The sequence below is a fragment of the Cibotium barometz genome, chromosome 3 (genome assembly GCF_041138505.1).
Source record: "Cibotium barometz isolate CiBa-2024 chromosome 3, ASM4113850v1, whole genome shotgun sequence".
Classification (NCBI taxonomy): Eukaryota; Viridiplantae; Streptophyta; class Polypodiopsida; order Cyatheales; family Cibotiaceae; genus Cibotium; species Cibotium barometz.
The window spans coordinates 42,602,696-42,674,784 of NC_141048.1; the positions used below are offsets into that span (position 1 = coordinate 42,602,696).

The 72,089-nt window shown below is 38.9% G+C and overlaps 1 protein-coding gene across 1 annotated transcript; it reads right to left on the minus strand.

Moving 5' to 3' along the window:
• Positions 1–28,348: 28,348 nt before the first annotated feature.
• Positions 28,349–32,414, minus strand: LOC147640086 (putative UDP-glucuronate:xylan alpha-glucuronosyltransferase 3). The gene is made up of 4 exons (XM_086776906.1): positions 32,140–32,414; positions 31,483–31,689; positions 30,572–31,185; positions 28,349–29,773 (listed from the first exon to the last, which is right to left on the minus strand). The coding sequence occupies exons 1-4, from the start codon at positions 32,172–32,174 to the stop codon at positions 28,731–28,733; spliced, it is 1,899 nt and encodes a 632-aa protein (XP_086633032.1). The 5' UTR covers positions 32,175–32,414; the 3' UTR covers positions 28,349–28,730.
• Positions 32,415–72,089: the final 39,675 nt, after the last annotated feature.

Genomic DNA, 72,089 nt, shown 5'->3' on the forward strand with positions numbered 1-72,089 from the left:
TCTTTGATCATGAGAGTATCAAATGGTTGACAACTCAAACTGATTTGAAAGGTCGTAAAGCTCGATGGGCAGAAATCCTCCAAGAATTCGCCTTTCAACTCAAGTATCGCAAGGGCCGATACAATGTCGCTGATGCCTTAAGTCGCATGCCTCAAGTCAACTCATTGAGTTTCATGGAGTTGAAAAGTGAATTTTTAGATTCACTCAAAGGCAAGTGCGAACATGATTAGTCATATGCATAGGTGTGGAAAGTTGTTACATGCGGGATACCTCCCACTCCGCAATAGTAGCAAGTGCAAATGATAGTTCCACACCCAGCTCTTCTCTTTCTAGGGATGAGATTAATTGTTGAAAGCATTTTTCCATCGATAATGGGTACTTGTTACACAAAGGCAAAGTGTGTGTACCCTTGGACTCCGACACTACGCGCCAAATACTTTATTAGTGTCATGATAGTCCAAGTGCAGGTTATCCTGGAATTAGGAAGACCTATGCCTTAGTGAGAAGGCAATTTTATTGGCCTAGACTTCACAAGGACGTCCAAGAATATGCTTTGCGTTGTCAAAAATTCCAGGTCAATAAGGTTGAGCGTCTTAAGATGCGAGCTATTACAACCATTAGAGATCCCAGATAGTAAGTGGGAAAGCATCTCTATGGATTTTATTGTAGGTCTACCTACAACTACCAGAGGTCATGATGCCATCTGGTTTGCAGTGGACAGGTTGACCAAGATGTCTCGGTTTATTCCGACTAAAACCATAGTGAAAACGCCAGAGTTAGCTAGGCTTTGATTGAGAATATCTATCGACTTTATGGGCTGCTACTAGTAGCCAATATAGTCAATGATAGAGACCAAAAGTTTAATAGTCACTTCTGACGAGCAGTCTTCAAAAGGTTGGACACAATGCTCAATATGAGCATAGCTGACCAAGAACGGCTCAACCAAGTACTCAAGGATATGCTACGAGCATATGTGAGTAAACGGCAAATGAATTGGGAACATTACTTATCAATTTTAGAATTTACCCACAATAATGCGAAGCATGTTGCTACAGGCTTTAGTCCTTTCATGCTTATGTATGGGTTTCAACCCCGAACTCCAGTAGCTATGGGGTTAAATGCTAAAAGAATTCAAAAAGTGAAAGATTTTCTGCAAGATCATCATGATATGCTGAAAAACCGCTAAAGAAAATGTTGAACGGTTCCAAGATCATTACAAGCATTATATGGATGAAGGCCGCAGAGAGTGGTCACATTTGAAGAAGGTGACCAAGTGTTTCTTAGAGTTCCCTCGAGTTCGGACACTTTGAAAATGGAAAAAATGCCAAAGTTGTCGCCTAGGTATTGTGGAACTTTCACAATACTTAAGCGTGTAGGTGAAGTTTCCTACAAGTTAGCTCTGCGCCAGAACATTCCAAGGTTCACCTAGTTTTCATGTTAGTCATCTGCAAAAACAACTATGTAAAGATGCCAATGTGGTGGGATACATGTGTTCTTATAGATTTAATTGAGCCTCCGATGTTACCACATGAGCCAGAGCGCATCTTGGATTTTCAAGAGAAGGGAACTCGTCACAAAATCAGACAACAGTGTCTAGTTAAGTGGAAGGATAGACCTAGAAGAAGGTTCAACTTGGGAGGACGTTAGTACTCTCAAGACCCGATATCCTACCTTTGTTTTCAAGGACGAAAACTCTTCCAAAAGGGGGGGAAGTGTCAGGACAAGGGTAGGAGTGGGTTAGGACAAGAAACCCTAGCACACTAAGAGTGTGGGCGGGTTCAGGGGTGTTCGTGCAAGTGTGGATGGTCGGTGCTAAATATAACACAACTAGGTCTCTTTAACCGGCAATTGGGAGGTGAGCCAGGATATTCTCGTCAAGTATTCTTCTCAAGGGCTCATGCTTGGCTATGGCGGCAGGCACGAGTTCTCACAAAATATCAGTCCTTAATAGGTGCAGGCCCTTAAGGCATGGCATGAGAGAGATAGTAAAGTGATATATTAGCTCTATCTCTTAGCATGTCAGATGCTATGATTGGTTATATAGAGGATGCAACAGAACCTAAGGATGCATGGGATACCTTAGTTAAGCTGTATAGCACAAGTAAGTTAAGGCAAGAAGATGTAATTAAAGCAAGAGATACATAATGTGTAGAGGAAAAAGTTATTAGTGATTACTTATTCAAAGTAAAAGGGCTTGTAGATACCCTCGCCTCTATTCAGAGTAAAAGTTATTAGTGATTACTTATTCAAAGTAAAAGGGCTTGTAGATACCCTCGCCTCTATTCAGAGTAAAAGTTATTAGTGATTACTTATTCAGAGTAAAAGGGCTTGTAGATACCCTCACCTCTATTAGAGTTTGAGTTGATGATGACAACTTGGTGTCTATTAGAGCTCTAGTTGATGATGACTTAGTGTCAATCACACTAAATGGGCTTGACAAAGACTATGATCAATTTCGAACATCTATCTAAACTTGAGAAAATTTCCCAAACTTTGAGGACCTTATAGTCCTTTTGATTACTAAGTAGATGGATTACTATTATTGTAGCAAAGAATTGGTATAAAAAGTATGACGACATTAGAAGTGGGAAGTTGCAGCAAAGGCCACTTTAGAGGTAGGGGGAACGAGAGAGGCCAAGATGGATGGTAAAGAAATCAGAGTGGAGATAGCATGGAGTGCTATTATTGTAACAAACCACGACATCATATAGCAAAGGACAGCCATAAGAGCAGAATGACATTAAAAGTGAGAAGTTACAACAAGGAAACTATGCAACCTCAAGCGAGAAAGCCAAAGATAAAAGTGTAGTTTTTTGTGATACATCGTATGCTTAGTTCCATGACTACAGATGCACAAAATCCTAGAGATATATAGTATATTGATTTAGGTGCTTCTAACCACATGACTATTCATGGTGAGTAGTTTAGAGAAATGCAAAAAATACAAAAACCACGGTATGTGGAAACATGTGATAATATTGTGCATCCTACTACGCATGTTGGTAAGGTGAAATTATCTACGTAGGATGGAAAAAGGAAGTACCTAGATGATGTTCGAAACATTATAAAGGACCTAGTTTCTATTGTACAAACGGTGAGCAGGGTTTACAAGTGAGGTTAAATCCACATGGATGTTACTTCATGTTTTAAACATTACAAAGAATCGGGTGTCTATTAGTAGACAAATGGTGAGCAGGGTCTATAAGTAAGGTTTAACCATCATAGATATTATGTAAAAGATTTCAATAACCAATGCCGGATGGTTGCAAATGGAAACAAAATTAGAATGTTTACATTAGATGTAAACATGCTTGAAGTGAAGGCTATAATGTTTACACATAGTAAAGGTATGACTTCAGACATTGATATTTGGCATAAATGCATTGTCATGTCAATATCTAGCAAAGTAGCTGAAAAAATATGTAGGCCCAAAGGATTTGGCAAAGCTCAAAGTGTATAGAATGCACAAAGTATAGAAAGCATGCATTCTATACTTTGTGTATAGAATGCACAAAGTATAGAATGCACAAAGTATATAAAGCATGCTAATTGGGAAAAAACATGATAAGAATGTAAGTCAAAGACCTTTGGATGTGATGCATTCTGATGTTTGGGGACCAACAACGATAGCAATCAAAGGATGCCACCATTATGTACTTTATTTCATTGATAACCACACTAGGAAGTTGTGGGTATAATTCATGAAATAGAAAAGTAAAGTGTTTACACACTTTCATAGCTTTAAGGCTATGGTTGAGAAAGACAAAGGCAACATGCACATAAAATGCCTAAGATCAGAGTGGGAGAGAATATTTATCCAATAAATTTAGTGCTTATCTAAGAGAGCATGGGGTAAAGAAGAAACAGTTTACATGAAGGTACACCCTGCACATGGCTACAGAAAAAAAGAACAACGGGCATATTACAGAAGTCACCCATACATTGTTAAATAAGAAAGAAACACCTCACTATTTTTGGGTTAAAGTAGTAGTTTATCTTATAAACAGACCCCCATTATAGAAGTTCATGGCATGATGCCTTAATAGAAGTTTACTACTAGTAGAAAAAAATAGATTTGGCATACTTGAAAGTGTTTTTTGGTGTATTGCCTATTTACATGTACCAAATGAGGTGAAAAGCAAATTGAATCTCAAGGTAGAAAAATGAATGTTTATTAGGTATTCCCTTAAGAAAAAAGGTTATAGATGCTATAAATATAAAGGCTGAAGCAAAGAGAACCAAATGGGTGCCTTACGTGTTGAGCAATAATCACAGACACTTTTAGTGCACTAGGAGAGTCTTCTAGTACCAGGTCCATTGTGAGATCTTGATCAGGCAAGTTAAGGCAGAATGTTAGGCAATATGATGTGTCACGTTGTGGCACTACAAGTGCTAAAAATTCAACAAGTTCAAATGCATTATGAAAGAAAAAAGAAAAGGTGGATTAGCCTTTTATAATGCCATACTCAGTACAGCATTATATAAGGCAGCAAGCTAAGCGGGGAGAGAGACAACAGAAGGCTGCTATGGAGGCTTTGGAAAAGCAGGTAACTGATAATGAAGCAGCAGGATTGGATGACATGCGCAAGGAAATAGAGGACTTGAAGGAGCAGAATGTTAAGCTCAGGAAGCAACATAAGGAGGAGTTGTTGGGTGTGCGGAATTCCACAGCATTGTTCAGACAATGGGACATAGGTGTTTAAGCAAGAATGCAGGTCTGAGTGGACTCAGACAATGGACAAAGTGGCAGCAGTTCAAGCAGAGAACAAGTTTTTACGGTCTCGGATTGCTGCATTATCAGAGTTAGAAGGGGAAATCTTGGAAGAGAATCAGGTTCAAGGAGTGATAATAGCAACTAAAGATGTTGAAGTGATGAAGAAAGCAGTGATGACAGAGCATGCATCAGAATTGTGGGAAGGTTTGTTATTGAAAATGGAGGAATGGATTTCAAAGCCTTATCAGGAGGTGAAGGCTATGTTTACTTCTGAAGTGGATGAGGAATATGTCATGCGGATTAAAGAGCTTGAAGCAGAGAATATGAAGCTGTCTAATCAATTGTTACAGCAGACATTGTAGGAGGTTAAGGATGCAGTTCCAGTGGAATTTGGTGTGTTTGCAATGGATATGCAGATAGGAGGACAAGAGGCATTGTCGCCTGTGGTGGCTGCAGCAGGAGGTGATATGGCTAAGGGTTAGAATTTGATGGTTAGTACATCTGAGGAGACGGAAAATCAGTTTGAATTGGTGAAGACATCAAGACCTTTGGCTGATGATTGTAGAGATTTCGGGAAACAAATACAGCAAACAGAGGATGAAGGGGATGGAGCATTTCAAGAGGGGGATGGTGGTTTTTCTGCTTAATCGTATGTTCGGTACCTTGGATTTGGTTCCAGGCACTACCGTTTGCTATCAAGTAGGAAGCTGCTATCCTAAATCAATAGAGAATTTTTATCGGATCAAGGGATTATGGGAAACGGGTCCGCTTGGTGTCAAGCTCAGGCCACCGGGCTGTGCCAGTGTTAGGGCTCTACTTACAGTACCATAGATTACTTTACTTTGTTTTAGTTTTCAAGTTTAGCAATTCCTTTTTGTAAGTCTTTTTGCAAAATACCGTAGTCAGACTTTCATTATGTCTTGTGGACATTCCGATGAAGGAATGCGGTTATAATCACTTGTAACTGATGCAGGCTTTTAATCAGCCACACTATTGTGTTTTGGATATGATGAATTAAGGAGTTTCGTCTGCATTCTGTAATGGCACTCGTCTACATGTGTATTCTGATTTCAGTCTTACTTCCATGTATCCGAATTAGGTTTAGTGAAATTCTGATTTGAGTCAGGAATATACAAGCAGCAAGAACACTTAAGAGAGATGGTGATTGATGCTCACATAAAGATGGATTGCATAGAATGTGTGGAGATTGGGAGTTGACTTCATAATATCAAAATACAATAATGTGGTGTCCTTTCACACCAAATATCCAAGGGGAAAAACCCAAAGGGAGAAAAGTTTCCTTGGTTAGCCCATGTTCACATGTGGCACTAATCATAGCATATATGCCAATAGCATGCAAAATCAACAAAAAATAAACAATTAATTACTTGTATAACCACTATTAATTAGGATTATGATTTTTAATCACCCTTTATCATGTCCAAAAAACTCTAGAAACTAAGATTAGGATCCTTAATCAACCCCTATCAAATCCAAAAAACTAAGATTAGGATCCTTAATCAACCCCTATCAAATCCAAAAAACTCCAAAAATTAGGCCAAACCAATTCTCCTATTAGGAGACATAAACCCATGATCCCGAGAAAAAACACAAGTCCAACACGTAAGTCAGCACATGAGCCTCGAGATGTGAGAAATGAGCTTAGAGACGTGAGCTGTAAGTCTAGACACGTGAGCCATAAGTCTAGAGGCGTGAGTCACAACAAACATAAGTCAACCAAACATGAGTCTAGAGATAGGTATACCTAATATTAAAACAACCAATTATAACTGCCTTAAAGACTTGTAAGGACATACCTAATCATATCCTCCTTTAAGGATTTTTGTGTTATATAATTTTTCAGGTACAAATTCCAAGGATAGTTCTTGTCCTTTTGGTAATTATCGGGGCATTAATGTATGTTTCCTAATAATTTCACACCAACAATCCTGTTATATACTTATTTTATAAATGTATGTGCCACATGTAGGCATATTTCATAAAAATAAAATACGTGAGCCTAGTTCATACAAAAAAAAGGCACCTCCACCTCAAGTCATGAGGTGAGGGACAAGATGAGCCAACTAAACACAAATATGAGTTGAGGAATAGTAAAACACCTAGAAACATGAGCCACTATATGGTCCTTTGAGCCCCAAATTCAACTGGCTCTATAAACAACAACTTAAACTTCATGAAAAGTTCATAACTTCCCTGTTTTTAGGGAAGCTCCAATGAAGGAGTAAGAGCACGACTAGGAACCTAGCTCATCAATCATCATAAAAATTCTAGCTCATTGATCAATTTATGATGAGTCTTAAGAGTTAGAGGCTTCATGACCATCTCTACAGGTCTATACACTACACATTTGAAGAGCATTACAAGGAAATAGACCTAGTAGTTAATCTCAAAGACAAGGATGTAGAAGTCATCCACCCAAAAGCCTCAATGGCCACAGGTGCCTAACCAGTACCAACTGGAGTCCTAGTCAAGGACATAAGCATGGACGAGTTGGTAGAGAATTTGCTCAATCATTTAGGCCAACAGTAGTGGACCAGCAATGACATGGCTAGCCCCAAGGGCAGCCCAAGCTAATTCCTCAAGCAGAACACCCATATTTATTTCCATGAGAGAGATTATTTGGTGCGCAGTTTATTCTCAAAACTACATTTATTTCCATGAGAGAGATGATTTGGTGTGCAATTTACTCTCAAAATCATACAAGCATGGAGTATTCATTATTTCTAAATGACCAAGATAATAATGATTTTGTGCTCATCGCCAATGCCATGGGAACCACAATATAACCCATTGTTTGTACCAAGGAAACATGGCGCCATAATCTATGCTATTATCGGTGCCAAAGCAACCATTAGCGTTACTACCCATGCCAAATGCACCTCAATTGACACATATTCCATTGCCCATTTATTAAAACCCTTTATGAGTGGTATGTACAGACTACCACCAACACCATATCCACCTCTAGTATTACCATCCCAACTAGTTCCTCCGAGAACCGTGCTAGTATAGCATTGCCAATGGAGTCCTAGAATAAGAGAGTTATGCGTCATATGAGCAGTAAAATTTATATGGACATCTAGATTAACCCCCAACCGCCATTGACTATGACTCCTCATTCAATCACATGGTGCAACAAAGGGCGAGAGACTTCATCTCTTTATCAATGTTTGCAAGGGCTTGCACCATATTGTTGAGTGTCCTCATAGTATCTTCGCGCCAAGTAAGCCAGCTCCATCCTCAAATTTAGTACCAAGCCCCAATGTTATTCCATACGAAGGCAGACGTTACAACTGTGGATTCAAACATTCTTTCAAGGATTATCCAAATAGAGTGACAATCACCCCAATGGCAGGAGAACATTAGCCACTTTTGGATGAGCCTTAACTTGTAAGACTACAAGGAGGACTTATTCATACACTCCCCCTTAATGCTATCACAAGGCTCCAGAGACCAAGACGAGGGCAATAGGAAACATCCACGGTATCTAAGAAGTAGAAAGATCAGCCTTCAACCTCAAAGCTAGCACAGCTAAAGAGCCTAAGATACAAGTCCCAAAGGTTACAGTATCCCTTGAAAAGGCTAAAGGATTGGAACCAGAGGTCCAAAAAAATAAAACATCAAAGAGTACGCAAAGATGCAACACATGAATACACATGAATAGCTATCAAAGATAACGACGCCATGACCATTGAAAGTGGTGAAAGCGGTCTAGACAAGCTCTCTAAAGTTGTGCCTATCTCATAGAAACAACCTCCCACTCGAACCAACTTCTTTTCCCAAAAAGAAGAAAAATCCATTAACTATGCTAAACTTCCAAAGAAACTAAAGGAGTATACCAACCCTATGTTGGAAAAAGTGAGGAGAAACAAGCCTACAAGCTAGTAATTGAGTAAGTGATTAAGTACGAACCACTAACCTCACATGAACATATCACCAATGGCATTACTCCCTCCAATAAGTACCAACCTCCTGCTACCCCCTCGACTCTCTTTTTATAGGATCACAAAACTCCAAAACCTAAATGTTTCAAGTACAATGAATATGGAACCCACATGTGCAACAAACGGGGAAGCCTCGCTTCAGTAAGAAAAGACATCAAAGTTCAAGAGACAAAGCAAAGTTTAAAAAAAAATTGCCTTAAGCTCAAGATAAGATATCAAAATGCATAAGACAAAGAAAAGTGGGAAAAATTGCCTTACGTTCAAGAAAATCATATGTTTCGATGGGGAAGGGCACAAGACAAAAAACTCAAAGAGCAAGAGTGCTCAAGTTTAGAGCTTACCTTAGCCTTGCCAAAACATGTGTCATTAAGTGTTGCCTTAGAGCCACAATTGTAACTTCCCAATGTGGGTGCATTAGCTCGTCCGCTACATCGTCCTCACTTTGTTGTGTCATCCTCACTCTATTGTGTCATCCTCACACTGAAACGTTTCTTTGCTAATTGGGTGACGAAAAAACTTAGATGGAGGCAAATAGATATTCGTCTTCGTGGTGGTTGTCTCTCACAAAAGGCAAGCTATAAGGGCAACCATGGCTGCATGACCTTCTTCACCAAACAAGGGTGTTGAGAGCTCCTTGGTTCACCTCCTAACCATAGCCAAAAAAACACAACTACTATCCAAAGACTCCTACTCTTTTAATAGCTTAAAGCCCTTCATGTGTGTCTAGCCCCTTTCACTAGTGTCTGGCCACTCTTGAGTCCGTCACACCGGTCATTTTGGCTCCCCTAAACCCCACCCATGCCTTGTCTAGACAGTCAAGCTCTCTAGGCTCCCAGTAATTCCGTTGTCATGACATTACTCCCCCCTTAAGAGGAGTTTTCGTCCTCGAAAATGAAATTCGAAAACCTCTTTCTGAGCGTGCTTACCTTTTTACAGGTAGAACCTTCTTCTAGTCTATCCTTCCACTTAACTAAACACTCCTATCATATAGATTGTTGAGTTCTTTTCTCTTGGAAATCCAAGACCTTTTTTGGTTCGTGTGGTAAGGATGGGGGTTCAATAAGTTCAGGTAGGATTTCTTGACTGACAAGGTTATCGTCATCACCCAATTTCTTTTTCAATCTACTGACATGAAAAACTGGATGAACTTTAGAGCCTTCTAGTAAAGCTAACTTATAAGCAACACTACCTACTTTTTTAAGTATTGAAAATGGACCACAATACCTTGGAGATGGCTTCAAACTTCTCCCCATTTTGAAAGATTGGGAGTGCTCAAAAACCTTAAAAACACTTTATCACCTTCCTTAAAGATGATTTGTCTACGATCTTTATCTGCATAATGTTTAGCACGGTCATGTGCTCTCTTAACATTATCTTTCGCGATTTTCATCATCTCCTGGATATCCTAAAGAAAATATTTAACCTTTTGTATCTTTTCTTTCTCGAGTCCAATGACCACTGGAGCTCATGGTTGAAAACCATACATCAACATAAATGGACTAAATCCCCTTGTTGAATGTTTGGCACTATTATAAGTGAATTCCAATATGGATGAATAATCTTCCCAATTGGTTTGCTTTTTGCTTACATATGCTCGTAGCATGCCTCCAATACTTGGGGTTGACTCTCTCGGTTTGACCATCACTTTGAGGATGATGAGCCATACTCATACTTAGCATGGTGTCCAATCTCTTGAACACAGCATGCCAAAAATGACTATTAAACTTTGTATCTCTATCACTAACTATATCGCAGGTAAGCCATATGGTTGATAGATATTTTCAATGAATAACCTTGCTAACTCATCCATAGTCAATGGTTGATAGATATTTTCAATGAATAACCTTGCTAACTCATCCATAGTCACTGTCATTTTTGTCGGAATAAACCAACACATTTTAGTCAACCTATTCATGAGTGACCACCCAAACCGAATCGTGGCCTCTGTTCATTTTAGGTAATCCAACTATAAAGTCCATTGAGATACTCTCGCACTTGCCATTTGGGATCTCTAGTGGATTTAGTAAACCACCTACCTTTAGGCATTCTACTTTATTGACCTAGCACTTTTGGCACTTTTGGCATTTTAAGGCATAGTCTTGGACATCCTTACTGAAGCCAGACGAATAAAATTGTCTCTTAACTAGTGCATATATCTTTCATATTCCAAGATGACCAGCACTCGGACTATCATGACATTCATATAAAATATGGTGCCTAATGTCTGAGTCCAAAGGTATACATACTCTACCTTTGTAAAGTAGGTAACTATTATCGATGGAAAAATTCTTCCAACGATTTCTTTCATCACTTGTAAATGATATGTCTCCTTGAGACCTCTCTCGAGACTTACCACCACTAGTGGAAGTGTCTATCTATCTTTATTTATATCCAAGGGATCCCTCTTCTTTATGACACTCCACGGGTGGGCATAATGCGGATCATCAACGCACTTCCCCTTAAGTGATTCCAAAAAATCACTCTTAATTTGAATAAAACTCAGCTCGTTAACCATGAGCATGCGACTCAGTGAATCAGCTTACCACATTGTAACGTCCCTTTCTATATCTCAATTGAAAGTCTAACTCCTGGAGTAACTCTTCCCATTGAGCTTTTCATCCTTTCAACTCTTTTTGACTAGATATCCATTTGATGCTCTCATGATCAAACACTATCTCAAATCTGGCACCATATAAATAATGCCTCCACTTCTTTAAGGCATGAATTATAGCATATAACTCCCTTTCATAAGTTGAATAATTTTGTTGAGCTCTATCTAACTTTTTACTTTCAAATGCAATAGGTATCTCCCCTTGTAAGAGGATTGCTCCTAATGCATCATTACTGGTTGATTTGAATCGACAACTTGGAGAATGGAAGCTGTAACTATAGCTACCTTAAGTTTTTTAAAACTTCTTTCCTGGGAATCCCCCAAACGAAGGTCTTTCCCTTTCCTTTAAGCTTATACGTCATCGGAATAGCTATCTTAGCATAATCTTGAACATACTTTCTATAGAATCCAAACAAACCATGAAAATTTTATAATTCTTCTAAGTTTGTGGAATGTGGCCATTTCAATATGGCTTCAACTTTACCTTAAGTTTTTTAAAACTTCTTTCCTGGGAATCCCCCAAATGAAGGTCTTTCCCTTTCCTTTAAGCTTATCCGTCATCGGAATAGCTATCTTAGCATAATCTTGAACATACTTTCTATAGAATCCAAACAAAGCATGAAAATTTTATAATTCTTCTAAGTTTGTGGAATGTGGCCGTTTCAATATGGCTTCAACTTTTGTTGGATCCATACGAATGCCATCTTCTGAGATTATGTAGCCTAAATATTGAATTTCTTTTATAAAGAATTCACATTTACTCTCTTTGGAGTAAAGTGAATACTTCCTAAGTAACTCAAATACTTGCCATAAGTGTTCGAGATGTTCTTTCTCAGTGCGACTATAGATCAGGATATCATCTAGGAAAACCATAACAAAGTTTCCTAAATAAGGTTTCAAGACACTATCCCCATGAGTGTCATGAATGTGGCTAGAGCATTAGTCAAACCGAAGGGCATGACGAAAAACTCATATTGACCAAACTTAGTTCGAAAAGCAATCTTTTGGATATCCGCTTTCCGAATTCTCACGTGATGATATCCGGATCGTAAATCAATTTCGTAAAGTACTTTGCCCCTTGAAGTTGATCAAGCAACTCATCTATTCGTAGTAGCAAAGGGTACTTATTCTTAATCATGATTTAATTCAAACCACGGTAGTCTACACATAGTCAAATAGACCCATCTTTTTTCTTCACCAATAGAATTGGTGAAGCCCAAGGCAAAGTGCTTGGTCAAATGAATCTACTTTTAAGGTATTCCTTTAACTGTCATTCGACTTCTTGTGCTTCCTTAAAACTAAGCTGATAAGGAGGCTTAGTTATTACTGGCTTTGATCCAGATATATTACTTCAATTGAATGCTCAACATCACAGACAGGAGGTAATCCTTCTGGTAGTTTATTTGGAAACACATCTTTAAATTGTTGTAACAATTGCTTTAAAGATCCATTAACTTTTTTATTGTCAGCATGCTTTGACTGAAAAGAAGTCGTGTAGCTTTAAAGATCCATTAACTTTTTTATTGTCAGCATGCTTTGATTGAAAAGAAGTCATGTAAACACTATGCTCACTCAAACCACTTATGTTTTCACATGCGAAAAAGGAAATGACATCTCAAGAATCATGTAGCACAAAAAGATGTTTTCTACTTCATTAGCTTGTACAATGCGATTGAGTTCCATAGAGCATATAAGAGGTGAGGAGGGTACATCATGTTCACCTTGCAAAACGCACTTTCTTACCATCTACTTCAAACTCAAAAGAATTATGCAAATAACTTCTAGGCAAAGATGGACCAATGTTATACAACCTCACGACCTAGAATAAAATCCGCCCGAGTGATATGCATAACTTGAAAATCCAAATGCATCTCATGACCTTGAATGATGAATGGGCCATCACGAACTATTGTATCCCAGACATCTTTATCATAGCCGTTAATCAAAAGAAATCACATACTTATGGTCACTTGGGCTTTCTGACAGCTTTAATTTCTTAACTAAAGTATAGTTCAAGAAATTGTATGTGGCACTATGATCAATCATAACTCGTACCTTGTGACTTTAACGCGACCATACATTCAAATCAACTCATGTGGTCCAAATTTTGGCACCCACATCGATGACATGACACAATAGGCATGAGTAGAATCAGGATAATAAACTTAAACCTCTTTAAACTTACGAGAAGTCTCTAGAGGGAGCACTTGAATAGTGTGCACTTTACTTTGATCACCCTGATTCTTCTCATTTTCTTTAAGTTTAGGACATTGTAGCTTACTATGAACCTTTCCCATGCAATGAAAACATAAATTTTCTTTTTTAGCTCTTTCAAAATCTTCATACTTCATAAATTTGTGTGGTCCTTTAGACTTCTTAGATTGGTCATTCTTTTGGTTAGGTCCCTTTCTTTTATTTTGACCTTGCTGCTTGGAACCCTCGGACACACTAGATGTCCGTTGTGCATTCGCACACGCACACTTTTTCTTTCCGATAGTGTCATCGAAAATCTGAGCAAACTTAATTGATTCTTCTAAAGTTTTCGTCTCATTTTGTTTAACTTGATTCTTATAGTCCGAGTCTAATCCGAGAATAAATCCATGAATTATTTGAAAGTCATCCATACCTTTCAACTTGAGTGATTTCTCTATAGTTCTAGATATATTGAGTCAATGTGAGACTTATCAGCTCACAATTGTCCCACGCTTCCCAATTACGATCTATCTCATTCTCGTGAAGAAATTCTTTCATGAATGCACTTTCAAATTCAGCCCATGTAGTAGGCCGATTTCTGGACTCCAAGCTCATCCAGCACTTGTATACTTTACCTCCTAGAGTTAAACTCGCTTCAAGCGCATGTATCTCCTCTATAGTTTGACGCAATCGATGCAAATTCTACCACTTTTGTAAAAAAGTGTTGACCACATCCTTATTGCGTTCCTTCTCCTTCCCATTAAAAGTCGAAGGTTTCAGATCTTTTAGAATAGCAGCAGCATATCTAGAGTGAGATGTACCGACATTCATGTTGCCCCCTTGAGCGGGAGCTATTCGCATCCCTCCCATTGAAGCACTTACAGTGGTAGAAGCTTGCATATTATCCTTTAACTCCTGAAGAAAGAGGAGTATCTTATCGCACTTGGCCTCAATGTCCAAAGTACAGGACTCTAGAGCCTTAAATTGTTTAGTGCTGACCAAATTATCATCAAGAATGTCATCGTCTGTCATCGTGACATCAAGATCGGCCACTGCCATTTCCAAACGACTAGGATCTCCACTTACGGACTCGTTAGGATTAGTAGATTCCATATGGACCCTCTAAATGCGATGCAAGAGAATGAACACAAGCATCAACCTCAAGTCCAAGCTCTTGGAAATCAACCAGATTGTTAGCTCAAAGTGAAATTGTCGATGAGATATGAAAATCTTAGAATTGTCGTTTGCGAAGCACCTCCCAATCTTCGTGAGAAAGCTCTAAATTCCACTTGAATAATCCACCATGGGAACAGCCTCATTTTAAAGGTTAAAAACCTTTGTGAAGTTTATAAAGAAATTGGATTTTCTTTCTCTTCTTTTTTCTTTAAAAAAAATCTTCCAACGACTGCCTTCTGAATCCTGCAACTCAGCGATGGATAAGACACTGAGGTCAGGGAGTCGACTGTGGCGGCCTTCGTTGGTTAAACAATGGTGTCGACTGAGTAGCACCAGAAGCAATATAGAGTCGGCTATGACGGGTGTTTCTATATGCTAAGGCAACAAGTGTGTGGCTGGCGTCTTCGTCTGCAGAACTGCAGAAACACAACGCGGCAACAAGGCCAAGGTCGTAAATGGCGTGTATATCTGGCCGCGATGCGCGTGTGTGTCCACCTGTGTGTCGGCTTGGTCGCTTACTCCAGCGTGGATGTGTGAGCTGATTACTCCACAGATGCAGCGCTCAGAAGATGAAAACATTGGAGCACTGCTAATCGTTGAGCTCTGATACTAATATAAGGGCAACCATGGCTGCACGACTTTCTTCACCAAACAAGGGTGCTGAGAGATCCTTGGTTCACCTCTCAACCATAGCCAAAAAAAAAAAAAAAACACGACTACTATCCAAGGACTCCTACTCTTTTAATAGCTTAAAGCCCTTCACATGTGTCCAGGTATTTTCTCTAGTGTTCAGTCACTCTTGAGTTCGTAATCGGTCATTTTGGTTCCCCTAAACCCCGCCCGTACCTTGTTCGGATGGTCAAGCTCTCTACGCTCCCACTAATTCTGTTGTCATCATGACACAAGGGAACAAGAAAGCTTATGCAAGAGGAAAACCTACAAACCTATCTAACATGTATCCATTGAGCAAGCAAGACTCAATAACATACATGTAAGCAAGAAAAGAGAAGAAAGGAACCTCACAAGTATCATATTGCAAGGTGGTAATGATTATGTATTCCTTAGTGTCAAAAATGACTTATATACAAGTGACTAGTTTTTTCACACTAGGCTGGTCAAACCAAAAAATGGTCCAGTCACTATATCCCATTGCAAGGTGGTAATGATTGTGTATTGCTTAGTGTAAAAAATGACTTATATACAAGTGACTAGTTTTTTCAAACTCGGTCAGTCAAACTAAAAAATGGCCCGACCACTATATTACTGCTTAAGCACTAGTTTTTTTCACACTAGGCTGATTAAACTAAAAAATGGCTCAGCCACTATACCTGCCACTATATTACTAGTCTTAAGCAAGCATGTACATGAAATCCTTATTCACACTAGATCAACCAAACTTAAAGATGGTCCGGCCACTATATTACCAGTATGTATATAAAGTCTTTATCCACACTAGGTCGGCCAAACTTAAAAACTGATTTGGCCACTATATTACTAGTCTTAAGCAAGTATGTACATAAAGTCCTTAGACTTTCCCGACTTGCATCAAGCTCAAGGTAAGGCTGCTTTATAAACAACACAAAAACAGACCTTTTTCTCCTTCCCTACACCTTTCTTTCCTCACACACACATAATTAGCATGCTCATAAGATCCTTGTAAGATTCCTCCCCGGCCTCTCAAGATATCCAGTATCTTCCCCTGTAGTCAAATCCCTCTTTAGAAATATAAAAGATCTTGTTTCTACCAGTTTTAGCCTAGAGAGAGAAAATCTTCTAGAGAGTGGTAATTTAGTTTTTAAATATTTTTGGATGAAAAAATGTTTCTTCTTATTAAAATAAGTTCCCCCGAAACAGAAGTTCAAAAAGATTTTCAGAAGGTGCATTAGAAATCAAGTATAATCTATTCAAGAGGCCTTATCCTGAGGGTCAAGATTTTTTCAAAATTTTAAATTAAGGTTCCTAAGGGCCAATAAGATTCATCCAAATGTGTGGAGGAGATAAATGGAAGAAATCAAGAAAATCTCTCCAAAAATGAGTAAATACTCACATAAGATGAAGAGTTGACTATTATGAAGAGTTAACTAAGGACAAGGTTATTAGTTAAAAAAGAGAGATATTTAGAAGAAATGATGCATTTTTGACACCTCAGTATGGGGGAATTCCCTTCATGAAGGAGGCGCCTATTTCACATGTGGGGGAGAGTTTTAAACTCCCAAATAATGAGATATTTTTTTCTCTCCTCTCTCCTATTTCAACTAGATCTAAAAAGTGAGCTAAACTGACCTAAAAATGGTCAAAAATTGACCAAACTGATCTGAAAAATTCTAGAATTAGTTTGCTTGGTTAGAGGCTCACTTTTTCCTATAAATAGAAGCCTCCCCCTTTGTTAAATCTTAATAGTGTTTTTTGCACTGTTATCCTGCTTCTCCCAAGAGCCAAAAACTGTGAATTTACTTATAATTCATTAGTTTTTGACCTTTCCTCTTCTAAAGATTGGTGGCCACTCTTGTTTCAAACAAGAGTAGATCCCTCAAACCATCAAGCCAAAGAAAAGCTCTCAAATTCTCCTTGTAAGTTGGAGATTCTTCTCTTTTCTATTTCATTTTATGATTTTTATGATTTTTGTCTTCTCTAAAATGATTATGATGTTATGCCTCATTGAAAAAAAGCATTCCCCTCTCTTCTTTAGTAAATCCAACCATTCTTTATCCTAGATCAATGATTAATGGATAAAATCAAGTTTTTCATAATGTTTCTCTTTGATAAAGTAGAAAATGTTTACATTAGAATGATTTAAATACTCTTGGTGAACTTCCAATTAATTTTAGAGAATTAAAAATTAAAAAATGATCAGCCAATACAAAGGAGATTATAGCGAAATTTTCTAAAATTATAAAAAATAAGTTTTATTTTTTTTTAATTCAAAAAGAGTAATTCCCATCGTATATGTATTCTTAAAGTGTTAATTTTTATCCTAGGTATAAGAAAATACATACTAAAAATATTTTATTAAAAAAGTGTTACTTTCTTTAGAATTAAATTTCATGCATAGAAGGAAGTATATTGAAATTGTTATTTTAATTATAAAAGTGTGATTTTCATCATAAATGATTTTTATGCATAAATAGATGCATAAAAGAAATTCTTTTATATTAAAAGAAGTGATTTTCATCATAAATGATTTGTATGCATAAACATATGCATAAAAGATATTTTTTTATATTAAAAGTGTGATTTTCATCATAAATGGTTTGTATGCATAAAAGATATTTTTTTATATTAAAAGTATGATTTTCATCATAAATGATTTTTATGCATAAATAAATGCATAAAAGAAATTTTTTTATATTAAAAGAGTGATTTTCATCATAAATGATTTGTATGCATAAAATATATTTTTTTATATTAAAAGTATGATTTTCATCATAAATGGATTTTATGCATAAATTAGATGCATAAGAGAAATTCTTTTATTCTAAAAGTGTAATTCCTACTAAATTGGATTTATGCATGGAAAGATGCATAAAGAATTTTATTTTTATTCCAAAAGAGTTATTCTTATCAATTTTGATTTTATGCATAAATAAATACATAAAGAATTTTATTTTTATTCCAAAAGAGTTATTTTCATCAATTTTGATTTTATGCATAGAAAGATGCATAAAAGATTTATTTTTATTTCAAAAGTATTATTTTCATTGAAATTAAATTTATACATAGTTAGATGCATAAAAGATTTATTTTTATTTTGAAAGTGTTATTCTCATTAAAATGAAATTTATGCATAGTAAAATGCATAAAAGATTTATTTTTATTTTAAAAGTGTTACTCATTAAAATGGAATTTATGCATAGTAAATTGCATAAAAGGTTTATTTTTAATTCGAAAGTGTTATTTTCCTTAAAATTGAACTTACACCTAAATAGATGCATAAAAGGATTTTTATAAAAGTGTTATTTCTACTAAAGTTGTCTTTATACCTAATTGGATGCGTAAAGAATCTTTATATTAAAAAATTAGAATTCTCCTACATTCTATAAATAGATGTGATAAGATGTGATAGGAGTCAGATAGATGTAAATGGATGTATGGATGTAAATGTGAATGTGAATATGGATGTATGAATGTGGAATGTGAAAATGGATGTATGGATGTGAATGTAGATATGGATGTGGATGTATGAATGTGAATGTGGATATGGATGTATGAATATGGAATGTGGATATGGATGTATGAGTATGGATGTAGATGTGGATGTGGATGTATGGATGTAGATGTGGATGTATGTATGTGGATGTGGATGTATGAATGTGGATGTGAAAATGGATGTATGGATGTAAATGTGAATGTATGGATGTGAATGTGGATGTGGATGTGGATGTATGGATGTAGATGTGGATATGGATGTATGTATGTGGATGTGGATATGGATGTATATATGTGGATGTGGATGTATAAATGAGGATGTGAAAATGATGTATGGATGTAGATGTGGATGTGGATGTATGTATGTGGATGTGGATGTATGAATGTGGATGTGAAAATGAATGTATGGATGTAGATGTGGATGTATGGATGTAGATGTGGATGTGGATGTATGTATGTGGATGTGGATGTATGAATGTGGATGTGAAAATGGATATATGGATGTAGATGTGGATGTATGGATGTGAATGTGGATGTGGATATGGATGTATGGATGTATGTATGTGGATGTGAAAATGGATGTATGGATGTAGATGTGGATGTGGATGTGGATGTGGATGTATGTATGTGGATGTGGATGTGAAAATGGTGGATGTATGGATGTGGATGTGGAAATGGATGTATGGATGTGGATGTGGATATGGATGTATCAATGTGGATGTGGATGTATGAATGTGGATGTGAAAATGGCTGTATGGATGTAGATGTGGATGTGGATATATGGATGTAGATGTGGATGTGGATGTGGATGTATGTATGTGGATGTGGATGTGAAAATGGATGTATGGATGTGGATGTGGATATGGATGTATGAATGTGGATGTGGATGTATGCTCCTCCAACATCTAGAAGAAAGAGAAGAAGTACTCTAGGGGTAAAGGCCTTTAAAGAGATTCATAAGTTTCAAGCATAAATCTTTTGTCAAAGGCTTGTGGCAAGGTGGTAAAACAAGCTATTCAAGGTATTGCTAGAGGACCACCAATGGTGATGGGCCCTCTAAGAGGGATTAGAAGAGGTTCTTGTAGAGTTTATCTTGTGCCATGTGCATGCCAAGTGGGTCACCCTTATTTCTCGAGACTTATTGTTGGCAAAAAGACTACGGAAAAACAAGTACCATGCAATGTTTTTTTTTTCCATGAAGAAAAATGGTTTGGATTGTGTAACTTTAGTGATGTAGCCTTTTCTAAAGAAATGTAATATCTTTTTGTCCACTATTGTATCTCATCTTGATTAGATAATGATTATATAATGATAGAAATTTGATGATGTCTCATTTTTTAAAGAAATATAACATCTTTTTGTCCACTATTGTATCTCATCTTAATATAAATGCATGGTTTAATTTTATACAAAGTTCATGAATTATGATAGTTATCTTCTTCTTGTATTGGTAATTGCATGGCATATGGTTCTTGATCTCACTACTTTGTTAATAGTGTTGTGTTATAGACAACAAATTTAGGTACCTTGGTATGTAGGTACTATAATAGTTGTATCCTCAATGTGGCTTATAATTGAGTACTTTAATTAGGTGCCTTGGTACATAATGTGTTATAGACAAAAAATTACATACCTCGGTACATAGGTATTGTACCTTTTTGTGGAAAGAGCATGTATCAAAATGATTTAGAATGGGACATATAGTGAGGGATGTACCTTTATGGATAGAGGGCATACTAAAATGACTTAGAATGGGACATATAGTGAGGGCATATAGTGAGGAATGTACCTTTATGGATAGAGGGCATACTAAAATGACTTAGAATGGGACATATAGTGAAGGGTGTACCTTTATGGAGACACAGGATATACTAATCATTTAGAATGTGAAGGAAAAAGGGTATGTTTATTCTAGAAAAAAGAGTATGCATGTTGATCTATTAAAATAATAGTAAATTTATTCTAAAATAAAGACTACACCTATTGATGTATGAAAGAAAGGGAGCATTGGCTAAAAGAGAGAGTACATATATATTGAAGAAAGGGTACATTGGCTAAAAAGTACATATATACTGAAGAAAGGGTACATTGGCTAAAAAGTACATATATACTGAAGAAAGGGTACATTGGCTAAAAAGAGAGTACACATGTATTGACATATCAATACATATATACTGAAGAAAGGGTACATTGGCTAAAAAGAGAGTACACATGTATTGAGATATGGATGGCTGATTTTTCTTCTTTCTTGTTACTTCTCAATAACCATAACATAAAGATAAGAGTATGTAATATAAGGGAAAGTACTCTATTACTATTAACATATAAGGTGTATAGTGAGCTAATGATATAACTATACCATGGATGTGTATGTATGAATGCGGATGTGGAATTAGATGTATGATGTGGATGTACGAATGTGGATGAGTATGCAGCATAATGAATGCGAATGTGTATGTGAAATGATGTGTCGTCCGACATGAGTGAATGGATGAGATGTGATGACATGTGAATTGGGATGTGAATATATGATATGTGATGTGAATAAATCTGAGGTGATGAGATGGAAAATGATGTGATTGGATGAGAATGAGTACATATATGAATGGAATGTGGAATAAGTAATGTGGACTGATGAGGGATAATGTGGAAAGACGAGAGTTCAATATAGAAATTGTATTTGTGACCTGTTTGTAAATGAATGTTTTATGTCAAGAATGCTAGGGAAGCATTTTGACCGTCTTGTGATTAAGGTCGTGGAGACCTAACTGATAAAGTTGCAACTGTTGACGGAGTGTCAATGGAGGACGTCTCGCGTAGCAAGATCGGCCGAGGTCTTGACCAGCCTCAGTTCGATTTAAATGGTGAGCTTCCGGTACGGTGGATGAGGGACCAAGGAAGCGGTCTATGAGTGAAGCGCTAGGTGACCTGCGAAGGATCCTAGAGGATGCTGACCATACGGTGCTCGGGCTCTGGGTCGCCGAAGATACCCACGCGTGCATCGTGGAAGATATTGGAACAAGGAGTAAGAGTTGTTTTCTGAAACCGAGTATGGATCTGGTTGATTGACCTTGCTGGTCCTTAACTGATGAGTCCATAGCTCTCTTATATGGATCTGTTGGTTGATCTTGCTGATCTTCAACGAGGATTCCATCTTGATTTTTATAAGTGATTATCTGTCGGGTACTAGGAACTATAGAAAAGACCCCTGAGTGAACAGGTGGTGAGCGTTCTGGTTGCCAATGATGCCTTAGATACTCCGATGAAGGAATGATTGGAAATTAAGATTCAACCGGATACTTAGAAGTTTATGATCAGTAACACTATGTTTTCATTAAATGACTGAATTAAATACATTTGAATCTAGGAAAAAGGTAATTTCATATTGGGTGTGTAAGTGGTGTGACTGGAGTTAAATTTGCTTGAAAATCCAGCTAGGGATCCTGGGAACTCTTTTCCCTGGTACCCGAGACAAAACCTAACCAAATTCCTAATTGGATCCCATCACTACAGTGGTTGGGTGGTTGGCTAACCCATGAGACTGGATGGGGTTAGGCTGGACTGATGGATCCGTAAATCGAGACTCAATTTCTGTTTAGTTCGATAGATGAAGTAAATCCCGGACAAAAATTGTTCTATGGAAAAGAATCAACGGCGGCTGTGCCTCTCAATGAGGAAAAAAGCGTTGGTCTCTATGATCCAAGTACAGTCTTTTTCCTTGATTTGACTATGGGACTTACGGGTTCGGTTAGATGAGCTCAAATAGTTAAGGCTTTTGACTACCTTAGGAAAAAGTTATCCTGGTGGAATCGCCCGTGCTTTTCGGGTAAAGGAAGTTTTTTCCGGGTTCGGTTTTGGATTAGTCTCTTGTCCGGATATCCGTGGACGAGGCCCCGAGTGTGGGACCCTGCCCCGCGCAAGAAGTGCTACTTCCGCTACTAGCACCCCTGAAATTGTTGCGCGGTGGGGACAGGGATCTTACAATCCTCGTGGAAACCAAGAGTTGCCACACTACCCAAGAGCTTGGCGACTAGCCAACAAATATGCCCATGTGCTTTCTAGAGTTGCTAGCATACTTGGAAGCACACACGATTGCATAGCTTGTGGAGACTCTCGCATGCTAAACAGGTCCCCCACTATGCTTAAGAGTCATTCGAGAGCCCTCCATTCTTCCACAAAACAAGATTAGAGGAGTTAAAGATAGGAGAGGTCCCTTCGGACTATATATACCCTTCCATCTTCCACATTGCCTTCGCATATAGGATTTCCCATTGTTAGATTACCGCCGTAACACCACTACAGCTTTACCACAGGAGGGGATGGCCTCTGGCTCACCAATGTTAGATTACCGTAACACCACTACGGGCGTTATCACAAGAGGGGACGGTGGCCTCTGGTTCACCACCCAGCCGCGCAGAGGAAGAATGAGGATTGCCCCTCATCCCCCAGGCTATATAGTGTGTGGCCTGCCGTCCACACTAGCCTGGTCGCCCATGACTCCGCATGGGCGTCCTCTCCCACTAAACCCCAGATGGCCACGTCCTTGGCGCTCTGACCGAGGCGTTGATGCTAAAGCCCCATCTGGCCATCCGGCTGTCGTCGGTCACAGGCGTTACAGCCTACGTGACATTACCCCCCCCTTAAGAAGAGTTTTCGTCCTCGAAAACAAACTGGGGAAACCTCTTGGAAATTGCACTACGGCGTTCCCAAGTAGCTGCCTCCTCATCCCTGTCTGTCCATTTGACAAGTACCTCTTGGTACACTTTATGTCAGGTTTGTCTGTCACGATACTCTAGAAACTTTTCAGGTTCATGTGGTAACTTTGGTGGCTCTATCAAGTCCACCAAAATCTCTGGAGAAATTGCGTTCTCTAACCCGTGAACTGATTTCTTCAGTCTACTGACATGGAAGACAGGATGGACTTGAGAACTCTCCGGTCCCCAATCTTCTTAAGGATTTTAAAAGGACCACAATATCTCGGAGAAAGTTTATCACACTTTTCCGTTTTCATGGTTTCTGACTGCGCAGGAACCTTAAGGAATACAAAGTCACCTTCTGCAAAGGTCACCTTTCTACGTCCTTTATCCGCATAAGTTTTAGCGTGATCCTGAGTGCTACGAATGCTCTCACGTGCAGCTACGAATGCTCTCACGTGCGGCTCTGAGCATATCATTCATATCTTCAAGGAAATCCTGAATCTTCTCCTTTTCTAGGCCTACAGCCATCGGAGATCTCGACTGGAATTCATACATTAATATGAATGGTATAAATCCAGTCGCTGAGTGTTTGGAGCTGTTATAGGCAAACTCCAATAAGGACAAGTACTCTTCCCAATTAGATTTCTTCTTACTAACATAAGAACGCAACATATCCTCTAGAATTTGGTTAACTCTTTCAGTTTGACCATCAGACTCCGGATGATCTACCGTACTCATACTCAAAGTAGTATCCAACTTTTTGAAGACTTCCCTCCAAAAATGACTGTTGAACTTTCTATCTCTATCCAACACTATATCTGCGGCGGGCACGCCATATAGCTTGTAGAGATGTTCAATAAAGAGTTTTGCCAACTCTGGCGTTTTAACAGTTTTCTTCGTGGGTGGCGATAAACTTTGCCATTTTAGTTAACCTGTCCACTACCACCCACACCGAGTCATTCCCTCGACTCGTCTTTGGGTAAACCAGTAATGAAATCCATGGAAATGCTTTCCCATTTCCCTTGAGGAATCTCCAATGGATGGAGTAGTCCTCCAACCTTAAGACGTTCATGTTTATTGACCTCGCACTTACTGCATTTGAGCACATAAGTCTGGACGTCCTTAAACAAACTAGGCCAATAAAACTGTCTTTTTACTAGTGCATAGGTCTTCTGAATCCCGGGATGACCCGCACTTGGACTATCATGACTTTCTTTAAGAATTTGGGCCCGAAAGTCACCAATAGTTGGTACACATACTCTACCCTTGTAGAGTAAGTACCCGTCGTCAATGGAGTAATTAGCATATTTCTCCCCTCAACGAAGTTTATCACTCCCCTTTGAAGCCGTGGCAGTCAAAGGTGATGAAGGGCCTACGTCAGAGCTCTTCGGCTCCAAACTATACCCAGAAGACACGGCTAGTCTCTCCGGACTAACTCTCGCTTTCCTTCCCGTTGCACCTTCGGCCAGTCTCTCCGGACTAGCAATCCGTGCCAACGAGGGAGGTGGTCGCGTCTATGAAGAAGTGCGTACGCGTACAGCACGCCAGACCTCTGTAAAAGATGGATCGTGCTCACATAAACCACGTAGTGACTCCAAGAAATCGTTCTTGAAGACTGTGAAACTAAGTTCATTAATCTGTGGCATGCGACTAAGTGCATCTGCCACCACGTTATACTTACCTTTCTGGTAACGTATCTGAAGGTCAAACTCCTGTAGAATCTCCGCCCACCGAGCTTTTCTACCCTTTAGTTCATTTTGAGTTAAAAGCCATTTCAGACTTTCATGGTCCGTCTGGACCTCAAAAGAAGCACCATATAAATAGTGTCTCCACTTTTTCAGTGCATGAACTATCACTAGTAACTCTCGCTCTCGTAAGCCGAGTAGTTACGCTGCGCACGATCTAACTTTTTACTCTCAAATGCAATTGGGCGTCCCCTTTGCATAAGTACGGCCCCAATGGCCTCATTACTAGCATCTGTTTCCAAGACAAACGGCTCATTTGGATCAACAATAGTCAAAACAGGTGCAGCTGCTACAGTCACCTTGAGCTTATCAAAGCTCTTCTGTTGGGCATCCCCCCCCAACTAATGTTTTTAGTTTTTGACCGTAACTGGTCAGTCAACGGGACTGCGATCTTCGCGTAGTCCTTCACATACTGTCGGTAGAACCCCGACATGCCAAGAAAAATCTGCAGTTCCTCGAGATTCTTCGGCGCTGGCCATTTAAGAATAGCCTCTAGTTTTTCTGGCTCCATCCGCGTACCATCAGCAGATATAATATGGCCAAGGTAGTGAATTTCTGTTTCAAAAAATTCACATTTGCTCTTCTTTGCAAATAGTTTATGCTCTCGCAACAACTCGAACACTAGACGCAAATGCTCTATGTGTTCTTTCTGTGTCTTACTGTATACAAGAATATCATCTAGGAAAACTACTACGAATTTTCCCAGATATGGACATAAAATGCTGTCCATCAGCGTCATAAGCGTCACTGGAGCATTGGTTAGCCCAAATGGCATAACCAAAAACTCAAAATGCCCGAAACCGGTCCTAAATGCTGTCTTTGCAACATCTTCTGCTTTAATTCTAACCTTATGATATCCTGATCTCAGGTCTACTTTTGTAAAAGTATCTCGTTCCATAGAGTTGATCAAACAAGTCATCCATGCGTGGCATCGGATACTTGTTCTTAATCGTTATTTGATTAAGAGCCCTATAGTCTATGCACATCCGCATAGATTCGTCTTTCTTCTTTACCAGAAGAATAGGCGATGCCCATGGACTTGAACTAGGCCGAATGAAGCCTTTGTTCAAATATTCCGTCAATTGTTTTTCCACCTCGTGTGCCTCGAAGTGGCTTAATCTATAAGCAGGTTTGCTTATAGGTTTTTATCCTAGCATAACTTCGATGCCATGGTCTACTTCTCTAGATGGTGGTAAACCATCTGGCAAATCATCAGGAAAAACATCCTGAAATTCCTCTAATAAATTCATTAAAGTATCTACGTACTTTTTCTTTAATGTCTCTTTCACCTTGGATTTTTTCTTATTTGAATCGCATGCATGCCAAACAGGGTTTTCAAATAGTGGGTCTCGTCAAAGGCTATTTTGTTTTCCTTGTTTGTCTACGCAAACATCATTTACAGTTTCATCTACGGAAACAGAATTTAAAAGAGGGTAACAAGCATATACCTCTGCTATATCTGGTCTTTGCAAACCGCTGTGCACAGCTCCATGGAGGAAATAAGTGGTGTGGCGGGGACAGTACGGTCGCCTTACAGGGTGATGACTCTATCTCCATGCTCAAAACATAGCGTATTATGTAGGTAATTCCGAGCTAGACTAGGACCCAAGCCATACAGCCACTCCTTGCCTAGATATACGTCTGCTCTGGCTAAGTGCATGACCTGAAAATCAAGCGGAGCCTCGTGACCCTGCATAGATAATGGGACTCCCAATACGTCGGTATTCCATACCGTTTTGTCATACCCGTTGGCTAGGCCAACAGTATACTCATGATCGCTCTGGGTCTCAGTCAACCCCAACTTCTTGACTAACGAGTAGTTCAAGAAGTTGTGGCTAGCACCATCATCGATAAAAACGGTGACACTACGGCCACCTATGGTGCCATACATGCGCACCATGTCATGCGGACCTACAGTAGGCTGCCACATCGCTGGTGTCACTCACTGAACAAGCGTGATGCTCATCACAATCACACACTGTCACCTCTCTGAACTCTGCGGAACTGAGAGGGAGTCTCTGCACTGTATGCAACTGCCTAGAGGATTTACCATCTTTTTTGGGCTCGTTGCCACTCGTGCTGGCTTTAGGTTTTGGACACTCAGCCTTCGTGTGCCCTACATCGTTGCAATTAAAGCAGCGATTTTCCTTTCGCGCTTTAATATTTGGATTTCGCTGTCTCTTTTCTTCCTGGATGGTCGTGATTTTTTAAACCAATGACCACCCCATCCTTCTTGGTCCATCCTATCCCCCTGCTTATCACTGCGGAACCCTTTTCTTTTAAGGCCTGACCTCCTCTTCTCACTACCCTCGGCCCTGCTCGAACCACCACGCGCACTACGGCGCTTGATGTCATCAAATATCTACGCATACTTAATTGACATTGCTTACCTGCAATGGAGCGCTTTGGTGTGTGCAAGAGAGAGAGAGAGAGAGAGAGAGAGAGAGAGAGAGAGAGAGAGAGAGAGAGAGAGAGAGAATTCTTCCTTCCAGCTATGGTCGCCTCCCTCCACACAGTCGATTGTGCCCTGTAGAGAGATAAGGATAAGATTCTTTTTTTTTTGAATGGTTGAAAACCATTGAGTGGGCTCCGGTCCCCGGTCACGCACGGACCCTGACCCAATCGAACAACCTGAGGCTCTGATACCAATGTTAGATTACCATAACACCACTACGGGCGTTACCACAGGAGGGGACGGCCTCTGGTTCACCACCCAACCGTCGCAGAGGAAGAATGAGGATTGCCCCTCATCCCCCAGGCTATATAGTGTGTGGCCTGCCGTCCACACTAGCCTGACTGCCCATGACTCCGCATGGGCGTCCTCTCCCACTGAACCCCGGAAGGCCACGTCCTCGGCGCTCTGGCCAAGGCGTTGACGCTAAAGCCCCGTCTGGCCATCCGATCTGCCGCATCGGTCAGAGGCGTTACAACCTACGTGACACCCATCTTGCAATTCCCACTACCAATGCGAGATTTGCACCTTCAACACCCCCCTCCAATCAAGCATATAGGGAAGTGGCCAGGGACCATGAACCAAGGCTCTAATACCATCTAAGAAAACACAATAGCAGAAGTAGAATCTTTACAATACAAAGCACAGAAAGAAGTGGAGAGGAAACTATATTACAGCTTGCAAGGTTTGATTACAAAGATTACAAATTGATAGTTATTCGTCCACCTGTGTGCTCCAGGTAAGAAGCTTTACTATGATTTAGACAAACTCTCGACGGAGGATGTCTTGCTTATAAGAGCAACTTAAGCGCAATGAACTCAAGAATGAACAAAACAAAACAAATCGATGATGAATAATTAATCTATATATAGTACCTAGGGGCGGCCAGCCCTATCCCAGAAAGATGCAGACCATATCCCTGATACAAGCCATCATATTTCCCTTTTAATCAATCTCATACCTGCATTTTGTGCTGACAATAAATAGGATGGGATCATCCCTGCACTCACAGAGGGCAGTGAGGAGGGCTATCAGGAGGGAGACTGAAGGGGAGCTGTCGTGTTCTTTGATGATAATGGTGAGGGTGATGACCCTTTCTTGCCGTCATAGTTCGGATCACCCCAATGCCAAAGCATGCTCTCCCAGTAGCAAAAGCTCTCATTGCAGATGTTTAACCGAGGATCGGTGATATTCCTCTTCCAGTGCTCAGTCGGGAGAGATGCATTCTGCGCCTGCATTCTGTACCACTCAAGGGAGGCCTTCTGCTTCGTGCGCAGCAGGCAAAACTGCTGCAGATCATGCGGCATCGTGTCATGCATCTTCCACCACATGGCATGGGCTACATCACTGGCAAAACTCAACCGGTCCACCACATTCCAATTGCAGTCGTAGTCGCGAAAGCAGAGCCATGGCTTCAGACCCAGGTAGTGCAGCACATAAAGCTCAGGCGGCTCCGCCCCAAACAGCCTTGTCTTGGTCTCGAACTCCTCTGTGTCATTCGACCCGAAGTGTTTCAGATAGTTCATCCTCTTGGGTATCCTATGCCACCATGTAAAAATCTCATTCAAGTAGCCCTGATCACCGCCATTGTACGATACGATCTCATTGATCCGATCCATGAGAAGCTGGAATGTGCAGTTGGATGGCTCTATGATCATCACGCCTGAGTTGAAGAGCGTGGCATTGTTTTCACTTGCTGACATCTCCGGAAGCTCAAAGAGGAAATCGATGTTTCTTATCACTAGCAGATCTGCATCTACGAAGATGATCTTGTCATACATAGTGAGCTGCCATAGCCTGAACTTGCTGTAGTTCCACTCATTGTATGCCTCTGGTTCAGCCTTTGGGTTTCGTATCCTCTGGATCCCTATCACCTGCCATCCTGCCGCTTCGAGCCCCTTGCGATGCTCGGGATGGATGTTCTCATCCACAAGGATGACTAGGTCTCGGGTGGAGCCAGTGAGGCGGATGCTATGTGCAACAGTTATGGCACCACATACATAAAACTGTGCAGAGTGCAAGATGGTGGCATATGCCTCCCGGCTAACAGTTTGCTTGTTGATGCTACGATGAGCTGCAAAAAGATTAACAAGCATAAGAAAAAGCACAGTAGCCAAAAGAAGCTTCTAAAGGAAGTTCATGCATCATACATACAGTACTGCACAAGCTTCCCCAATCATAGGATACATTTCAGTGGGCTCACTTTGTCTTATTCACGCACGTAAGGGTGAGATCACTTTAAAAAATGCATTTCAAAAGGCTCACTTTGTCTTATTCACACACGTAAGGGTGAGATCACTTTAAAAAATGCCAGTGTATCAATAAGACAAATGTAGGCGACTGAAATCTATCCTGCATGCTTCCCCATCCATGCTACGACGGGAGCGAGGATTTGGACAGGCAAGAGTGCCCATCCATCGCTGAGACAGGTGACCTGGTGGGCCCCACTGACAGCCCCGGAAGGTGCGGTTGTGTAACTATTGCTCTTATTCGGGCTTCCCATTAGTTCTTCTGATTCTCTCACAGGTACATGCCCAGATAGTCCATAAGCATCCCCTGGAAAGGTAATCCACCTGGAGAGTCCAAACCCCTACAGTGAAGCCTACACATATCCCCATTCCGAACCTAACCAACCCACCCATTTTCGGCCATGCTTAGTGCACAACGGCCATTCCAAGCTCACATATGGCCTGCGCACTAACCGGGCACCCACTACCTGCATTGGGGCCATTCTTTTCATGTAGAGCCGTTTTACTTTTCATTGCTTACATGTGTGCACATGCACATCATGCACACGGGTGAATGCCAACTTACACATGCACATGCACATGCACACGCACACGCATACGGGTGAATGCCAAAGTGTACTTACACTTGCTCTCCAGGGGCACAGTGAGCTCGCAGGACCCTACCGGCAGGGCTAGCTTTTTTCTAAGCTTTGCAAGATCCACCTTGAAGAGCCATGCATTGTGCCCTGTCGCAACGATATCACCACATGTGAAGAGTCTGGGCAGGGGTTGGCATGAGTCGAGAAGCAGGACATGGGAGGCTTGAGTAGAGGACGCCACGTACGCGGCCGCGAGTTCAACTTGGAGGCGGGCAACATCACGGGAGCAAGAGGCAGGTTGGTGGCAGGGGACCTTCACAACCACCAAGTCCAGGCTCATGCCATGTCTCACATGGGGCATGGGGACATAAGGGCATTTGGGCACCTCGCGCTCCTCTTCTTCATCTATCCACTCCGGGTATAAATCCGCCCATTGCACACCTTCATGCACATGCTCAAAAGGCAATACAACAGACTTCTTCTGGCCTGCACACTCTTCCCATTCTTGGATTTCTTCATGTTTGTTGAAATTAACAAGCCCCGTCTTCAATTCCTCCACATTGTTAACCTTCAAAGAGCCCAGCAAAGATGCGATTTCCGACCAATTTATCGGAATTTTTGTGTTGTACCTCTCTTTTGAATGGGCACTCTCTGTAAAACTGCGAAATTTCCATTTTTAGTGCTCTAATCCTTCTTTTTAGAACTATAATCCTCCCTTAACTGTCTATCTCCTCTAATCTTGAAATGTCTTCTTAAATGCAATATAACTGCCTTTCTAGTCCTCTAAACAGCCTTTTCATTGATCTAATCTCCTCTAGTCCTCCTCTAAGCTGTCTTTTTAGTGCTCTAAACGATTCTTTTAGTGATCTAATCCTCCTCTAGACTGTGTGTCTAATTAGTGATTCGATCACCCTCTAAACTTGCAGACAAGAAGTTGATTAGAAGAAATTAATTACCTTGATTTGAAGCTCCTCCTGAGTTCGTGGTAGGAGATGGGCGAGAACACAAAAGTAAGGTATGCGCCGGCCAAGAAAAGTGAAAGGAAGGTCAGCTTCAGGGTGAAAAACTTGCAATTCAAATTCCTCTCTTTCCCGCCGTACAAGAAATGTTCGAGCTTCTTTTTTGGTGTATCTTTGGGAACCTTCCGCGAGCCCTCGTCCTCTCTGCAGAAGTTCCACAGATTCGAATTTTTCTGTGAGCGCGACAAAGATAATGGGCCTCAATGCATTTTGGGTTATAGATTTAAGGATAAACTACACCAAAGATGATGGGCCTCAATGCATTTTGGGTTATAGATTTAAGGATAAACTACACCAAAACCCATTACAAATTTCGCAAACTTAGATCGAAAAAGTTGCAAATTTTAGAGCAAATAGTGTTAAATTAAGCTCAGATTAGAGGGAGATACTAGCTTTAAACCAGCGATATGGAGCGATAATTAGGTTAAAAGGCTCAAATTAGAGATTATATGAGATTAGAATGCTCATTAAGCTCAGATTAGAGGGAGATACTAGCAATATGGAGCGATAATTAGGTTAACAGCCTCAAATTAGAGATTATATGAGATTAGAATGCTCATTTTCAGATCAAAATGGGGCAGGGTGACTGCATACATTGTTCCAGGCAGGCGATAGCGGCGCTCGCCCATGCCTGAAGGCACGAGGAGGGACTAGACTCGTTTAGATAGACGTCCCATATGCAAGCATGGAGACTTCTTTAAAGAAGCGGATAAATATTGATGCAGGCACCGGCGTGCAGAGGAGAATGGAAAGAGTGTCTCATTGGTTGCTTCAATTAGAATTCAATGCAAAACGTGGGCTTCAAATCTGAGAAGTTTTGACATATAGAGCTAAGGCACCCCCCCTCTTTTCAATGTTTCTTTGTGTTCGGTGAGCTTTAATAGCCTAATGTATATTATATCGGTTAAGCTCACCATATATTATATCGGTTATATCGGCTAGACCGATATAATATATGGTGAGCTTTATACGTCAGGCTATTAAAGCTCCCAAACACAAAGAAACATTCCGCTATTAATTAATGTATTACTTAATATGTGTGCTTACAAGCCCCACTAATTAATTAATGTATTAAGGTTCAAACTAAAGTTTGAATTTTAATACATTTGTTCACTAACCTTTGCTGGGCACGAGATGAGGGAGACGGTGGAGTCGGGCAAGAGCGAAACGAGACGAGCAAGACAATGGAGGCTGGGCGCGAGTTCAGAGACAATCGGGGTAGACAGCACAGAAGGCCTCTCAGCAAGCGGGAGAGCGTGCTCTCTCGGGCACTAGAGAGAGAGAGAGAGTGCGCGGGAGATACAATAGGCGAGAGGGAGACAGAGCAGGAAAAAAAAGGCAGGCTCTCCACGATATGCCACGCGTAGAAAAAATAACCTTCACAAAAATTTTGGAAAATTTCATTGCCTTTCACCCCAAGGTCAGAGTCCTTGTCAAAACAAATTAATCAACTTTCACCTCAAACGTTGGAGCCCTTCTACCAACTAATTAATTAATGTGAAACAAAATTTTGGTCTTATATTAGCCTAGTAGACACCCCTCAAGCACTAAGACACCCTTTCTTCTTGTTTGGTGATTCTTATTGCCTACTAGACATCCATCAAGCAGGGACAATTTCATATAGAGGTGGCCATCCATGATTCCACAAGGATCAATATCCCCCAAAGCTTATGGTAGATAGATAGATCCCTCACCCATGCCCTCACTCTTCTGATGGTCAAGGGGAGATATGCTAGAATGGGGGTGATTGTCCAAGGTCACACCACACCCTCTATAGGCCACCCATTTGCAACTTCTTTATCCAAACCAAGGCCATGTGAAGCATGCCTTAATGTTGACCATTGTGAAACCCCCCTTTTGGTCATTTTCCACACTCCAAATGTCTTCTTTATTGATACACAACACTACTTGATGCGTGCAAGGGCTTTTTTAGGATATTTGTCATCAAAGATGGAAAGGTATTGGGCACCCAAGCCATCCAATTCACATGGGTTTTATGTAACTAGCCTTAGAATCTCCTCAAAACTAGTTACATAGCCAAGTCATGGGAGTCAAAGTGGATAGCTAGAAAAAATGTCACACAACTTGGACTCATTCACTCTCTTTACACGCAAACAAAGTAGGTGGCGACACTAGAAAACATGTGACAATGTAATGGTGCTTTTAGGAACCCCAAAATAATGAACAACTAAACTAACACGATAACATGCCTAATAGATTCTTAAGAAACTAAAAGGAGCTTAATTTTTAAGTTTGCTCAATGTTGGTAGTATACATAAGTACTTTAGGGGGGCATGTATAAGAATACCATAACCAAAAGCCCCCCTTTGTTAGCCCTAAATGATTTTTTACAACCACTTTCATAACATTTTGGACAATTAAGCTTGCAATTTCACAACAAACTTTTTGAGTTTAGTATTAGTATTCTTTTGCATTTGAAAAGTTTTTAATTTTTAAGTGGTCGTGTAAAAGAACAATGAGGAGACTTTAGAAGGACACAGAAGGATGAGATTTTTGTCCAATCTATGATGAAAACCACCTTACCTTGATTCTAATTTTTGACATTTAATGTTGGTGTTTCCCTTTGCTTCTATTGAGGAGAACAGTGAAAGTGCTTTGGAGGGCATTCTCTTAATGCTCCTCTTACCCTAATATAGGACCTTACCATTCTAGACACCTTTACAAGTTTTTTGAACAAGTTGTAGGTCCTGGTGTAGTAATAAATTGCCCCTTTTTTGGATTTGTGTGTGTTTATATCACTATCTAATTTGGACCAAATGTAAATTGCCACTTGTTTACAGCTCACCAATGAGTATAAACATCCTATAGAGCATTGCATTATGTGCAACAAAATGAATATACATACAAGACGATCACTCTCAAGAAGGTCCTACAACCTACTAGGTAGCATGTAACCCATACTAGATGTGCATAATGCGAATTCCTCTAGAGGCCATGGCCAGTGGGTAGCTAGCACAACCCCCCCCCAAAAAAAAATGGAAATTTTATTTTTGGGCTAGTTTAAGCACACACAACCACTCCATTGACTTTACATCTCGCAATACCCATTCAAGGTGTGTCAAAATATCACCCCCAAAAAGGACAATGTATAATAGTCTCATAATAGTTTATTTTTCCTTGAAAAAGTTGTAGACCAAACTACCTATTACTGTATGATATGAGATGATATGACTTCACTTATTGCCTCAATTTGATAGTTGTACCCCACTACAACTTTGGGTATACATTATTGCCTTTTGAAATGAATTTAATACTTACATTATGCATAAAACAAAATCCCATGAAAGAATGTACAAACTTCTTCACTCTATAAACTTTTCCAAGGGGAACTTCTCAACAAATCTCCACAAACAAAGACTTCAAACCCCAAAAAAAAAGTGCAATTTTTTGGGGCTTGCAATGAGTTGCTAACCACCATGGCCTAAAAGATATAAGAGTAGTGAGAGAGCTAAGAGATAAACAAGTTTATGATACCTTTTGGCAACATCTTTCGTTGTCACATTTGGTCATCTATTATGAGCATGTACCAATAAGGATGTGCATGGTTGATGCAATTTTTAGTTTGTCATGATCTCCTCATTTCCTTGTCTTTCTTCCCATCCCCCCACCTTCACCACCTTAGTATCTACTTGTGACCTAATTAGATGGACCCCATTTTCACCAATCAACTACCCACTCCATGGTGATGTTAACCATAGTACCCCCCCCCCCCCCCCCCAAGCTAGGCACACTCCATAACACCTTGAAAAATATAAGCTATTGAATACATTTAGTTAAGAGGGCAAGTGTTGTTATATGAAGGTGACATCACATGAAGTTAGAATGTTCAAATCTCTCACACATTACGTGAAGAGCCCAAAAAACACATGTCTATAACCTATAAGTCACATTCCAACTACCAACCTTGTATAATTATACAAGGTGATTCCTTAGAAAATCACCATGAAATCAATAATATAAGATCAATGATTATGGAAATCAACGATAACAAAAATCTACTCCATGCACCCCTCTCATGGGACTTTGCATGTATTCGATAGTAAAAAGCAATTATGATGGAATTCAATAGATTCTTTTGTGGGAATAGTGTGGAAATAGCAAATGCAAGATAAGTGATCCCATCTAAGATTAATTAAAAAAATACAATTTATCAAGAAGACCATGCATCCATAAAGTTTTTGCCAACAATCATGTGTAAAGCTAATTAATAGCTCATAAAATTATGCATGGACTAGTTTTTAATTTTTGCCCAAGGGTGTTACTTAAGGAAACCTCATATGACATGTATGATTAGAATATTTTTAAAAAAGCATACTTTACATGTTTTTAGAAATATATATATCAGCCTTTTAGAAGTATACATACTTGGATAAGTTTTTAGAATCCATAAAAGACTATATTTTTTTAAAAATGTAACAAGAAAGGGTTTTTTTATTAGGTCACATCTCTTCTTAGGTGAAATTCCAAAATTTTTTCTATAAATAGCATATCACATAAGGGGTTTGGCATAATAATATCGCATAAGGGTTTGCCATAATAATATCGCATAAGGGTTTTTCCATAATAATATCCTAAAACTTCTATGTAAATGATACTTGATTCACAACCACCATATGGATGGGGTTGTCAAACCCTATTCTAGGGTATATACATAAGACTACAAATTTTGTATATATCTATAGGTGGTGATAACGAACAAACTATAGAAAGAGGATGTTATAAGTTTATTTCACTATGAGGGGTTCTTTAAGTTTTTCCTACAATAAAGTAAAAAATTACTCAGCAAAAATGTTTCCCTTTAGTGTTGTTTTTCATTAGGTAGTTTTGGAATCAAAATGGGCAAGATGAGGGAGTCGTTAGTTTCTTTGAAAAAGCAAAATTAGAGAATAATCATGGGCCCATTTTGAGGCACAGAGGCTCCCCCCACCATGGTGGGTACATGGTAGGGGCTCCCCCTACTTTGGTGGAGACATGATAGGGCCTCCCATTATGGTAGGGGTTCCCCCCTACCATAATGGGGACATGTTAGGGGTTACCCCCTCTTAACTGCTTGCATATCTTTTATCTTTTATCTACTCAGAGGTGGGGACATGATAGGGGCCCGCTACCATGATGGGGGGGACATGTTAGTAGGGGATTCCCCCTCTTAATAACTACTCGCATGGCTTTTGTCTTTTATCTATTAGCAGGTGGGTCCCCACCATGCCACATCATCTTGTGGCTTTACTTAAAAGTTAAATATATTTTGTAACAATTTTCACTTTTTGAAGCTTCTCCGTCCAAAAACTGACCCTCAATCATACCTAAATCAAATACTTTTTTTCTACATTAAATTCTGTTTAAACTACGATTCCAAGATATCACTAATATTACTATGGGATAACTTTATTATTGAGCCATAGTGTTAACTTATTCATGAACTTGGTTTTCATTCCAAATGTTTAGCCTTTCAACCTATTACGTACAAAAAGAACAAGCCTTTATGTAATGATTTTACATGAATTCTTGCAATAAATGGTTTGCTTCACTTACTAAATTCATGAGCAAATAGTGGAATATATATAGCGCTTTAGTTGTTTAGGTGCCCTTGGGTCACTTACTCTTGGGCAGCCTAGTGTGAAAGGGCCTGTGCAATATGTAAGCCAATTTCGCTCATGTTGTAAGGAAATTCCCTACTATGCAAACTTTAGTCTACTCTCTTCTCTTTTTAGCTTGTGTGCTTGCAACTCTCAATCTCTTGCTAATGTGGTAGTGTATATGAGTTGAGAGACAGTGAACATGGCTTGCAACCTTATGTGAGAGTTCTTTTCTTTTCCTTCTCTACTACCTTATTTTCTTCTTCTTATTCTCTACTCCTTCTTAGATCTATGTCTCAAGAATAGGCAAGCAAAGTAGTGCAAGTAGGAGGTGCCACATATCTTCTCCCAAATGCAGTACTCCATACCCAATGGAAGGAGAGAACCATGAAACAATGACAATGGTATGGGAGTGCCATTTGAGTAGCTTAAGTAGCTTTTGCCACCATGAGATTAAACTTTTCATCTAATGATTAAGTACCCTAATGACCCTTGCATTAACAAGGCTAAACCAATCTAGTGTTATTCCTACGGAAAGTACAATTTTCATATTTGTGTTAGTTACACTTTATTTTAGTCCATTGGTGTCATATTAGCTTCAAATGTGTGAGAAAAGCAACCAAATTTTTTTGAATCCATGTGTAAATTTAAATGATTTTACTTTTGTGTTGTGAATCTTGAAGGAGGTAGTACCATACATGGCAATTGCAAGTACGATAAAGAAATTCATTTGAAAAGTAAAATGCTATTGGTTTTTTGGGATTTATGTTATGTGTGTAATTATCTCCATGAAAAAACCATTAAAACTTTCGTTAGTCTTGTTTTATTTGCTGTTTTTTGCATTTTTTTATGTTATTTGAAAGCACTTTGATAGCGCATTAGATCTGGAATATAATTAAGACTAGAAAATTATCATTTGAACAAGAAAACAATGTTATCTTGGTTAGCACTTTGACCGAGTTAATGTGGGTCAAATTAGTCAGCAGCGGTCGGCAAGGGAAGATGCCAATATAACAAGGTCAAATATAGTGATTTACGGTGGATTACACATCTAAATCCACCAAAAATAAATGAGGGTGTCCAGGATTCAGGGGTGAGGTGCCAAGGTTGGAGGACTGTGGGCAACCGGGCAAGTGTGGGCAGGCTAGTCACTACATAAGCTCGACAGTGTGGATGCTTATCTACACCCCTCTAAGGCTGGGTAGTGAACAAGATCCCTCCTCTCCTCCCTCATCTTGGTGGCTATGGTGGCTTGCTATGGGCAATGTAACATTGAGCCTAAGGACCCTAAGGATTTGGATGAGGTAATAAAATACGCTCGGATATTCAATGATATATCTTGCAGTTCAAAATCTGGTCGGAGGCACATGATAGACAAGTGTGGTGAACAAGAGCCCTCCTCTCCTCCCTCATCTTGGTGGCCGTGGTGGCGTCCTATGGACAATGTAACATTGGTATTAGCTGCATTCGAATAGGCCTTCTCTCTCGAATCACTCTGCTTGTGACCTTGCTCCAAAATGAGATAAGATTTTCATTTTCTAATGGTTCAAAATCTCATCGTTTCTCTTTCTCTGGATTCTGAACAACAGGGAAAAACACTGTTTGGAGTGAATAGGAGAACTTTGCTTGAAGTTACCACCAAGGAGCATAACTTTCCCACCAAACATTGTATCACTCTAAACAATGTCTTTCAATGTCCTGTCCAGTGCTTCATATGCGTACCGATGCATCATTGGAGCCTTATCCTAAAAAATGATTAACCTTGCAAGCTTCGACACGTTCACTAATGGGCTGTTAGCTTTGATACCACATGTGCTAGAAACATTGTGCAGCAATGGAATTTTAAAACGTGAGTGCGTTGTACGACCATTTGAAAGTAACAATATGGAACTATTCCAGACGATGCACATGCCAATGCAACTTGATTCTCTCCACATAATCGTTGACAGCAAGGCATTATAAAGATAGGTTTTGCTTGATCCACCTGGTCCATCAAGGAAAAAAACACCATCTTAGTTCAAATAAACAACCTGAACGATAGTATCAAATGCTTTTGATTAACAACTATTTAGACTCCTTTCCATGGAAACGGACAAGTCAACCTATTGAACAGAATCAAACATAATCTCTTCCATCAGCAAACCATTGTTAACACTAGCAACACTTTATCTATTAGGAACTGGCAACCCTTCAAAATCATGCAGCCGCTTTCCGTACTGTTGTTGTAAGAGGCCTTGCATTTGCAAGAGAGCTTGATTCTTTGCTATAGAATGATAAACACCAACATATGCACACCCTCTCTGCTGCAAGGAATGGAAAAAATCATCTGAATGTTTTGTGGAGAATTTATTTCAAAGGTGTCCATGGGATATATTCTCACAAAAAACTATTATAATGACAAACAATTGACGTAGTTAGAATGTTGTTTTCTGAAATGCAGCTTTTTGGAAACACATATACCACTGTTCATCGCTCTCTAGCATTCCTCTGGCTTCACATGCAGCCTTAAAACAGGGATACCAATGTCCATTCACTGTTCGTAAATCCTCTGAAGATTTACAACCTTTGCACATGCATAAATAATATTGCCTACGTGTACTCGGACTAACATTATACATACATCCGATCGATTCTCCCTTTTCCTTTTAGTTCATAATCGAAGAGCTGAATTCCACACCCACTTGCAAGGGAAATCAACATATAGCGGGCTATTTGCATCCGTATAAAATGGATTGGCTTTGAACCATTCGTCAAAGATGTTCGTTGGTTTCTGTCATAACTAATCACATCACGCAAATCATCCTGATCATTGAATATCACATTACTATGCATCGGGAGATGGACATGCAACCTTTGTATATCACGCTTCATATTGGTATATACGCTAGCATACCTCTGACGTAAACACCTACCGTGCATCCAAATATTGACTAACCTTATCAATAACCGCGTGTGTGTCTTGCAACTCTATAGTAGCTTTATTATGTCCTTTGCATACATACTTATACAAATACTTTACAGCTGTAATAGTAGAGCATACTTCTATGTTAATATGGACTTTGTACCTCATAGACAGAATGTATCTCTAGCGTTTGTAAGCTGCTATATCAATAGCTTGTTCTCTATCTTTTGGGCATATATTAACTTGTAATGATTTCTCCTTCTATCACCTTTGAGTGAAATTGCTTGCATATCAATCTGTACCATTACAAAGTCCCTGTCATGGATTCAAACTACGGAGCAGCATGATAAGAGCATTAATATTTAGAATCAAAAGATGAGGAGGGTAACCACCACCCAATATCAAACTGCTCCAAGTACTCAATTGGATACAATATTGCGTCATTCTCAGAAGAAGCAACCAAATCAACATTGAGGTATTCTCTTTCAGGACCGGGAAATGCCCTCAAGGCTAGTTCATTAACCTCATCAACCTCTAGATTTCGTGGTGCAAGTATAGCATGGTCTTTAAAGAAGCATACATAATTCTCCACTCTCTTAAGATCTTTGTATACCCATTCTACCAAACTCAAAACAGAGTTCCCATGGATCAACATTCGTGGTGGTATTAACACTCTGCCTTCATTATTTGGATGGCCTATAGAGCCATCTCCAATTTGTAATGTCCATTTGACAAATTCTTGTTCTCTGTACAACCATTAGCAACCCGCATGTTTTGGGTGAGCTTTAAAACATTCACATATCTCAAAATATGCGACCGGCATATTATTGCATCAACAGTATCCTCACGCGATCCCTTTGGCACAACCGGTAAGATTTGCCTAAAGTCACCACCACCACCAAAGAGCATAACTTTCCCACCAAACACTGTATCACTCTGCATAATGTCTTTCAATGTCCTGTCCAGTGCTTCATGTGAGTACCAATGCATCATTGCAGCCTCATCCCGAATGATTAACCTTACAAGCTTCAACACCTCTGCTAATGGGCTGTTAGCTTTCATGCCGCATGTGCTAGAAGCATTGAGCACCAATGGAATTTTAAAACATGAAAGCATTGTACGACCATTTGAAAGTAACAATGTAGCTATTCTAGACGATGCACATGCTAATGCAACTTAATTCTCCACGTAATCGTGAATAGCAAGGCATCATAAAGATAGGTTTTGCCTGATCCACTTGGTCCATTTGACAAATTCTTGTTCTGTACAATCATTAGCACTCTGTCTAACCCGCATGCTTTGGGTAAGCTTTAAAAATTTCACATATCTCCAAATATGGGACCTTCTTAACGTTCCATCTCAACAATATCCTCACATGATCCCTTTGGCACAACCAGTAAGATTTGCCTCCTGAAGTCACCACCAAAGAGCATAACTCTCCCACTAAACACTGTATCACTTTGCATAATGTCTTTCAATGTCCTGTCCAGTGCTTCATATGCATACCAATGCATCATTGGAGCCTCATCCCAAATGATTAACCTTGCAAGCTTCAACACCTCCGCTAATGGACTGTTAGCTTTGATACCATATGTGCTGAAGCATTGTGCAACAATGGAACTATTCCAGATGATGCACATGCCAATGCAACTTGATTCTCTCCACGTAATCGTGAGAGCAAGGCCTTATAAATAAAGATAGGTTTTGCCTAATCCACCTAGTCCATCAAGGAAAAAAACACCACCTTGGTTCAAAGAAACAGCCTCAAGGATAGTATCAAATGCTCTTGATTAACAATTATTTAGACTCCTTTGCATGGAAACATACAAATCAGCCTGTTGAACAGAATCAAACATCATCTCTTCCAGTAGCAAACCATTATTGACACTGGAACACTTGATCTATTAGGAATAGGCAACCCTTCAAAATCATGCTGCCGCTTTCCATATTGTTTGTAAGAGGTCTTGCATTTGCAACAGATCTTGTTTCTTTGCTATAGAATGACAAACACCAACATTTGCACACCCTCTCTACAACAAGGAAGGGAAAAATCATCTGAAAGATCTGTGGAGAATTTATTCCAAAGGTGTCCATGGGATATAGGCTCACAAAAAACCATTATAATAACAAACAATTGACATAGCTAGAATCAAACAATTGACGTAGCTAGAATCCTATTTTATGAAATGCAGCTTCTTGGAGACACATATACCACTCCTCATCGCTCTCTAACATTCCTCTAGCTTTACATGTAGCCTTAAAATAGGGATACAAATGTCCATTCACTGTGTCGTAAATCCGCAAAAGATTTACAACCTTTGCACACTGTAACATGCATATGTAATATTGCTCACCTGCACTCAGACTAACATTATACATATGTTCGATCATATTTTCCCTTTTCCTTTTAGTCCATGATCAAAGAGCTGAATTCCACGCCCACTTGTAATGGAAATCAACATATAGAAGGCTACTTGCATTCGTGTACAATTGATTAGCTTTGAACCATTCGGTCAAAGATGTTCTTTGGTTTCTGTCACAACTAATCACATCACGCAAATCATCACGATCATTGAATATCACATTATTGTGCATCAGAAGATGGACATGCAACCTTTGCATATCAGGCTTTTCATCATGCAAATCGTATTGGTATCTGCACCATATAACGCAAACACGTATCGTGCATCCAAATATTGACTAACCTCGTCAATAACCCCGTGTGTGTCTCACAACTCTATAGTAGCTCTATCATGTCCTTTGTATACATACTTATACAAATACTTTACGGCTCTAATAGTAGAGCATACTTTACGGCTCTAATAGTAGAGCATACTTCTATGTTAATATGGGCTTTGTATCTCATAGACATAATGTAGTCTCTAGCATTTGTAAGCTGTTGTATCAATAGCTTGTTCTCTACCTTTTGGGCATGGATTAAATTTACATTCTCATTCATGCCATTTGGAAAACCTCCTTATAGACAACATTGGTTGTGAAGATTTCAATTGAACCTTCTATGCGGCTTTCTTGTTCCATATAATGCTTTACACACACTTTCACTGCATCAGATGATCTAGCACGTGACATATCAACGTACAACTGGCCATGTGTGAAAACATGTGTGGCCAGATAAAGTCCCAATACACTTAATGTCTGTCCTTGGGACTTATTGGGACTTATTGATGATTGACATACCAAAAGCTAACCTTAGAGGAAATTGTCTCCTTCTCATGTCAAAAGGCAATTACAGCATAGTAGGTATGATTGTTATCCTGGGAATAAAGACCCCGTCTCCAATATTTATACCTGTAATGATTTCTCCTTCTATCACCTTTGAGTGAAATTGCTTGCATATCAATCTGGTACCATTACAAAGTCCTTGTCGAGGATTCAAATTGCGGAGCAACATGATAAGAGCATTAATCTTTAGAATCAAGCGATGAGGAGGGTAGCCACCACCCAAGATCAAACTGTTTCAAGTACTCAATTGGATACAATATTGCATCATTCTCAGAAGAAGCAACCAAATCAACACTGAGGTATTCTCTTTCACGACTGGGAAATGCCCTCAAGGCTAGTTCATTAACCTCATCAACCTCTAGATTTCGTGGTGCAAGTATAGCATGGTCTTTAAAGAAGCATACATAATCCTCCACTCTCTGAAGATCTTTGTATACCCATTCTACCAAACTCAAAACAAAGTTCCCATGGATCAACATTCGTGGTGGTATTAACACTCTGCCTTCATTGTTTGGATGGCCTATAGAGCCATCTCCAATTTGTAATATCCATTTAACAAATTCTTGTTCTTTGTACAACCATTAGCAACCCGCATGTTTTGGGTGAGCTTTAAAACATTCACATATCTCAAAATATGTGACCGGCATAACATTGCATCAACAGTATCCTCACGCGATCCCTTTGGCACAACCGGTAAGATTCGCCTGACGTCACCACCACCAAAGAGCATACCTTTTCCACCAAACACTGTATCACTCTGCATAATGTCTTTCAATATCCTGTCCAGTGCTTCATGTGAGTACCAATGCATCATTGCAGCCTCATCTCGAATGATTAACCTTACAAACTTCAACACCTCTGCTAATGGGCAGTTAGCTTTCATGCCGCATGTGCTAGAAGCATTGAGCACCAATGGAATTTTAAAACATGAAAGCATTGTACGACCATTTGAAAGTAACAATGCAGCTATTCCAGACGATGCACATGCTAATGCAACTTAATTCTCCACGTAATTATCGTGAATAGCAAGGCATTATAAAGATAGGTTTTGCCTGATCCACTTAGTCCACTTGACAAATTCTTGTTCTGTACAATCATTAGCACTCTGTCTAACCCGCATGCTTTGGGTGAGCTTTAAAAATTTCACATATCTCCAAATATGGGACCTTAATAAACGTTGCATCAACAATATCCTCACACGATCCCTTTAGCACAACCAGTAAGATTTGCCTCCTGAAGTCACCACCAAAGAGCATAACTTTCCCACTAAACACTGTATCACTTTGCATAATGTCTTTCAATGTTCTGTCCAGTGCTTTATATGCATACCAATGCATCATTGGAGCCTCATCCCAAATGATTAACCTTGCAAGCTTCAACACCTCCGCTAATGGGCTGTTAGCTTTGATACCACATGTGCTAGAAGCATTGTGCAGCAATGGAACTATTCCAGATGATGCACATGCCAATGCAACTTGATTCTCTCCACATAATCATGACAGCAAGGCCTTATAAATAAAGATAGGTTTTGCCTAATCCACCTAGTCCATCAAGGAAAAAAACACCACCTTGGTTCAAAGAAACAGCCTCAAGGAGGATAGTATCAAATGCTCTTGATTAACAATTATTTAGACTCCTTTGCATGGAAACATACAAATCAGCCTGTTGAACAGAATCAAACATCATCTCTTCCAGTAGCAAACCATTATTGACACTAGCAACACTTGATCTATTAGGAATAGGCAACCCTTCAAAATCATGCTGCCGCTTTCTATACTGTTTGTAAGAGGTCTTGCATTTGCAACAGAGCTTGTTTCTTTGCTATAGAATGACAAACACCAACATTTGCACACCCTCTCTACTACAACAAGGAATGGAAAAAATCATCTGAAAGATCTGTGGAGAATTTATTCCAAAGGTGTCCATGGGATATAGGCTCACAAAAAACCATTATAATGACAAACAATTGACATAGCTGGAATCAAACAATTGACGTAGCTGGAATCCTATTTTATGAAATGCAGCTTCTTGGAGACACATATACCACTCGTATCGCTCTCTAGCATTCCCCTAGCTTTACATGTAGCCTTAAAATAGGGATACAAATGTCCATTCACTATTCGTAAATCCTCAAAAGATTTACAACCTTTGCACACTGTAAGTAACATGCATATGTAATATTGCTCACCTGCACTCAGACTAACATTATACATATGTTCTTTCATATTTCCCCTTTTCCTTTTAGTCCATGATCAAAGAGCTGAATTCCACACCCACTTGTAATGGAAATCAACATATAGAAGGCTAATTGCATCCGTGTACAATTGATTAGCTTTGAACCATTCGGTCAAAGATGTTCTTTGGTTTCTGTCACAACTAATCACATCACGCAAATCATCATGATCATTGAATATCACATTATTGTGCATCGGAAGATGGACATGCAACCTTTGCATATCAGGCTTTTCATCATGCAAATCATATTGGTATATGCACCATCACGCCTCTAACGCAAACACGTATCATGCATCCAAATATTGACTAACCTCGTCAATAACCCCGTGTGTGTCTCACAACTCTATAGTAGCTCTATCATGCCCTTTGTATATATACTTATACAAATACTTTACGGCTCCAATAGTAGAGCATACTTCTATGTTAATATGGGCTTTGTACCTCATAGACATAATGTAGTCTCTAGCATTTGTAAGCTGTTGTATCAATAGCTTGTTTGGGCATAGATTAAATTTACATTCTCATTCATGCCATTTGGAAAACCTCCTTATACACAACACTTTGGTTCAACCTTCTGTGCTGCTTTTATGTTCCATATAATGCTTTACACACACTTTCACTACATCAGATGATCTAACACGTGATATAGCAACGTACAACTAGCCATGTGTGAATACTTGTGTGGCCAAATAAAGTCCCAATTCACTCAATGTTTGTCCTTGGGAATTCTTTATTAACATACCAAAAGCTAACCTTACAAGAAATTGTCTCCTTCTCATGTCAAAAGGCAATTACAGTATAGTAGGTACGAATGTTATGCTAGGAATAAAGACCCTCTCTCCAATGTTTGTACCTGTACTGATTTCTACTTCTATCACCTTTGAGTGAAATTGCTTGCATATCAATCTGGTACCAGAGAATCCAAATTGGAGCATTAATCTTTAGAATCAAGTGATGAGGAGGGTAACCACCACTCAAGTTCAAACTATTCAAGTACTCAATTGGATACAATATTGCGTCATTCTCGGAAGAAGCAACAGAATAAGCACTAAGGTATTCTCTTTCAAGACCGGGCAATGCCCTCAAGGCTAGTTCATTAACCTCGTCAACCTCTAGATTTTGTGGTGCAAGTATAGCACGGTCTTTAAAGAAGCATACATAATCCTCCACTCTCTGAAGATCTTTGTATACCCATTCTACCAAACTCAAAATGAAGTTTCCATGGATCAACATCCGTGGTGGTATTACCACTTTGCCTTCATTGTTTGCATAGCCTATAGAGCCATCTCCAATTTGTAATGTCCATTTGAAAAATTCTTGTTCTGTGTACAATCATTAGCACTCTGTCTAACCCGCATGTTTTGGATGAGCTTTAAAGCATTCACATATCTCCAAATATGTGACCGGCATAACGTTGCATCAACAATATCCTCACGCGATCCGTTTGGCACAACCGATAAGATTTGCTTGAAGTTACCACCAAAGAGCATAACTTTCCCACCAAACACTGTATCACTCTAAACAATGTCTTTCAATGTCCTGTCCAGTGCTTCATATGCGTACCGATGCATCATTGGAGCCTTATCCTAAAAAATGATTAACCTTGCAAGCTTCGACACGTTCGCTAATGGGCTGTTAGCTTTGATACCACATGTGCTAGAAACATTGTGCAGCAATGGAATTTTAAAACGTGAGTGCGTTGTACGACCATTTGAAAGTAACAATGGAACTATTCCAGACGATGCACATGCCAATGCAACTTGATTCTCTCCACATAATCGTTGACAGCAAGGCATTATAAAGATAGGTTTTGCCTGATCCACCTGGTCCATCAAGGAAAAAAACACCACCCTAGTTCAAATAAACAGCCTGAACGATAGTATCAAATGCTTTTGATTAACAACTATTTACACTCCTTTCCATGGAAACGGACAAGTCAGCCTATTGAACAGAATCAAACATCATCTCTTCCATCAGCAAACCATTGTTAACACTAGCAACACTTTATCTATTAGGAATTGGCAACCCTTCAAAATCATGCAGCCGCTTTCCATACTATTGTTGTAAGAGGCCTTTCATTTGCAAGAGAGCTTGATTCTTTGCTATAGAATAATAAACACCAACATATGCACACCCTCTCTGCTGCAAGGAATGGAAAAAATCATCTGAATGTTCTGTGGAGAATTTATTTCAAAGGTGTCCATGGGATATATTCTCACAAAAAACTATTATAATGACAAACAATTGACGTAGTTAGAATGTTGTTTTCTGAAATGCAGCTTCTTGGAAACACATACACCACTGTTCATCGCTCTCTAGCATTCCTGTGGCTTCACATGCAGCCTTAAAACAGGGATACCAATGTCCATTCATTGTTCGTAAATCCTCTAAAGATTTACAACCTTTGCACATGCATAAGTAATATTGCCTACCTGCACTCGGACTAACATTATACATACATCCGATCCATTTTCCCTTTTCCTTTTAGTTCACAATCGAAGAGCTGAATTCCACACCCACTTGCAAGGGAAATCAACGTATAGCAGGATATTTGCATCCGTATAAAATTGTTGGCTTTGAACCATTCGGTCAAAGATGTTCTTTGGTTTCTGTATAACTAATCACATCACGCAAATCATCTTGATCATTGAATATCACATTACTATGCATCGGGAGATGGACATGCAACCTTTGTATATCACGCTTCATATTGGTATATACGCTAGCATACCTCTGACGTAGACACATACCATGCATCCAAATATTGACTAACCTTATATATAACCCCGTGTGTGTCTTGCAACTATATAGTAGCTCTATTATGTCCTTTGCATACATACTTATACAAATACTTTACGGCTGTAATGGTAGAGCATACTTCTATGTTAATATGGGCTTTGTACCTCATAGTAGACTGAATGTTTCTCTAGCGTTTATAAGCTGCTATATCAATAGCTTGTTCTCTATCTTTTGGGCGTATATTAAATTTACATTCTAATTCATGCCATTTGGAAAACCTCCTTGTAGACAACATTGGTTGTGAAGATTTCGATTGAATCTTCTATGCTGCTTTCTTGTTCCATATAATGCTTTACACACACTTTCACTGCATCAGATGATCTAGCACGTGACATATCAACGTACAACTGGCCATGTGTGAATACATGTGTGGCCAGATAAAGTCCCAATACACTTAATGTCTGTCCTTGGGACTTATTGGGACTTATTGATGATTGACATACCAAAAGCTAACCTTACAGGAAATTGTCTCCTTCTCATGTCAAAAGGCAATTACAGCATAGTAGGTATGATTGTTATCCTGGGAATAAAGACCCCGTCTCCAATATTTGTACCTGTAATGATTTCTCCTTCTATCACCTTTGAGTGAAATTGCTTGCATATCAATCTGGTACCATTACAAAGTCCCTGTAGAGGATTCAAATTACGGAGCAGCATGATTGAGCATTAATCTTTAGAATCAAGCGTTGAGGAGGGTAACCACCAAGATCAAACTGTTCCAAGTACTCAATTGGATACAATATTGCGTCATTCTCGGAAGAAGCAACCAAATCAACACTGAGGTATTCTCTTTCAGGACCGAGAGATGCCCTCAAGACTAGTTCATTAACCTCATCAACCTCTAGATTTCTCGGTGCAAGTATAGCATGGTCTTTAAAGAAGCATACATAATCCTCCACTCTCTAAAGATCTTTGTATACCTATTCTACCAAACTCAAAACAAAGTTCCCATGGATCAACATTCGTGGTGGTATTAACACTCTGCCTTCATTGTTTGGATGGCCTATAGAGCCATCTCCAATTTGTGTCCATTTAACAAATTCTTGTTCTCTATACAACCATTAGCAACCCGCATGTTTTGGGTGAGCTTTAAAACATTCGCATATCTCAAAATATGTGACCGGCATAACATTGCATCAACAGTATCCTCATGCGATCCCTTTGGCACAACCGGTAAGATTTGCCTGAAGTCACCACCACCAAATAGCATATCTTTCCTACCAAACACTGTATCACTCTGCATAATGTCTTTCAATGTCCTGTCCAGTGCTTCATGTGAGTACTAATGCATCATTGCAGCCTCATCCCGAACGATTAACTTTACAAGCTTCAACACCTCTGCTAATGGGCTGTTAGCTTTCATGCCGCATGTGCTAGAAGCATTGAGCACCAATGGAATTTTAAAACATGAAAGCATTGTACGACCATTTGAAAGTAACAATGCAGCTATATCTAGACGATGCACATGCTAATGTAACTTAATTCTCCACGTAATCATCGTGAATAGCAAGGCATTATAAAGATAGGTTTTGCCTGATCCACTTGGTCCATTTGACAAATTCTTGTTCTGTACAATCATTAGCACTCTGTCTAACCCGCATGCTTTGGGTGAGCTTTAAAAATTTCACATATCTCCAAATATGGGACCTTCATAACGTTGCATCAACAATATCCTCACACGATCCTTTTGGCACAACCAGTAAGATTTGCCTCCTGAAGTCACCACCAAAGAGCATAACTTTCCCACTAAACACTGTATCACTTTGCATAATGTCTTTCAATGTTATGTCCAATACTTCATATGCATACCAGTGCATCATTGGAGCCTCATCCCAAATGATTAACTTTGCAAGCTTCAACACCTCCGCTAATGGGCTGTTAGCTTTGTTACCACATGTGCTAGAAGCATTGTGCAGTAATGGAACTATTCCAGACGATGCACATGCCAATGCAACTTGATTCTCTCCACGTAATCGTGACAGCAAGGCCTTATAAAGATAGGTTTTGCCTAATCCACCTAGTCCATCAAGGAAAAAAACACCACCTTGGTTCAAAGAAACAGCCTCAAGGATAGTATCAAATGCTCTTGATTAACAATTATTTAGACTCCTTTGCATGGAAACATACAAATCAGCCTGTTGAACAGAATCAAACATCATCTCTTCCAGTAGCAAGCCATTATTGACACTAGCAACACTTGATCTATTAGGAATAGGCAACCCTTCAAAATCATGCTGCCGCTTTCCATACTGTTTGTAAGAGGTCTTGCATTTGCAACAGAGCTTGTTTCTTTGCTATAGAATGACAAACACCAACATTTGCACACCCTCTCTACTACAACAAGGAATGGAAAAAATCATCTGAAAGATCTGTGGTTTATTCCAAAGGTGTCCATGGGATATAGGCTCACAAAAAACCATTATAATAACAAACAATTGACATAGCTGGAATCAAACAATTGACGTAGCTGGAATCCTATTTTATGAAATGCAGCTTCTTGGAGACACATATGCCACTCCTCATTGCTCTCTAGCATTCCTCTAGCTTTACATGTAGCCTTAAAATAGGGATACAAATGTCCATTCACTGTTCGTAAATCCTGAAAAGATTTACAACCTTTGCACACTGTAAGTAACATGCATATGTAATATTCCTCACCTGCACTCAGACTAACATTATACATATGTTCGATCATATTTTCCCTTTTCCTTTTAGTCCATGATCAAAGAGTTGAATTCCACACCCACTTATAATGGAAATCAACATATAAAAGGCTACTTGCATCCGTGTACAATTGATTAGCTTTGAACCATTCGGTCAAAGATGTTCTTTGGTTTCTGTCAGCTAATCACATCATGCAAATCATCATGATCATTGAATATCACATTATTGTGCATCGGAATATGGACATGCAACCTTTGCATATCAGGCTTTTCATTATGCAAATCATATTGGTATATGCACCATCATGCCTCTAACGCAAACACGTATCGTGCATCCAAATATTAACTAACCTCGTCAATAATCCCGTGTGTGTTTCACAACTCTATAGTAGCTCTATCATGTCCTTTGTATACATACTTATACAAATACTTTACGGCTCCAATAGTAGAGCATACTTCTATGTTAATATGGGCTTTGTACCTCATAGATATAACTTATAGACATAATGTAGTCTCTAGCATTTGTAAGCTGTTGTATCAATAGCTTGTCCTCTACCTTTTGGGCATAGATTAAATTTATATTCTCATTCATGCCATTTGGAAAACCTTCTTATAGACAACATTCGTTTTGTGAAGACTTCGATTGAACCTTCTGTGCTGCTTTCATGTTCCATATAATGCTTTACACACACTTTCACTGCATCATGATCTAACACGTGATATAGCAACGTACAACTGGCCATGTGTGAATACTTGTGTGGCCAAATAAAGTCCCAATACACTCAATGTTTGTCCTTGGGACTTATTTATTAACATACCAAAAGCTAACCTTACAAGAAATTGTCTCCTTCTCATGTCAAAAGGCAATTACAATATAGTAGATACGAATGTTATGCTGGGAATAAAGACCCTCTCTCCAATGTTTGTACCTGTACTGATTTCTACTTCTATCACCTTTGAGTGAAATTGCTTGCATATCAATCTGGTACCAGAGAATCCAAATTGGAGCATTAATCTTTAGAATCAAGCGATGAGGAGGGTAAACCACTCAAGTTCAAACTATTCAAGTACTCAATTGGATACAATATTGTGTCATTCTCGGAAGAAGCAATAGAATAAGCACTAAGGTATTCTCTTTCAAGACCGGGCAATGCCCTCAAGGCTAGTTCGTTAACCTCGTCAACCTCTAGATTTTGTGGTGCAAGTATAGCATGGTCTTCAAAGAAGCATACATAATCCTCCACTCTCTGAAGATCTTTGTATACCCATTCTACCAAACTCAAAACGAAGTTTCCATGGATCAACATCTGTGGTGGTATTACCACTTTGCCTTCATTGTTTGCATAGCCTATAGAGCCATCTCCAATTTGTAATGTTCATTTGAAAAATTCTTGTTCTGTGTACAATCATTAGCACTCTATCTAACCCGCATGTTTTGGGTGAGCTTTAAAACATTCACATATCTCCAAATATGTGACCGGCATAACGTTGCATCAACAATATCCTCACGCGATCCGTTTGGCACAACCGATAAGATTTGCTTGAAGTTACCACCAAAGAGCATAACTTTCCCACCAAACATTGTATCACTCTAAACAATGTCTTTCAATGTCTTGTCCAGTGCTTCATATGCGTACCGATGCATCATTGGAGCCTTATCCTAAAAAATGATTAACCTTGCAAGCTTCGACACGTTTGCTAATGGGCTCTTAGCTTTGATACCACATGTGCTAGAAACATTGTGCAGCAATGGAATTTTAAAACGTGAGTGCATTGTACGACCATTTGAAGGTAACAATGGAACTATTCCAGACGATGCACATGCCAATGCAACTTGATTCTCTCCACATAATCGTTGACAGCAAGGCATTATAAAGATAGGTTTTGCCTGATCCACCTGGTCCATCAAGGAAAAAAACACCACCCTAGTTCAAATAAGCAGCCTGAACGATAGTATCAAATGCTTTTGATTAACAACTATTTAGACTCCTTTCCATGGAAACGGACAAGCTATTGATATAGCAGCACACCCTCTCTGCTGCAAGGAATGGAAAAAATCATCTGAATGTTCTGTGGAGAATTTATTTCAAAGGTGTCCATTGGATATATTCTCACAAAAAACTATTATAATGACAAACAATTGACGCAGTTAGAATCTTGTTTTCTGAAATGCAGCTTCTTGGAAACACATATACCACTGTTCATCGCTCTCTAGCATTCCTCTGGCTTCACATGCAGCCTTAAAACAGGGATACCAATGTCCATTCATTGTTCGTAAATCCTTAAAGATTTACAACCTTTACACATGCATAGATAATATTGCCTACCTACACTCAGACTAACATTATACATACATCCGATCCATTTTCCCTTTTCCTTTTAGTTCATAATCGAAGAGCTGAATTCCACACCCACTTACAAGGGAAATCAACGTATAGCAGGATATTTGCATCCGTATAAAACGGATTGGCTTTGAACCATTCGGTCAAAGATGTTCTTTGGTTTCTGTATAACTAATCACATCACGCAAATCATCCTGATCATTGATGAATATCACATTACTGTCAATCGGCGGGAGATGGACATGCAACCTTTGTATATCACGCTTCATATTGGTATATACGCTAGCATACCTCTGACGTAGACACATACCGTGCATCCAAATATTGACTAACCTTATCAATAACCCCTTGTGTGTCTTGCAACTCTATAGTAGCTCTATTATGTCCTTTGCATACATACTTATACAAATACTTTACGGCTGTAATGGTAGAGCATACTTCTATGTTAATATGGGCTTTGTACCTCATAGTAGACAGAATGTATCTCTAGCATTTGTAAGCTGCTATATCAATAGCTTGTTCTCTATCTTTTGGGCATAGATTAAATTTACATTCTAATTCATGCCATTTGGAAAACCTCCTTGTAGACAACATTGGTTGTGAAGATTTCGATTGAACCTTCTATGCTGCTCTCTTGTTCCATATAATGCTTTACACACACTTTCACTGCATCAGATGATCTAGCACTTGACATATCAATGTACAACTGGCCATGTGTGAATACATGTGTGGCCAGATAAAGTCCCAATACACTTAATGTCTGTCCTTGGGACTTATTGATGATTGACATACCAAAAGCTAACCTTACACGAAATTGTCTCCTTCTCATGTCAAAAGGCAATGACAGCATAGTAGGTATGATTGTTATCCTGGGAATAAAGAACCCATCTCCAATATTTGTACCTGTAGTAATGATTTCTCCTTCTATCACCTTTGAGTGAAATTGCTTGCATATCAATCTGGTACCATTACAAAGTCCCTGTCTCGAGGATTCAAATTGCGGAGCAGCATGATAAGAGCATTAATCTTTAGAATCAAGCGATGAGGAGGGTAACCACCACCCAAGATCAAACTGTTCTAAGTACTCAATTGGATACAATATTGCGTCATTCTCGGAAGAAGCAACCAAATCAACACTGAGGTATTCTCTTTCAGGACCGGGAAATGTCCTCAAGGCTAGTTCATTAACCTCATCAACCTCTAGATTTTGTGGTGCAAGTATAGCATGGTCTTTAAAGAAGCATACATAATCCTCCACTCTCTGAAGATCTTTGTATACCCATTCTACCAGACTCAAAACAGAGTTTCCATGGATCAACATTCGTGGTGGTATTAACACTCTGCCTTCATTGTTTGGATGGCCTACAGAGCCATCTCCAATTGGTAATGTCCATTTGACAAATTCTTGTTCTCTGTACAACCATTAGCAACCCGCATGTTTTGGGTGAGCTTTAAAACATTCACATATCTCAAAATATGTGACCGGCATAACATTGCATCAATAGTATCCTCACGCGATCCCTTTGGCACACACAACCGGTAAGATTTGCCTGACGTCACCACCACCAAAGAGCATACCTTTCCCACCAAACACTGTATCACTCTGCATAATGTCTTTCAATGTCCTATCAAGTGCTTCATGTGAGTACCAATGCATCATTGCAGCCTCATCCCCGAATGATTAACCTTACAAGCTTCAACACCTCTGCTAATGGGCTGTTAGCTTTCATGTCGCATGTGCTAGAAGCATTGAGCACCAATGGAATTTTAAAACATGAAAGCATTGTATGACCATTTGAAAGTAACAATGCAGCTATTCCAGATGATGCACATGCTAATGCAACTTAATTCTCCACGTAATCGTGAATAGCAAGGCATTAGAAAGATAGGTTTTGCCTGATTCACTTGGTCCATTTGATAAATTCTTGTTCTGTACAATCATTAGCACTTTGTCTAACCCGCATGCTTTGGGTGAGCTTTAAAAATTCCACATATCTCCAAATATGGGACCTTCATAACGTTGCATCAACAATATCCTCACACGATCCCTTTGGCACAACCAGTAAGATTTGCCTCCTGAAGTCACCACCCAAGAGCATAACTTTCCCACTAAACACTGTATCACTTTGCATAATGTCTTTCAATGTCCTGTCCAGTGCTTCATATGCATACCAATGCATCATTGGAGCCTCATCCCAAATGATTAACCTTGCAAGCTTCAACACCTCCACTAATGGGCTGTTAGCTTTGATACCACATGTGCTAGAAGCATTGTGCAGCAATGAAACTATTCCAGATGATGCACATGCCAATGTAACTTGATTCTCTCCACGTAATCGTGACAACAAGGCCTTATAATAAAGATAGGTTTTGCCTAATCCACCTAGTCCATCAAGGAAAAAAACACCACCTTGGTTCAAAGAAACAGCCTCAAGGATAGTATCAAATGCTCTTGATTAACAATTATTTAGACTCCTTTGCATGGAAACATACAAATCAGCCTGTTGAACAGAATCAAACATCATCTCTTCCAATAGCAAGCCATTATTGACACTAGCAACACTTGATCTATTAGGAATAGGCAACCCTTCAAAATCATGCTGCCGCTTTCCATACTGTTTGTAAGAGGTCTTGCATTTGCAACAGAGCTTGTTTCTTTGCTATAGAATGACAAACACCAACATTTGCACACCCTCTCTACTACAACAAGGAATGGAAAAAATCATCTGAAAGATCTGTGGTTTATTCCAAAGGTGTCCATGGGATATAGGCTCACAAAAAACCATTATAATAACAAACAATTGACATAGCTGGAATCAAACAATTGACATAGCTGGAATCCTATTTTATGAAATGCAGCTTCTTGGAGACACATATACCACTCCTCATCACTCTCTAGCATTCCTCTAGCTTTATATGTAGCCTTAAAATAGGGATACAAATGTCCATTCACTGTTCGTAAATCCCCAAAAGATTTACAATCTTTGCACACTGTAAGTAACATGCATATGTAATATTGCTCACCTGCACTCAGACTAACATTATACATATGTTCGATCATATTTTCCCTTTTCCTTTTAGTCCATGATCAAAGAGTTGAATTCCACACCCACTTGTAATGGAAATCAACATATAGAAGGCTACTTGCATCCGTGTACAATTGATTAGCTTTGAACCATTCGGTCAAAGATGTTCTTTGGTTTCTGTCACAATCACGCAAATCTGATTATTGTGCATTCGGAAGATGGACATGCAACCTTTGCATATCAGGATTTTCATCATGCAAATCATATTGGTATATGCACCATCATGCCTCTAACGCAAACACGTATCGTGCATCCAAATATTGACTAACCTCGTCAATAACCCCGTCTGTGTCTCACAACTCTATAGTAGCTCTATCATGTCCTTTGTATACATACTTATACAAATACTTTACGGCTCCAATAGTAGAGCATCCTTCTATGTTAATATGGGCTTTGTACCTCATAGACATAATGTAGTCTCTAGCATTTGTAAGCTGTTGTATCAATAGCTTGTTCTCTACCTTTTGGGCATAGATTAAATTTACATTCTCATTCATGCCATTTGGAAAACCTCCTTATAGACAACATTCGTTTTGTGAAGACTTCGGTTGAACCTTCTGTGCTGCTTTCATGTTCCATATAATGCTTTACATACACTTTCACTGCATCAGATGATCTAACACGTGATATAGCAACGTACAACTGGCCATGTGTGAATACTTGTGTGGCCAAATAAAGTCCCAATACACTCAATGTTTGTCCTTGGGACTTATTTATTAACATACCAAAATCTAACCTTACAAGAAATTGTCTCCTTCTCATGTCAAAAGGCAATTACAGTATAGTAGGTACGAATGTTATGCTGGGAATAAAGACCCTCTCTCCAATGTTTGTACCTGTATTGATTTCTACTTCTATCACCTTTGAGTGAAATTGCTTGCATATCAATCTGGTACCAGAGAATCCAAATTGGAGCATTAATCTTTAGAATCAAGCGATGATGAGGGTAACCACCACTCAAGTTCAAACTATTCAAGTACTCAATTGGATAAAATATTACGTCATTCTCAGAAGAAGCCTTCATTGTTTGGATGGCCTATAGAGCCATCTCCAATTTGTAATGTCCATTTGACAAATTCTTGTTCTCTGTACAACCATTAGCAACCCGCATGTTTTGGGTGAGCTTTAAAACATTCACATATCTCAAAATATGTGACCGGCATAACATTGTATCAACAGTATCCTCACGCGATCCCTTTGGCACAACCGGTAAGATTTGCCTGAAGTCACACCAAAGAGCATAACTTTCCCACCAAACACTGTATCACTCTGCATAATGTCTTTCAATGTCCTATCCAGTGCTTCATGTGAGTACCAATGCATCATTGCAGCCTCATCCCGAATGATAAGCTTCAACACCTCTGCTAATGGGCTGTTAGCTTTCATGCCGCATGTGCTAGAAGCATTGAGCACCAATGGAATTTTAAAACATGAAAGCATTGTACGACCATTTGAAAGTAACAATGCAGCTATTCCAGACGATGCACATGCTAATGCAACTTAATTCTCCACGTAATCATCGTGAATAGCAAGGCATTATAAAGATAGGTTTTGCCTGATCCACTTGGTCCACTTGACAAATTCTTGTTCTGTACAATCATTAGCACTCTATCTAACCCGCATGCTTTGGGTGAGCTTTAAAAATTTCACATATCTCCAAATATGGGACCTTAATAAACGTTGCATCAACAATATCCTCACACGATCCCTTTAGCACAACCAGTAAGATTTGCCTCCTGAAGTCACCACCAAAGAGCATAACTTTCCCACTAAACACTGTATCACTTTGCATAATGTCTTTCAATGTTCTGTCCAGTGCTTTATATGCATACCAATGCATCATTGGAGCCTCATCCCAAATGATTAACCTTGCAAGCTTCAACACCTCCGCTAATGGGCTGTTAGCTTTGATACCACATGTGCTAAAAGCATTGTGCAGCAATGGAACTATTCCAGATGATGCACATGCCAATGCAACTTGATTCTCTCCACATAATCATGACAGCAAGGCCTTATAATAAAGATAGGTTTTGCCTAATCCACCTAGTCCATCAAGGAAAAAAACACCACCTTGGTTCAAAGAAACAGCCTCAAGGAGGATAGTATCAAATGCTCTTGATTAACAATTATTTAGACTCCTTTGCATGGAAACATACAAATCAGCCTGTTGAACAGAATCAAACATCATCTCTTCCAGTAGCAAACCATTATTGACACTGGCAACACTTGATCTATTAGGAATAGGCAACCCTTCAAAATCATGCTGCCGCTTTCCATACTGTTTGTAAGAGGTCTTGCATTTGCAACAGAGCTTGTTTCTTTGCTATAGAATGACAAACACCAACATTTGCACACCCTCTCTACTACAACAAGGAATGGAAAAAATCATCTGAAAGATCTGTGGAGAATTTATTCCAAAGGTGTCCATGGGATATAGGCTCACAAAAAACCATTATAATGACAAACAATTAACATAGCTGGAATCAAACAATTGACGTAGCTCGAATCCTATTTTATGAAATGCAGCTTCTTGGAGACACATATACCACTCCTCATCGCTCTCTAGCATTCCTCTAGCTTTACATGTAGCCTTAAAGTAGGGATACAAATGTCCATTCACTGTTCGTAAATCCTCAAAAGATTTACAACCTTTGCACACTGTAACATGCATATGTAATATTGCTCACCTACACTCAGACTAACATTATACATATGTTCGATCATATTTTCCCTTTTCCTTTTAGTCCATGATCAAAGAGCTGAATTCCACACCCACTTGTAATGGAAATCAACATATAGAAGGCTACTTACATCCGTGTATAATTGATTAGCTTTGAACCATTCGGTCAAAGATGTTCTTTGGTTTCTGTCACAACTAATCACATCACGCAAATCATCATGATCATTGAATATCACATTATTGTGCATCGGAAGATAGACATGCAACCTTTGCATGTCAAGATTTTCATCATGCAAATCATATTGGTATATGCACCATCATGCCTCTAACGCAAACACGTATCGTGCATCCAAATATTGACTAACCTCGTCAATAACCTCGTGTGTGTCTCACAACTCTATAGTAGCTCTACATGTCCTTTGTATACATACTTATACAAATACTTTACGGCTCCAATATACTTCTATGTTAATATGGGCTTTGTACCTCATAGACATAATGTAGTCTCTAGCATTTGTAAGCTATTGTATCAGTAGCTTGTTCTCTACCTTTTGGGCATAGATTAAATTTACATTCTCATTCATGCCATTTGGAAAACCTCCTTATAGACAACATTCATTTTGTGAGAAGACTTCGGTTGAACCTTCTGTGCTGCTTTCATGTTCCATATAATGCTTTACACACACTTTCACTGCATCAGATGATCTAACGCGTGATATAGCAACGTATAACTGGCCATGTGTGAATACTTGTGTGGCCAAATAAAGTCCCAATACACTCAATGTTTGTCCTTGGGACTTATTTATTAATATACCAAAATCTAACCTTACAAGAAATTGTCTCCTTCTCATGTCAAAAGGCAATTACAGTATAGTAGGTATGAATGTTATGCTGGGAATAAAGACCCTCTCTCCAATGTTTGTACCTGTACTGATTTCTACTTCTATCACCTTTGAGTGAAATGGCTTGCATATCAATCTGGTACCAGAGAATCCAAATTGGAGCATTAATCTTTAGAATCAAGCGATGAGGAGGGTAACCACCACTCAAGTTCAAACTATTCAAGTACTCAATTGGATACAATATTGTGTCATTCTCGAAAGAAGCAACAGAATAAGCACTTATGTATTCTCTTTCAAGATCGGGCAATGCCCTCAAGGCTAGTTCATTAACCTCGTCAACCTCTAGATTTTGTGGTGCAAGTATAGCACGGTCTTTAAAGAAGCATACATAATCCTCCACTCTCTGAAGATCTTTGTATACCCATTCTACCAAACTCAAAACAAAGTTTCCATGGATCAACATCCGTGGTGGTATTACCACTTTCCCTTCGTTGTTTGCATAGCCTATAGAGCCATCTCCAATTTGTAATGTCCATTTGAAAAATTCTTGTTCTGTGTACAATCATTAGCACTCTATCTAACCCGCATGTTTTGGGTGAGCTTTGAAACATTCACATATCTCCAAATATGTGACCGGCATAACGTTGCATCAACAATATCCTCACGCGATCCGTTTGGCACAACCGATAAGATTTGCTTGAAGTTACCACCAAAGAGCATAACTTTCCCACCAAACACTGTATCACTCTAAACAATGTCTTTCAATGTCCTGTCCAGTGCTTCATATGCGTATCGATGCATCATTGGAGCCTTATCCTAAAAAATGATTAACCTTGCAAGCTTCGACACGTTCGCTAATGGGCTGTTAGCTTTGATACCACATGTGCTAGAAACATTATGCAGCAATGGAATTTTAAAACGTGAGTGCGTTGTACGACCATTTGAAAGTAACAATGGAACTATTCCAGACGATGCACATGCCAATGCAACTTGATTCTCTCCACATAATCGTTGACAGCAAGGCATTATAAAGATAGGTTTTGCCTGATCCACCTGGTCCATCAAGGAAAAAAACACCACCCTGGTTCAAATAAACAGCCTGAACAATAGTATCAAATGCTTTTGATTAACAACTATTCAGACTCCTTTCCATGGAAACGGACAAGTCAACCTATTGAACAGAATCAAACATCATCTCTTCCATCAGCAAACCATTGTTAACACTAGCAACACTTTATCTATTAGGAACTGGCAACCCTTCAAAATCTTGCAGCCGCTTTCCATACTGTTGTTGTAGGAGGCCTTGCATTTGCAAGAGAGCTTGATTCTTTGCTATAGAATGATAAACACCAACATATGCACAACCTCTCTACTGGAAGGAATGGAAAAAATCATCTGAATGTTCTGTGGAGAAGTTATTTCAAAGGTGTCCATGGGATATATTCTCACAAAAAACTATTATAATGACAAACAATTGACGCAGTTAGAATCTTGTTTTCTGAAATGCTTCTTGGAAACACGTATACCACTGTTCATCGCTCTCTAGCATTCCTCTGGCTTCACATGCAGCCTTAAAACAGGGATACCAATGTCCATTCATTGTTTGTAAATCCTCTAAAGATTTACAACCTTTGCACATGCATAAATAATATTGCCTACCTGCACTCAGACTAACATTATACATACATCCGATCGATTTTCCCTTTTCCTTTTAGTTCATAATCGAAGAGCTGAATTCCACACCCACTTGCAAGGGAAATCAACGTATAGCAGGATATTTGCATCCGTATAAAATTGTTGGCTTTGAACCATTCGGTCAAAGATGTTCTTTGGTTTCTGTATAACTAATCACATCACGCAAATCATCCTGATCATTGAATATCACATTACTGTGCATCGGCGGGAGATGGACATGCAACCTTTGTATATCATGCTTCATATTGGTATATACGCTAGCATACCTCTGACGTAGACACATACCGTGCATCCAAATATTGACTAACCTTATATATAACCCCGTGTGTGTCTTGCAACTCTATAGTAGCTCTATTATGTCCTTTGCATACATACTTATACAAATACTTTACGGCTGTAATGGTAGAGCATACTTCTATGTTAATATGGGCTTTGTACCTCATAGTAGACAGAATGTATCTCTAGCGTTTGTAAGCTACTATATCAATAGCTTGTTCTCTATCTTTTGGGCATATATTAAATTTACATTCTAATTCATGCCATTTGGAAAACCTTCTTGTAGACAACATTGGTTGTTAAGATTTCGATTGAACCTTCTATGCTGCTTTCTTGTTCCATATAATGCTTCACACACACTTTCACTGCATCAGATGATCTAGCACCTGACATATCAACGTACAACTGGCCATGTGTGAATACATGTGTGGCCAGATAAAGTCCCAATACACTTAATGTCTATCCTTGGGACTTATTGATTGACATACCAAAAGCTAACCTTAGAGGAAATTGTCTCCTTCTCATGTCAAAAGGCAATTACAGCATAGTAGGTATGATTGTTATCCTGGGAATAAAGACCCCGTCTCCAATATTTGTACCTGTAATGATTTCTCCTTCTATCACCTTTGAGTGAAATTGCTTGCATATCAATCTGGTACCATTACAAAGCCCTTGGCGAGGATTCAAATTGTGGAGCAGCATGATAAGAGCATTAATCTTTAGAATCAAGCGATGAGGAGGGTAGCCACCACCCAAGATCAAACTGTTCCAAGTACTCAATTGGATACAATATTGCATCATTCTCAGAAGAAGCAACCAAATCAACACTGAGGTATTCTCTTTCACGACCGGGAAATGCCCTCAAGGCTAGTTCATTAACCTCATCAACCTCTAGATTTCGTGGTGCAAGTATAGCATGGTCTTTAAAGAAGCATACATAATCCTCCACTCTCTAAAGATTTTTGTATACCCATTCTACCAAACTCAAAACAAAGTTCCCATGGATCAACATTCGTGGTGGTATTAACACTCTACCTTCATTGTTTGGATGGCCTATAGAGCCATCTCCAATTTGTAATGTCCATTTGACAAATTCTTGTTCTCTGTACAACCATTAGCAACCCGCATGTTTTGGGTGAGCTTTAAAACATTCACATATCTCAAAATATGTAACTGGCACAACATTGCATCAATAGTATCCTCACGCGATCCCTTTGGCACAACCTGTAAGATTTGCCTGAAGTCACCACCAAAGAGCATAACTTTCCCACCAAACACTGTATCACTCTGCGTAATGTCTTTCAATGTCCTGTCCAGTGCTTCATGTGAGTACCAATGCATCATTGCAGCCTCATCCCGAATGATTAACCTTACAAGCTTCAACACCTCTGCTAATGGGCTGTTAGCTTTCATGCCGCATGTACTAGAAGCATTGAGCACCAATGGAATTTTAAAACATGAAAGCATTGTACGACCATTTGAAAGTAACAATGCAGCTATTCTAGACGATGCACATGCTAATGCAACTTAATTCTCCACGTAATCGTGAATAGCAAGGCATTATAAAGATAGGTTTTGCCTGATCCACTTGGTCCATTTGACAAATTCTTGTTCTGTACAATCATTAGCACTCTGTCTAACCCGCATACTTTGGGTGAGCTTTAAAAATTTCACATATCTCCAAATATGGGACCGTCATAACGTTGCATCAACAATATCCTCACACGATCCCTTTGGCACAACCAGTAAGATTTGCCTCCTGAAGTCACCACCAAAGAGCAAAACTTTCCCACTAAACACTTTATCACTTTACATAATGTCTTTCAATGTCCTGTCCAGTGCTTCATATGCATACCAATGCATCATTGGAGCCTCATCTCAAATGATTAACCTTGCAAGCTTCAACACCTCCGCTAATGGCTTTGATACCACATGTGCTAGAAGCATTGTGCAGCAATGGAACTATTCCAGACGATGCACATGCCAATGCAACTTGATTCTCTCCACGTAATCGTGACAGCAATGGAACTATTCCGTCCAGACGATGCACATGCCAATGCAACTTGATTCTCTCCACGTAATCATGACAGCAAGGCCTTATAGAGATAGGTTTTGCCTAATCCTTCTAGTCAGTCAAGGAAAAAAACACCACCTTGGTTCAAAGAAACAGCCTCAAGGATAGTATCAAATGCTCTTGATTAACAATTATTTAGACTCCTTTGCATGGAAACATACAAATCAGCCTGTTGAACAGAATCAAACATCATCTCTTCCAGTAGCAAACCATTATTGACACTAGCAACACTTGATCTATTAGGAATAGGCAACCCTTCAAAATCATGCTGCCGCTTTCCATACTGTTTGTAAGAGGTCTTGCATTGCAACAGAGCTTGTTTCTTTGCTATAGAATGACAAACACCAACATTTGCGCACCCTCTCTACTACAACAAGGAATGGAAAAAATCATCTGAAAGATCTGTGGAGAATTTTTTCCAAAGGTGTCCATGGGATATAGGCTCACAAAAAACCATTATAATAACAAACAATTGACATAGCTGGAATCAAACAATTGACGTAGCTGGAATCCTATTTTATGAAATGCAGCTTCTTGGAGACACATATACCACTCCTCATCGCTCTCTAGCATTCCTCTAGCTTTACATGTAGCCTTAAAATAGGGATACAAATGTCCATTCACTGTTCGTAAATCCTCAAAAGATTTACAACCTTTGCACACTATAAGTAACATGTGTAAGTAATATTGCTCACCTGCACTCGAACTAACATTATATATACGTCCGATCATATTTTTTCTTTTCCTTTTAGTCCATGATCGAAGAGCTGAATTCCACACCCACTTGCAAGGGAAATCAACATATAGTAGGCTACTTGCATCCATATATAATTGATTAGCTTTGAACCATTCGGTCAAAGATGTTCTTTGGTTTCTGTCACAACTAATCACATCACGCAAATCATCATGATCATTGAATATCACATTATTATGCATCGGAAGATGGACATGCAACCTTTGTATATTAGGCTTTTCATCATGCAAATCATATTGGTATATACGCAAGCATGCCTCCTCTGACGCAAACACGTACCGTGCATCCAAGTATTGACTAATGTCATCAATAACCCGATGTGTGTCTTGCAACTCTATAGTAACTCTATCATGTCCTTTGTATACATATTTATACAAATACTTTACGGCTGTAATGGTAGAGTATACTTCTATGTTAATATGGGCTTTGTACCTCATAGACAAAAGACGGTTATATGGAACAACCCATCGACTATCCACCCTATGATCCTTTACCTATATGAATCTACCATCATCTCTCCACATGTAAGTTGGATATCCAATGTCATCAACGCTAGTAGTCTCATAAAAATTCCGAGGGTACGAATGTTTGCACCTCCCGTTGACCATGCAAGGAGATCACATGCTTAGTTCCCCGCATGGTCCATGGATATTACAATGACTAATTATGGTGAGCAACTCAGGAAACATCACCTTATCAGGAAGTTGAGCACATACCAACATATCATAGTGTGCAATCTCTACCAATTTACTTCCACTTTCTAATATCAATAATATATGTGCATGTGGCAAGCCTCTGTTTTGAAATTCAATAATAGAAACAAATCCCAACACCTTTCCAAATATTGCTTTTTTCACCAATAAGTGCATCATGTCCTTATGTTTCTCATAAAAGACCGAAGCTATCAAGTCAGGTCAATCTTGGTTATTTCATCCCACTTAGGATTGCAAGTGAAGGTAATAAACAGGTCACGTTTATCCATCTTCCTAACAATTGCCATTGAATCTTGGTGCAATTGATGCATATATCTAGGCCCCCCCCAGTATATGAAGATGGTAGATTTACCATGCATTTAGCAATGCCCCCAGAGACTCTATTGACCCCATCGCTTGAATTATCCATATCTGCAAGACCTTGGTATACTTCAGCACACAATGCTTTCTGATTATTGCATATCCATACCAATCTAGATTCTTCCATGCTACTATATGCATCAACAATGTACTGTTGCAATAGTCAACCACCACACAGAAGGCAGACATTTGTACCTTCCCTTATCTGTAGTCTATATGCATAATATTGTCGTGTTGGGTTACGATCTTTGTCTCCTCATTTGAACCTTGTCTATTCCTACCATTGAGTGGAATTCCAACATGCCAACCATCCTCTCCTCAAGAAAATAGAAGAACATATAATAGAGTTATATACAAACGGTGCAAGTTAGATATTTTTTTTATAGCACCTATGCGAGACGCTATTTGAATATCTCTATGCCCCACATGTAAATCATCCCCTTGACCCGGCATGATAGCTGCTACCTCACTTCGTGTAGGAACCAAGTATTGCCTTAAAGTTGATCGCACTTCAGTGGTGATGACCATTCTCAAATCTACATGTGGACTTGACTGCAACATTTCTCTCATTGTGCGAAGTGCACAGGCATACGGATTATATCCATACATCATTGTTTGCAACCTCTCAAATATATTATGATTCAAAGAAGGCATCCCATGAAGTCTATTCTCTAATTCATGATTTGTATCATACACATATAGTTGGGCAAATCGAGGAGCTGCATCTCGTGTTTCATCATGTATTACAGAACCAACACGACGATAGATAGTACCATGGATTCAGAAATTAAATACTCCCCCCCTAGTGAACTGATTATCCAAGTGAGCACCTAGTGAAACAAATGCCAAGGCATTATTGTAAGAGCAGATATTCTTTTTGTATTCCTTACTTGTATTATCGTTAGTAGCAACTCAGCCAATGTAGGAGGTGGATTTTCCAAAGGTAGTAAAGAGACATCACTTCCACAGTAGTGTTTGCCCACATATTGTCTTAGCTTTCTTGATACCTCACATTTCCAAATTAGTGCATTACAAAAATGGCACTTATAAGTAAGGGCTCCTAAATGAGTGAAGAGTGCAATCTCCGTAATATACCATCATAGTTGCTGGGTGCTTAACATTCCAAGGAAATGAAAGCACACGCCTTATAGAGTGACATTCGGATTTAATAGCTTTCACATCACCAACGACACAACAAATAGAATGAAAATTATCATCTATAGGCGTCTCATTTAAATCAAATGAAAAAGAGCCTCTCTCCATATCTCTCTGTGGTGGCTGTGCATTTCGATGTTCATTGATAGGTTCTTGAAGTACCATAGCATTGAGTAAGTGGATTCCACCATGGATTCCTCATGTTCCTCCTCATTTTCAACCTTTCCAAATGTTTCAATTTCATTTTCATTAAAGTAATCCATTAAATTAGCAACACTTTGTTTTTGAATGCAAGCTTATTGTCCTTGAATGATTACAACAAGACACACGTGTTGCATTTAAAACTCGAAAGCCGACGAACTTGGTTCAAACTCAAGTATATACAGCTCCTAACCATCTTCAAATCTCCTTCGTCGAAACACAAAATAACAAATACTAACTTCCTTTTTTAACATTCTTAACTTCAAACACCAACATAATATTCTACTTCAATAGCTATTATCACACATGTGACCCTGCTCTCCAAATAGACTCAGCTCAATAACAATGTAATTCTTATAGAAGTTTTTAATACATATGTGAGTATAACATATACAAGCCATTTCCTACATAAATAAGTAAGCATAAAATATACAATCCATCTCTTATAGAGATAAAGGGTAATAACATATACAATTTTCTAATCCACATACACAATAAAAGCTAAGAGTAACTATTTGTGTATTACATGATTGTGTGTTATGTGTGTGTGTCTGAGAGAAAGAGAGAGAGAAAGACAAACACATAGAGAGGGGGGAGAGGTAGAGTGTGAGAGGGGGGAGCGGTAGAGTGTGAGATCCCTGTCCCCACCGCGCAACAGATTCGGGGTACTAGCAGCGGAAGTAGCATATCTTGTACGGGGCAGAGTCCCACACTCGGGGCCTCGTCCATGGATATCTGGACAAGAGACTAATCCGTCAGTTTTTCCAAAACTGAACCCGGAAAAACTTCCTTTATCCGGAAAGCACTGGTGATTCCACCAGGATAACTTTTTACTCTAACGTAGTCAAGACCATTACTAATCAAACTGATCCGACTGCACCTTTAAAGGTACTTGGTCAATCAAGGGAGAAACTTGCACTTGGATCATAGGGATCAACGCTTTTTTCCCCATCAAGAGGCATAGCCGTTGATTCCTATCCATAGAACAATTACTATCCGGAATTTACTTCATCTATCGTAACAGAAATTGAGTCTCGATTTACGGATCCATCAGTCCAGCCTAACCCCATCCAGTCCCATGGGTTAGCCAACCTCCCAACCACTGTAGTGATGGGATCCAATTAGGAATTTGGTTAGGTTTTATCCCGGGTACCAGGGAAAAGAGTTCCCAGGCCCCCTAGCCGGAAGTTCATGCAAACGTAAAACTAGTCACACCACTTACACACCCAATATGAAATTGCCTTTTTCTCAGCATCAACTAACTTTCAAACAATCCTTCAATGAAACCATTATGTCACTGATGACAATCCTCAAAGTCTCTGGTTGAATCCTTATTTTCCATCGGTGTACTTATGGCATCATTGGTAACCAGAACGCTCACCACCTGTTCACTCTCATGGGCCTTTTCCATAGTTCCTAGCTCATAGTAACCGGCAATATATTCATATAATAGAATGGAATCTCCGTGGAAGATCAACAAGATCAACCCACAGATCCATATAAAAGAGCCATGGACTCATCCGTTGAGGACCAGCAAGGTCAATCAACTAGATCCATGCCCAGTTTCAGAAAACAACTCTTACTCCTTGTTCCAATATCTTCCACGACGCACGTGTGGGTATCTTCGGCGACCCAGAGCCCGAGCACCGTATGGTCAGCACCCTCTAGGGTCCTTCCGCAGGTAACCTAGCGCTTCACTCATAGGCCGCTTCCTTGGTCCCTCATCCACCGTACCGGAAGCTCACCATTTAAATCGAACCGAGGCTGGTCAAGACCTCGATCAACCTTGCTACGTGAGACGTCCTCCATTGACTCTCCGTGTCAGCAGTTGCAACTTTATCAATTCGGTCTTCATGACCTTAATCCTCAAGACGGTCAAAATGCTTCCCCAGCATTCTTGACATAAAACAGTCATTTACAAATAGTCACAAAATACAGTTTCTTTAACGAACTCTCGTCTTTCCACATTATCCACTCTCGGACCACATTACTTATTCCACATTCCATTCAATGTGTACTCATTCTCATCCATTCACTCATATAGACTACACATTATTTCACATACACCTTCACATTCATTATTCTACATACATATCCATGTTCATACGTCCACATCATACTTCCAATTTCACATTCATACATACGCATCTACATGCATACATCCACATCCACATTCATATATCCATACTTCCATTTCCACTTCCACACATCCACATTCACATTCATACATCCACATTCACATGCATACATCCATTTTCACATCCTCATTCATACATCCACATTCACATACATACATCCACATCTGTATCTACATCCATACATCCACATCCACATCTTCATTCACATTCACATCCATACATCCACGTCTACATACATACATCCATTTTCACATCCTCATTCATACATCCACATCCACATACATACATACACATCCGTATCTACATCCATACATCCACATCCACATCCACATTCACATTCATACATACACATCTACATGCATACATCCACATCCACATTCATACATCCACATCCACACATCCACATCCACATTCATACATCCACATCCACACATCCATATTCACATTCATACATCCATATCTACATTTATACATCCATATTACATCCATTCTCGCCCTAACACATCCCATATATATCTTATCCCATCATATACACTCTCTACCTCATCCCATACACATCTTAACACATCCTAACTTATCTTAACACATTCTATCACATCTCATACACCTCTTATCATATCCTATCACATCTCATACACATCTTTTCACATCTCATACACCTCTTATCACATCCTGTCACTTTCCATACACATCTTATCACATCTTTCACATCTCATACACCTCTTATCACATCTTATCACATTTCATATCTTTTTATAGAATACAAGAGAATTCTTATATTTGATATAAGATTTCTCTACACATTTATTTATGCATAAATTCCATTTAAGGAGACTAACATTTTCGAAATAAAAATCAATCTTTTATGCATCTTCCTATGCATAAATTCATTTTAAATGAAAATGACACTTTTGAATTAAAATTCCATCTCTTATGCATCTTCCTATGCATAAACTCAATTTAGATGATAATTGACACTTTTGAATTAAAAATCTATCTTTTATGCATCTTCCTATGCATAAATTCAATTTGGATAAGAATAACACTTTTGAATTGAAATTCCATTCTTTTATACATCTTCCTATGCATAAATTCAATTTAGATGAGAATGACACTTTGAATTTAAAAATCAATCTTTTATGCATCTTCTTATGCATAAATTCAATTTGGTAGGAATTAAACTTTTAGAATAAAAGAATTTCTCTTATGCATCTAAGTTATGCATAAAATCCATTTATGATGAAAATCACACTTTTAGTATAAAAAGAATATCTTTTATGCATACCTCTATAAATGAAATCCAATATGATAAAAGTCACACTTTTATAATAAAATAATCAACTTTTATGCATACCTCTATGCATGAAATCCAAATATGATAAAAGTCACACTTTTATAATAAAATAATCAACTTTTATGCATACCTCTATGCATGAAATCCAAATATGATAAAAGTCACACTTTTATAATAAAATAATCAACTTTTATGCATACCTCTATGCATGAAATCCAAATATGATAAAAGTAACACTTTTATAATAAAATAATCAATTTTTATGCATACCTCTATGCATGAAATCCAAATATGATAAAAGTAACACTTTTACAATAAAATAATCATCAATTATGCATAACATAAAAATCAATTTCTCCATGATTACAATAAAATTCTTTCAATTAATCTAGGATGATAATTCCTAGAATATGGTAGGAAGTTCTCTTTTCATGCTTTGAATGAAATTATTTTATGTGTAGTTTTTATAAAAATTTTGCCATAGCTCCGCTACTATGACTGATAAATCTCAATTTATTTTGAAGGATAAAGCTTATCATTAAGGGAATGATTAGAATGATCCCTAATTGGATCATTAACCCAATAATGGATTGAATCATCAATATTCATGAAATACATAAACTAAAAGCATAGAAAAAAGTCATTAATTTGACCTCAAGCATAGATTAATCTTGGATTAAGAAAAAGCTTTATGAAAAGCTTCATTTGGATTGAGAATGGGTCATGAGTATGACCATTTCTTGAGTGAGAGAGAGAAATTACATAAAAACCATTAGAATTAAGCATAAATGGAAATTTATGTAATTCTTTACTATCATTAATCAATTAACTTCAATAGCATTCATCAAATTATGTAATTCTTCACTACCATTCATCAATTAACTTCAATAGCATTCAAAAACCATTCCAATTAAGCTTCTCAAGCTTGAGAGGGGTTGAGAAGAGAGAAGCATTGAGAAATTATAGAAAAGAACAAAATTCACCATTTACCTTACAAATTGCTTGATTCTTTATTCACGGTAGAGGCCCCCAACGAATCAATTGGTTAAGTATGTTGATGGAGCCACTAATGGGAATTGAAGAAAGAGGGAAGCTCCAATTTCTTCAATTTGGAGAGAATTTTAGAGAATAGTAGAAATTAGCATTATTTCAGCATAACTCTAGTATAGTAAAATTCTTCTATTTTTTTCAAAGGACTCATGTTCTATTTATAGGAGAGGGAAGCTCTAACCAAAGCTAACTGAATTCTAGAATTTTCCAGATTCAGTTTGGTTGAATTTGGACTAGATTTGGATCTAGTTTGGTTCCTTTTTTATTCGGTTTGGTTTCATTTTGATTTGGTTTGATTCAAGAGAGAGGAGAGATAAAAATATCACATTATTTTTGAGTTTAAAACTCATTCAAGCATGTGAAATATGCACCTCCTTTAATGGACTCCCCTTCCTTACATATGTGTCAAAATGGAATTATTATACCCAAAATATCTCATATTTTT

Excerpts from the sequence above, each read along its gene's own strand:
- LOC147640086 (XM_086776906.1), bottom strand. The coding sequence starts at position 32,174 with ATGGGCGAGCGCCGCTATCGCCTGCCTGGAACAAT. Across the intron at positions 31,690-32,139 it reads TATCGCCTGCCTGGAACAAT|AGAGGACGAGGGCTCGCGGA; the intron begins GTATGCAGTCAC and ends GAACTTCTGCAG. Across the intron at positions 31,186-31,482 it reads AGGAGGAGCTTCAAATCAAG|TTTTACAGAGAGTGCCCATT; the intron begins GTAATTAATTTC and ends GAAATTTCGCAG.